Below are 72,089 nucleotides of genomic sequence, written 5' to 3'. Positions count from 1 at the left end.
AAAAGACCTAGTGCCATGTGTACACAGATCTATTAAACTTAAATGTTACTATTTAATTGAGAATTTTCAGACAGAAGAGCTTGGAAACTCCTACTCTAATGAAACAACAGATATCATCAAAGACCCAGCAAAACTTTCAATCACCAAGTATGGACACAACATTATATACCAAAATAAAATCTTACAGAATTTGTCAGGAAAACTTCAATCCCATGAGGATAACTACATCCGCAAAAACAGAGGAAATAAATAAGTCACATCAAAAAAAAAAAAGCTTAAAAAAGGGAAATATACACATGCAAACACAGTCTTTCAACAACCACCACCACTATGAAAGAAAGGAAGGAAGGAAGGGAGAAAAAAGGAAGGAAGGAAGGAAGGGAGGAAGGAAGGAAGAAAGAAAGAAAGAAGGAAAGAAAGAAAGAAAGAAGGAAAGAAAGAAAGAAAGAAGGAAGGAAAGAAAGAAAGAAAGCGAGTAATTAACAAGCATTGGTCCTTGATATATCTCAAAAAAAATGGCATCAATTCCCCCATAATAGACTCAGACTATCAGAATTAATGTGAAACAGGACCCATCCTTCTGATGTATACATGAAACACAGCTCCACACTAAAGACAGACAATAGCTCAGAATAAAGGACTGGAAAATATTTTCCAAAGAAAGGGAATTAAGAATTAAGCTGTTATAGCCTGTCTATATCTAACAAAATAGACACTAAACCAAAGTTAAGCAAAAGAAATTGGAAAAGACATTTCAGATTTGTTAAAGAAAATATACCAATTTGACATATCAATTCTGAACATCTACGTCTAACTGGATGACATTCATATTTTTAAAGATTAAACCGCACATTGTCCTTTAAACTTTGACAGTGCTGACTCCAGTAATGCACTCTTACTAAACAATAGATCATTTGAATAAAAATTAAACAGAAACACTGTTATAGATGTAACAGATATCTAGAGAATATTTCACACAAAACCAAAGAATATAGGATATATGTTCTTCTCAACAACTCACAGAACTTTCTCTAAAAATGGCCACACCTTCAGTCACACAGCAAGTCTCAACACATATAAAGAAGTTGAAATAAACTCCAGTATTATATGATTCTTACACATATTAGAGATGGATTACAACAAAAGAGACAGGACGAACACTATAAACTCATGGAAACAGCATAACTTTTCTGAATGAAAACTGGGTGAAGACTAGAAAAAGAAAGAAATTAAAATTAATTCTAGAACTCAATTAAATTGATTGAACAGCATATCATATACAATGAAAACAGTACTAGGGACCGGCGGATCCCGGACCGCAGCAGCTCTCTGCTCCCAAACCCTGTGGGAGAGACACCTCACCGCCTGATCAAGTGGGCACTCCTGAGGCTGCAGAGCGGAGGAGACCACCAACACTGCCCACCCCTGCCCACATCCCTGGCCCAAGAGGCAACTGTATAAGGCCTCTGGGTTCCCATAGGGGAGGGCCCGGGAGCGGCAGGACCCCTGCGCCTGAGACACTGCCGGAACCTGAAGGAAACAGACCGGATAAACAGTTCTCTGCAACCAAATCCCGTGGGAGGGAGAGCTGAACCTTCAGAGAGGCAGACACGCCTGGGAAACCAGAAGAGACTGCACTCTGTGCACATCCAGGCGCCAGAGGAAAACACCAAACGTCATCTGAAACCCTGGTGCACGGAGGCTCCCGGAAGGAGCGGCACAGATTTTCCCGGTTGCTGCCACAGCGGAGAGGACTTAGGCTGTACCCCACGAGCAAACTTGAGCCTTGGAACCACAGGTAGGACCAACTTTTCCCCTGCAAGAAACCTGCCTGGTGAACTCAAGACACAGGCCCACAGGAACAGCTGAAGACCTGTAGAGAGGAAAAACTACACGCCCGAAAGCAGAACACTCTGTCCCCATAACTGGCTGAAAGAAAACAGGAAAACAGGTCTACAGCACTCCTGACACACAGGTTATAGGACAGTCTAGCCACAGTCAGAAATAGCAGAACAAAGTAACACTAGAGATAATCTGATGGCGAGAGGCAAGCACAGGAACCCAAGCAACAGAAACCAAGACTACATGGCATCATCGGAGCCCAATTCTCCCACCAAAGCAAACACGGAATATCCAAACACACCAGAAAAGCAAGACCTAGTTTCAAAATCATATTTGATCATGATGCTGGAGGACTTCAAGAAAGACATAAAGAACTCCCTTAGAGAACAAGTAGAAGCCTACAGAGAGGAATCGCAAAAATCCCTGAAAGAATTCCAGGAAAACACAATCAAACAGTTGAAGGAATTAAAAATGGAAATAGAAGCAATCTAGAAAAAACACATGGAAACAACCCTGGACATAGAAAATCAAAAGAAAAGACAAGGAGCTGTAGATACAAACTTCACCAACAGAATTCAAGAGATGGAAGAGAGAATCTCGGGAGCAGAAGATTCCATAGAAATCATTGACTCAACTGTCAAAGATAATGTAAAGCGGAAAAAGCTACTGGTCCAAAACATACAGGAAATCCAGGACTCAATGAGAAGATCAAACCTAAGGATAATAGGTATAGAAGAGAGTGAAGACTCCCAGCTCAAAGGACCAGTAAATATCTTCAACAAAATCATAGAAGAAAACTTCCCTAACCTAAAAAAAGAGATACCCATAGGCATACAAGAAGCCTACAGAACTCCAAATAGATTGGACCAGAAAAGAAACACCTCCCGTCACATAATTGTCAAAACACCAAACGCACAAAATAAAGAAAGAATATTAAAAGCAGTAAGGGAAAAAGGTCAAGTAACATATAAAGGGAGACCTATCAGAATCACACCAGACTTTTCGCCAGAAACTATGAAGGCCAGAAGATCCTGGACAGATGTCATACAGACCCTAAGAGAACACAAATGCCAGCCCAGGTTACTGTATCCTGCAAAACTCTCAATTAACATAGATGGAGAAACCAAGATATTCCATGACAAAACCAAATTTACACAATATCTTTCTACAAGTCCAGCACTACAAAGGATAATAAAGGGTAAAGCCCAACATAAGGAGGCAAGCTATACCCTAGAAGCAAGAAACTAATCATCTTGGCAACAAAACAAAGAGAATGAAAGCACACAATCATAACCTCACTTCCAAATATGAATATAACGGGAAGCAATAATCACTATTCCTTAATATCTCTCAATATCAATGGCCTCAACTCCCCAATAAAAAGACATAGATTAACAAACTGGATACGCAACGAGGACCCTGCATTCTGCTGCCTACAGGAAACACACCTCAGAGACAAAGACAGACATTACCTCAGAGTGAAAGGCAGGAAAACAATTTTCCAAGCAAATGGTCAGAAGAAGAAAGCTGGAGTAGCCATTCTAATATCAAATAAAATCAATTTTCAACTAAAAGTCATCAAAAAAGATAAGGAAGGACACTTCATATTCATCAAAGGAAAAATCCACCAAGATGAACTCTCAATCCTAAATATCTATGCCCCAAATACAAGGGCACCTACATATGTAAAAGAAACCTTACTAAAGCTCAAAACACACATTGCACCTCACACAATAATAGTGGGAGATTTCAACACCCCACTCTCATCAATGGACAGATCATGGAAACAGAAATTAAACAGAGATGTAGACAGACTAAGAGAAGTCATGAGCCAAATGGACTTAACGGATATTTATAGAACATTCTATCCTAAAGCAAAAGGATATACCTTCTTCTCAGCTCCTCATGGTACTTTCTCCAAAATTGACCATATAATTGGTCAAAAAACGGGCCTCAACAGGTACAGAAAGATAGAAATAATCCCATGCGTGCTATCGGACCACCACGGCCTAAAACTGGTCTTCAATAACAATAAGGGAAGAATGCCCACATATACGTGGAAATTGAACAATGCTCTACTCAATGATAACCTGGTCAAGGAAGAAATAAAGAAAGAAATTAAAAACTTTTTAGAATTTAATGAAAATGAAGGTACAACATACCCAAACTTATGGGACACAATGAAAGCTGTGCTAAGAGGAAAACTCATAGCGCTGAGTGCCTGCAGAAAGAAACAGGAAAGAGCATATGTCAGCAGCTTGACAGCACACCTAAAAGCTCTAGAACAAAAAGAAGCAAATACACCCAGGAGGAGTAGAAGGCAGGAAATAATCAAACTCAGAGCTGAAATCAACCAAGTAGAAACAAAAAGGACCATAGAAAGAATCAACAGAACCAAAAGATGGTTCTTTGAGAAAATCAACAAGATAGCTAAACCCTTAGGCAGACTAACGAGAGGACACAGAGAGTGCATCCAAATTAACAAAATCAGAAATGAAAAGGGAGACATAACTACAGATTCAGAGGAAATTCAAAAAATCATCAGATCTTACTATAAAAACCTATATTCAACAAAACTTGAAAATATTCAGGAAATGGACAATTTCCTAGACAGATACCAGGTATCGAAGTTAAATCAGGAACAGATAAACCAGTTAAACAACCCCATAACTCCTAAGGAAATAGAAGCAGTCATTAAAGGTCTCCCAACCAAAAAGAGCCCAGGTCCAGACGGGTTTAATGCAGAATTCTATCAAACCTTCATAGAAGACCTTATACCAATATTATCCAAACTATTCCACAAAATTGAAACAGATGGAGCCCTACCGAATTCCTTCTATGAAGCCACAATTACTCTTATACCTAAACCACACAAAGACCCAACAAAGAAAGAGAACTTCAGACCAATTTCCCTTATGAATATCGACGCAAAAATACTCAATAAAATTCTGGCAAACCGAATTCAAGAGCACATCAAAACAATCATCCACCATGATCAAGTAGGCTTCATCCCAGGCATGCAGGGATGGTTTAATATAAGGAAAACCATCAACGTGATCCATCATATAAACAAACTGAAAGAACAGAACCACATGATCATTTCATTAGATGCTGAGAAAGCATTTGACAAAATTCAACACCCCTTCATGATAAAAGTCCTGGAAAGAATAGGTATTCAAGGCCCATACCTAAACATAGTAAAAGCCATATACAGCAAACCAGTTGCTAACATTAAACTAAATGGAGAGAAACTTGAAGCAATCCCACTAAAATCAGGGACTAGACAACGCTGCCCACTCTCTCCCTACTTATTCAATATAGTTCTTGAAGTTCTAGCCAGAGCAATCAGACAACAAAAGGAGATCAAGGGGATACAGATCGGAAAAGAAGAGGTCAAAATATCACTATTTGCAGACGACATGATAGTATATTTAAGTGATCCCAAAAGTTCCACCAGAGAACTACTAAAGCTGATAAACAACTTCAGCAAAGTGGCTGGGTATAAAATTAACTCAAATAAATCAGTTGCCTTCCTCTATACAAAAAAGAAACAGGCCGAGAAAGAAATTAGGGAAACGACACCCTTCATAATAGACCCAAATAATATAAAGTACCTCGGTGTGACTTTAACCAAGCAAGTAAAAGATCTGTACAATAAGAACTTCAAGACACTGAGGAAAGAAGTTGAAGAAGACCTCAGAAGATGGAAAGATCTCCCATGCTCATGGATTGGCAGGATTAATATAGTAAAAATGGCCATTTTACCAAAAGCAATCTACAGATTCAATGCAATCCCCATCAAAATACCAATCCAATTCTTCAAAGAGTTAGACAGAACAATTTGCAAATTCATCTGGAATAACAAAAAACCCAGGATAGCTAAAACTATCCTCAACAATAAGAGGACTTCAGGGGGAATCACTATCCCTGAACTCAAGCAGTATTACAGAGCAATAGTGATAAAAACTGCATGGTATTGGTACAGAGACAGACAGATAGACCAATGGAATAGAATTGAAGACCCAGAAATGAACCCACACACCTATGGTCACTTGATTTTTGACAAAGGAGCCAAAACCATCCAATGGAAAAAAGATAGCATTTTCAGCAAATGGTGCTGGTTCAACTGGAGGGCAACATGTAGAAGAATGCAGATCGATCCATGCTTATCACCCTGTACAAAGCTTAAGTTCAAGTGGATCAAGGACCTCCACATCAAACCAGACACACTCAAACTAATAGAAGAAAAACTAGGGAAGCATCTGGAACACATGGGCACTGGAAAAAATTTCCTGAACAAAACACCAATGGCTTATGCTCTAAGATCAAGAATCGACAAATGGGATCTCATAAAACTGCAAAGCTTCTGTAAGGCAAAGGACACTGTGGTTAGGACAAAACGGCAACCAACAGATTGGGAAAAGATCTTTACCAATCCTATAACAGATAGAGGCCTTATATCCAAAATATACAAAGAACTCAAGAAGTTAGACCGCAGGGAAACAAATAACCCTATTAAAAAATGGGGTTCAGAGCTAAACAAAGAATTCACAGCTGAGGAATGCCGAATGGCTGAGAAACACCTAAAGAAATGTTCAACATCTTTAGTCATAAGGGAAATGCAAATCAAAACAACCCTGAGATTTCACCTCACACCAGTGAGAATGGCCTAGATCAAAAACTCAGGTGACAGCAGATGCTGGCGAGGATGTGGAGAAAGAGGAACACTCCTCCATTGTTGGTGGGATTGCAGACTGGTACAACCATTCTGGAAATCAGTCTGGAGGTTCCTCAGAAAATTGGACATTGAACTGCCTGAGGATCCAGCCATACCTCTCTTGGGCATATACCCAAAAGATGCCTCAACATATAAAAGAGACAAGTGCTCCACTATGTTCATCGCAGCCTTATTTATAATAGCCAGAAACTGGAAAGAACCCAGATGCCCTTCAACAGAGGAATGGATACAGAAAATGTGGTACATCTACACAATGGAATATTACTCAGCTATCAGAAACAACGAGTTTATGAAATTCGTAGGCAAATGGTTGGAACTGGAAAATATCATCCTGAGTGAGCTAACCCACTCACAGAAAGACATACATGGTATGCACTCATTGATAAGTGGCTATTAGCCCAAATGCTTGAATTACCCTAGATCCCTAGAACAAACGAAACTCAAGACGGATGATCAAAATGTGAATGCTTCACTCCTTCTTTAAATGAGGAAAAAGAATACCCTTGGCAGGGAAGGGAGAGGCAAAGATTAAAACAGAGACTGAAGGAACACCCATTCAGAGCCTGCCCCACAGGTGGCCCATACATATACAGCCACCCAATTAGACAAGATGGATGAAGCAAAGAAGTGCAGACCGACAGGAGCCGGATGTAGATCGCTCCTGAGAGACACAGCCAGAATACAGCAAATACAGAGGCGAATGCCAGCAGCAAACCACTGAACTGAGAATAGGTCCCCCGTTGAAGGAATCAGAGAAAGAACTGGAAGAGCTTGAAGGTGCTCGAGACCCCAAAAGTACAACAATGTCAAGCAACCAGAGCTTCCAGGGACTAAGCCACTACCTAAAGACTATACATGGACTGACCCTGGACTCTGTCCCCATAGGTAGCAATGAATATCCTAGTAAGAGCACCAGTGGAAGGGGAAGCCCTGGGTCCTGCTAAGACTGAACCCCCAGTGAACTAGACTATGCGGGGAGGGTGGCAATGGGGGGAGGTTTGGGAGGGGAACACCCATAAGGAAGGGGAGGGGGGAGGGTGATGTTTGTCCGGAAACCGGGAAAGGGAATAACACTTGAAATGTATATAAGAAATACTCAAGTTAATAAAAAAAAAAAAGAAATATTCAAAGCAGTCATTCATTACAGAAATGTAAATCAAAGTGACACTGAGGTTCCATCCTTTACCTAATAGTGGATAAGAACAAAATCACAAGTGATATCACAGGATGTGGAGCAAGAGAGCACTCATCCACTGCTGGTAGGAATCCAAACTTCTAAAACCGCCTGAGTTTAGTCTAGATGGCTAACTGACACGTTTGTAATTGGTAATCACATAAATCAAGCTAGGCTCTGGAACATTGACAGGTGAAGCAAATTAGGATGCTAAGAAAATAAAGTCTAGGATATTTAACAAGTCAAAATGAATATGTTAGCAATATCCATCATTTTAGTAATAAAACCTAAAGCAATCATACCAACAATTGGAAAACAGAAATGAGCAATGAAATGTAGAGGAGAAAAATAAAACTATGTCTTTACAAAAAACTATGTTCCCTACAAAAAAAAAAAAAAAACAAATATCAAGGAAGAATTCAGATATCCTGACTGATATCTAGAATAAAAAATGCATGAAAGATGACCAACTTCAAAGTATAATAAATAATATAGAATTATAATTGAAGAAAGTAAGACAATGTAGGAATCACCACTGATCAACTACAAAACGACACACCTACAGATATAACATGATCATTCAATGTGAACTACAAAATTATAATGAAAAAAATCAAAGAAATCCTGGGCTAACACTAAATGTGTGTGTCTGGTTTGCCAAGGAGAAAGGGTATGCCTGCAAAGTTCTTTGTCCAAAATCTGGAAACTTGTTTCAAGTGCTCTCATATTCCAACACTGGACATAGTAGATTTAACCACCGAAATTATTTCATATACTTATTATGAAGGAGTTCATATAGTTTATGGTTACATGGAATTACTTTTTTATTTCCTATGAATGATGAATGGGTCTAAGTCTGTTACACAGTGCCTCTTTCACAGCCAAAATACAGGATAACAAATTTTTAAAGAAAAGTTGAGTGGTTTCTATTATACAGATAAACACAAAACATGTTTGCCTCTAATTGCTTACAAGCCCTAAAAAAATTTGAAACTGGAAGCAGAGTTGGAAGCTCAAAACCAACCATTGAATTGAGAAAAAAGTCCCCATTAGAGGAGTTGGAGAAAGGAATGAAGGAGCTGAAGGTGCTTGCAACCCCATAAGAATAATAACACCAACAATCCAGAGCTCCCAGGGACTAATCCACCATCCAGAGTACACATGAACAGGCTCATGGCTCCAGCTGTGCAAGTAGCAGAGAATGACCTTGTTTGGCACCAATGGGAAGAGAAACCCTTAATCCTGCCAAGTCTCAATGCTCCAATGTAGGGAAATGTCAGGAAGGGGAGGAAGGTGTGTGGCTGTGTGGGGCAACACCCCCATAGAAGCAGGGGGAGGAGGGATGGGATGGGGGTTTATGGTTGGGAAGCAAGGAAAGGGGATAACATTTGAAACATAAATCAAAAAGTATCCAAAAAAAAGAAAAAGAACTTTTGGAAAAAATATCCAATTTTTATAAGTGTTTCTGTGTGAGAAAGAGTATTTTCAAGTATACACAGGGGACAACCCAACAAATAAAATGACAGATGCTCTAGATTGGAGTTGAAGGTAGTTATGAACCTCCTGACACAGCAGTTGGGAGCTTAATATGGGTCAATGTAAAAACAGAACAGGCTGATCCACATGTGAAGTACCTTTAATCCAATAAACTTTTTTCACATTTTAACACAAAATAAAAAGTAAATAAATGGTGAGATGTGCAAGAATACTTGTGAACATGATGAGTCTATATTATAATATTATAATCAGGCATGTTCAACTTGTAGCACACATTCAACACAACCAAAGGAAATTCTCAAAAGTTCTAAGAGAACAGTTGATTTCAAATCAACAAGAAAAAAATCATAATGTTCAATATTATTATGAAGAATTAAAATACACATTGATACAATCTATTTCTAAACTTACCACAAACTTACAACAACAGAGTGATATATTTGTGCAAAAATCAATCAAAAAAAAGGAAAATCCTAAAACAAAAGTAAAAAACTAGAATGCTTTGAAACAAAAGACCAAATGAAACTCCACCAGTAAAATTATGATTCTTGAGAAAGGTTATTCAACTTCCTCTGATTTTATATAGAGAGAGATCGAGTAAACAAAAATTTCACAACTCCAACAAAAGTGGCTTAAGTTTAATACTCTTATGTAACTGAGCCTGTAACTGATGTCTTTTTCTCAAGATCAAGAGACAAAAATCACTAGAGTTTTCTCTGGACATGTAAGAAGTGATCAGAAAAGCCTGCTAAGCCTTCATTGTCCTATTACAAAACAAAGCCACACTAATGCTTCTAAGAAATATAAAACAGCAATTGCTCCCCTGAAATTGCATGAAACTTCTAGATTACACAAGGAATTCAAATCTCATGATCACCCTCACCAAGCAAAACCTTTTTTATTTCCAGTCCCAAATCTGTATTCTTGAAGTTGGATGACACGCAACAGTACCACTTATCTCCTTACAGCAGTGCTTCTCTTTCCTTTCCTCCCTCAATTCCTATGCAACTGTTTTTTTCAGATTCACTCAGTATAAAAGATTCTGAGCTCTGACCCCAGATATGTGTAGTCACCACCTACTTTTGGATAAATGTAGTTTCTATTTCTTATTCATGTGAATGTCTTAGTTAGGGTTTCTATTTTTATGTAGAGATACCAAAGTAAGGAAAAAAGGTATAATAAAGGAAAGCATTTGAGAGGGGCAGGGTTACAGATCAAACATTTGCTCCACTATCATGATGGAGAAAAACATCGGGATGGAGGAATGCTGGCAGACATAATGCTGGGGAAGGAGCTGAGTTTTGGACATCTGGATCTACAGTTAACAGAAAGAAACGGTGAGCCGTTAGGTCTGTCTTGAGAACCTGAAACCCCAAACAAACCCCCATTAAGACTCTTCTTCGAACAAGACCACCATGATTTTGAGGAAGGTTATCCAACTGTCTATAATTTTATGTGTATAGAGATCAAGTAAACAAAAATTTCACAACTCCAACAAAACTGGCTTAAGTCAAATACTCTTATGTAAATGAGCCTGCATCTGATGTTCTTTTTCCAAGATTGAGAGAGCCCAATCATGATAATGCCTATGTCTATGATATATCAGCAGCATTTCCAATATGACCACCAGAGTGAGTTTTGTTTTCATGACTGTATCCTCTTGACCAAGGTAAGTTTCCCTTGTTTCCTTATTTGTAACAATTCATGTGTTAGATTGGGAAGTTAACACACTGGAAGATTCACCATAAATGACTACTTTCTCTTGTATTACTTGAGTGCCCCTCAAACTCTACAGATTAGCAAAAGTCATAGTATAGAATACTAGTTATCACAGTGACATCTGGTACAAAAAATTACAAAACGACTCCAAGCACAGACCAAAGGGAAGAAATATAGTGGCAAACAGAAAAGTATTCCCTTATTAGTTGGGCTATCCTGGGGAGAGGGACATATGTGTGACATGAAATTTACATGAAAGAAAATCCATAAAAATTCATTATATACAAACTATACCAAAATGTGAAAATAATGTAAATAGGCAGCAAGGAAAAGGCAGTTTCCCCATTTGACAGAGCATGAGCATAGACATCAAAGCCTATGTCCACAGACATAAAGTTACACTTAATCCAAAGACACACCTCTTAGTAGTGCCACACTCCACTGGCCAAGCACTCTGAAAGTATCTATGTAGCCCATATTCAAACCACCAAAGGACACAACTGTCTCTGTTGAATAATCAGATACTCTGTTTAATATCAGGTAATTCTTTGTTCTGCTTCTTGGCAATTTTTGACACTCTTGTCTAGGCCATAAGCATCATCTTTCCTTAAATTCATGCTAAATTAATTAAAGAGTCTTTTTTTTTAAAGAAAAGAGAGTAAGAGTGCACATTTAACCTATGAGATGTGTGGACCATGAAGGAAATCTTCAATGGTTGAGGATATGATCACTTTCCTAAGAAGGCGAGCAAACCTTGACCAGAAAGTAACCATGGGATTATGTACCAAATTGGGTAGTCATTTCATCACACTGGAATTAGCCATGTGGTCTAGGAATTTTCTTTCTTAATACTTTCATTAAAAAGGGAAACCTTATGTGACTTTTTGTTGCTGTAGAATAAAATAAAATAGAGGTATTCGTGACTTTTCTGCTATCACTGAGTCCTCAGAATACACATATTTGAACAAAGGAGGTAATGACAGATTTGTATGAAGTTAGTTTTCTTTTAATTTTAAGACATTATTCTACATAATGTACTTACTGACGTTCAGAGAGCATTGAAGAATTTTCTTATCATTGGGCCTCCAACAATTGTTATCTCTCAAAAATATCTGAAACTTTAAAGATTCATGTAAATTCACCTTAAAAGATTCATGTAGAGGGCCCAGGAGCGGCAGGACCACTGCCTGAGACACCGCCGGAACCTGATGGAAACAGACCGGATAAACAGTTCTCTGCACACAAATCCCGTGGGAGGGAGAGCTAAACCTTCAGAGAGGAAGACAAGCCTGGGAAACCAGAAGAGACTGCTCTCTGCACACACATCTCGGACGCCAGAGGAAAAAGCCAAAGACCATCTGGAACACTGGTGCACTGAAGCTCCCGGAAGGGGCGGCACAGGTCTTCCTGGTTGCTGCCTCTGCAGAGAGCCCATGGGGCGCACCCCACGAGCGAACTTGAGCCTCGGGACCACAGGTAAGACCAACTTTTCTGCTGCAAGAAAGCTGCCTGGTGAGCTTGGGACACACGGAAGCAGAATTCCTCTAGGACCGGGCACGTTCTGTGTTTACCGGAAGTCCCACACCCGCGGATCCCGGCCCGCAGGAGCTCTCTGCTCCCAGACCCCGTGAGAGAGAGACCCAACCGCCTGGTCAAGTGGGCACTCCTGAGGCTGCAGAGCGGAAAAGACCACCAACACTGCTCACCCCTGCCCACATCCCTGGCCCAAGAGGAAACTGTATAAGGCCTCTGGGCTCCCGTGGGGGAGGGCCCAGGAGCGGCAGGACCCCTGCCTGAGACACCGCCATAACCTGAAGGAAACAGACCAGATAAACAGTTCTCTGCACCCAAATCCCGTGGGAGGGAGAGCTAAACCTTCAGGGAGAGGCAGACAAGCCTGGGAAACCAGAAGAGACTGCTCTCTGCACACACATCGCGGACGCCAGAGGAAAAAGCCAAAGACCATCTGGAACCCTGGTGCACTGAAGCTCCCGGAAACGGCGGCACAGGTCTTCCTGGATGCTGCCGCTGCAGAGAGCCCGTGGGCAGCACCCCACGAGCGAACTTTAGCCTCGGGACCACAGGTAAGACCAAATTTTCTGCTGAAAGAAAGCTGCCTGGTGAACTCAAGACACAGGCCCACAGGAACAGCTGAAGACCTGTAGAGAGGAAAAACTACACGCCCGAAAGCAGAACACTCTGTCCCCATAACTGACTGAAAGAGAGGAAAACAGGTCTACAGCACTACTGACACACAGGCTTATAGGACAGTCTAGCCACTGTCAGAAATAGCAGAACAAAGTAACACTAGAGATAATCTGATGGCGAGAGGCAAGCACAGGAACCCAGGCAACAGAAACCAAGACTACATGGCACCATCGGAGCCCAATTCTCCCATCAAAACAAACATGGAATATCCAAACACACCAGAAAAGCAAGATCTAGTTTCAAAATCATTTTTGATCATGATGCTGGAGGACTTCAAGAAAGACGTGAAGAACTCCCTTAGAGAACAAGTAGAAGCCTACTGAGAGGAATAGCAAAAATCCCTGAAAGAATTCCAGGAAAACACAATCAAACAGTTGAAGGAATTAAAAATGGAAATAGAAGCAATCAAGAAAGAACACATGGAAACAACTCTGGATATAGAAAACCAAAAGAAGAGACAAGGAGCTGTAGATACAAGCTTCACCAACAGAATACAAGAGATGGAGGAGAGAATCTCAGAAGCAGAAGATTCCATAGAAATCATTGACTCAACTGTCAAAGATAATGTAAAGCAGAAAAAGCTACTGGTCCAAAACATACAGGAAATCCAGGACTCAATGAGAAGATCAAACCTAAGGATAATAGGTATAGAAGAGAGTGAAGACTCCCAGCTCAAAGGACCAGTAAATATCTTCAACAAAATCATAGAAGAAAACTTCCCTAACCTAAAAAAAGAGATACCCATAGACATACAAGAAGCCTACAGAACTCCAAATATTTGGACCAGAAAAGAAACACCTCCCGTCACATAATTGTCAAAACACCAAACGCACAAAATAAAGAAAGAATATTAAAAGCAGTAAGGGAAAAAGGTCAAGTAACATATAAAGGCAGACCTATCAGAATCACACCAGACTTCTCGCCAGAAACTATGAAGGCCAGAAGATCCTGGACTGATGTTATACAGACCCTAAGAGAACACAAATGCCAGCCCAGGCTACTGTATCCAGCAAAACTCTCAATTAACATTGATGGAGAAACAAAGATATTCCATGACAAAACCAAATTTACACAATATCTTTCTACAAATCCAGCACTACAAAGGATAATAAATGGTAAAGCCCAACATGAGGAGGCAAGCTATACCCTAGAAGAAGCAAGAAACTAATCGTCTTGGCAACAAAACAAAGAGAATGAAAGCACACAAACATAACCTCACATCCAAATATGAATATAACGGGAAGCAATAATCATTATTCCTTAATATCTCTCAATATCAATGGCCTCAACTCCCCAATAAAAAGACATAGATTAAAAAACTGGATACGCAACGAGGACCCTGCATTCTGCTGCCTACAGGAAACACACCTCAGAGACAAAGACAGACACTACCTCAGAGTGAAAGGCTGGAAAACAACTTTCCAAGCAAATGGTCAGAAGAAGCAAGCTGGAGTAGCCATTCTAATATCAAATAAAATCAATTTACAACTAAAAGTCATCAAAAAAGATAAGGAAGGACACTTCATATTCATCAAAGGAAAAATCCACCAAGATGAACTCTCAATCCTAAATATCTATGCCCCAAATACAAGGGCACCTACATACGTAAAAGAAACCTTACTAAAGCTCAAAACACACATTGCACCTCACACAATAATAGTGGGAGATTTCAACACCCCACTCTCATCAATGGACAGATCATGGAAACAGAAATTAAACAGTGATGTCGACAGACTAAGAGAAGTCATGAGCCAAATGGACTTAACGGATATTTATAGAACATTCTATCCTAAAGCAAAAGGATATACCTTCTTCTCAGCTCCTCATGGTACGTTCTCCAAAATTGACCATATAATTGGTCAAAAAACGGGCCTCAACAGGTACAGAAAGATAGAAATAATCCCATGCGTGCTATCGGACCACCACGGCCTAAAACTGGTCTTCAATAACAATAAGGGAAGAATGCCCACATATACGTGGAAATTGAACAATGCTCTACTCAATGATAACCTGGTCAAGGAAGAAATAAAGAAAGAAATTAAAACTTTTTAGAATTTAATGAAAATGAAGGTACAACATACCCAAACTTATGGGACACAATGAAAGCTGTGCTAAGAGGAAAACTCATACCGCAGAGTGCCTGCAGAAAGAAACAGGAAAGAGCATATGTCAGAAGCTTGACAGCACACCTAAATGCTCTACAACAAAAAGAAGCAAATACACCCAGGAGGAGTAGAAGGCAGGAAATAATCAAACTCAGAGCTGAAATCAACCAAGTAGAAACAAAAAGGACCATAGAAAGAATCAACAGAACCAAAAGTTGGTTCTTTGAGAAAATCAACAAGATAGATAAACCCTTAGCCAGACTAACGAGAGGACACAGAGAGTGCGTCCAAATTAACAAAATCAGAAATGAAAAGTGAGACATAACTACAGATTCGGAGGAAATTCAAAAAATCATCAGATCTTACTATAAAAACCTATATTCAACAAAATTTGAAAATCTTCAGGAAATGGACAATTTCCTAGACAGATACCAGGTATCGAAGTTAAATCAGGAACAGATAAACCAGTTAAACAACCTGATATCTCCTAAGGAAATAGAAGCAGTCATTAAAGGTCTCCCAACCAAAAAGAGCCCAGGTCCAGACGGGTTTAGTGCAGAATTCTATCAAACCTTCATAGAAGACCTCATACCAATATTATCCAAACTATTCCACAAAATTGAAACAGATGGAGCCCTACCGAATTCCTTCTATGAAGCCACAATTACTCTTATACCTAAACCTCACAAAGACACAACAAAGAAAGAGAACTTCAGACCAATTTCCCTTATGAATATCGACGCAAAAATACTCAACAAAATTCTGGCAAACCGAATTCAAGAGCACATCAAAACAATCATCCACCATGACCAAGTAGGCTTCATCCCAGGCATGCAGGGATGGTTTAATATGCGGAAAACCATCACCGTGATCCATCATATAAACAAACTGAAAGAACAGAACCACATGATCATTTCATTAGATGCTGAGAAAGCATTTGACAAAATTCAACACCCCTTCATGATAAAAGTCCTGGAAAGAATAGGAATTCAAGGCCCATACCTAAACATAGTAAAAGCCATATACAGCAAACCAGTTGCTAACATTAAACTAAATGGAGAGAAACTTGAAGCAATCCCACTAAAATCAGGGACTAGACAAGGCTGTCCACTCTCTCCCTACTTATTCAATATAGTTCTTGAAGTTCTAGCCAGAGCAATCAGACAACAAAAGGAGATCAAGGGGGTACAGATCGGAAAAGAAGAGGTCAAAATATCACTATTTGCAGATGACATGATAGTATATTTAAGTGATCCCAAAAGTTCCACCAGAGAACTGCTAAAGCTGATAAACAACTTCAGCAAAGTGGCTGGGTATAAAATTAACTCAAATAAATCAGTTGCCTTCCTCTATACAAAAGAGAAACAAGCCGAGAAAGAAATTAGGGAAACGACACCCTTCATAATAGACCCAAATAATATAAAGTACCTCGGTGTGACTTTAACCAAGCAAGTAAAAGATCTGTACAATAAGAACTTCAAGACACTGAGGGAAGAAATTGAAGAAGACCTCAGAAGATGGAAAGATCTCCCATGCTCATGCATTGGCAGGATTAATATAGTAAAAATGGCCATTTTACCAAAAGCAATCTACAGATTCAATGCAATCCCCATCAAAATACCAATCCAATTCTTCAAAGAGTTAGACAGAACAATTTGCAAATTCATCTGGAATAACAAAAAACCCAGGATAGCTAAAGCTATCCTCAACAATAAGAGGACTTCAGGGGGAATCACTATCCCTGAACTCAAGCAGTATTACAGAGCAATAGTGATAAAAACTGCATGGTATTGGTACAGAGACAGACAGATAGACCAATGGAATAGAATTGAAGACCCAGAAATGAACCCACACACCTATGGTCACTTGATTTTTGACAAAGGAGCCAAAACCATCCAATGGAAAAAAGATAGCATTTTCAGCAAATGGTGCTGGTTCAACTGGAGGGCAACATGTAGAAGAATGCAGATCGATCCATGCTTATCACCCTGTACAAAGCTTAAGTCCAAGTGGATCAAGGACCTCCACATCAAACCAGACACACTCAAAGTAATAGAAGAAAAACTAGGGAAGCATCTGGAACACATGGGCACTGGAAAAAATTTCCTGAACAAAACACCAATGGCTTATGCTCTAAGATCAATAATCGACAAATGGGATCTCAAAAAACTGCAAAGCTTCTGTAAGGCAAAGGACACTGTGGTTAGGACAAAACGGCAACCAACAGATTGGGAAAAGATCTTTACCAATCCTACAACAGATAGAGGCCTTATATCCAAAATATACAAAGGAATTATTTCTATCTTTCTGTACCTGTTGAGGCCCGTTTTTTGACCAATTATATGGTCAATTTTGGAGAAAGTACCATGAGGAGCTGAGAAGAAGGTATATCCTTTTGCTTTAGGATAGAATGTTCTATAAATATCTGTTAAGTCCATTTGGCTCATGACTTCTCTTACTCTGTCTACGTCTCTGTGTAATTTCTGTTTCCATGATCTGTCCATTGATGAGAGTGGGGTGTTGAAATCTCCCACTATTATTGTGTGAGGTGCAATGTGTGTTTTGAGCTTTAGTAAGGTTTCTTTTACGTATGTAGGTGCCCTTGTATTTGGGGCATAGATATTTAAAATTGAGAGTTCATCTTGGTGGATTTTTCCTTTGATGAATATGAAGTGTCCTTCCTTATCTTTTTTGATGACTTTTAATTGAAAATTGATTTTATTTGATATTACAATGGCGACTCCAGCTTGCTTCTTCTGACCATTTGCTTGGAAAGTTGTTTTCCAGCCTTTCACTCTGAGGTAGTGTCTGTCTTTGTCTCTGAGGTGTGTTTCCTGTAGGCAGCAGAATCAGGGTCCTCGTTGCATATCCAGTTTGTTAATCTATGTCTTTTTATTGGGGAGTTGAGGCCATTGATATTGAGAGATATTAAGGAATAGTGATTATTGCTTCCTGTTATATTCATATTTGGATGTGAGGTTATGTTTGTGTGCTTTTCTTCTCTTTGTTTTGTGGCCAAGACGATTAGTTTCTTGCTTCTTCTAGGGTTTAGCTTGCCTCCTTATGTTGGGCTTTACCCTTTATTATCCTTTGTAGTGCTGGATTTGTAGAAAGATATTGTGTAAATTTGGTTTTGTCATGGAATATCTTGGTTTCTCCATCTATGTTAATTGAGAGTTTTGCAGGATACAGTAACCTGGGCTGGCACTTGTGTTCTCTTAGGGTCTGTATGACATCTGTCCAGGATCTTCTGGCCTTCATAGTTTCTGGCGAGATGTCTGGTGTGATTCTGATAGGTCTGCCTTTATATGTTACTTGACCTTTTTCCCTTACTGCTTTTAATATTCTTTCTTTATTTTGTGCGTTTGGTGTTTTGACTATTATGTGACGGGAGGTGTTTCTTTTCTGGTCCAATCTATTTGGAGTTCTGTAGGCTTCTTGTATGCCTATGGGTATCTCTTTTTTTAGGTTAGGGAAGTTTTCTTCTATGATTTTGTTGAAGATATTTACTGGTCCTTTGAGCTGAGAGTCTTCACTCTCTTCTATACCTATTATCCTTAGGTTTGATCTTCTCATTGAGTCCTGGATTTCCTGTATGTTTTGGACCAGTAGCTTTTTCCCCTTTACATTATCTTTGACAGTTGAGTCAATGATTTCTAGGGAATCTTCTGCTCCTGAGATTCTCTCTTCCATCTCTTGTATTCTGTTGGTGAAGCTTGTATCTACAGCTCCTTGTCTCTTCTTTTGGTTTTCTATATCCAGGGTTGTTTCCATGTGTTCTTTCTTGATTGCTTCTATTTCCATTTTTAATTCCTTCAACTGTTTGATTGTGTTTTCCTGGAATTCTTTCAGGCATTTTTGCGATTCCTCTCTGTAGGCTTCTACTTGTTCTCTAAGGGAGTTCTTCACGTCTTTCTTGAAGTCCTCCAGCATCATGATCAAAAATGATTTTGAAACTAGATCTTGCTTTTCTGGTGTGTTTGGATATTCCATGTTTATTTTGGTGGGAGAATTGGGCTCCGATGATGCCAAGTAGTCTTGGTTTCTGTTGCTTGGGTTCCTGCGCTTGCCTCCCGTCATCAGATTATCTCTAGTGTTACTTTGTTCTGCTATTTCTGACAGTGGCTAGACTGTCCTATAAGCCTGTGTGTCAGGAGTGCTGTAGACCTGTTTTCCTGTTTTCTTTCAGCCAGTTATGGGGACAGAGTGTTCTGCTTTCGGGCGTGTAGTTTTTCCTCTCTACAGGTCTTCAGTTGTTCCTGTGGGCCTGTGTCTTGAGTTCACCAGGCAGGTCACTTGCAGGGGAAAAGTTGGTCCTACCTGACGTTCCAAGGCTCAAGTGTGCTCGTGGGGTACTGCCTAAGTCCTCTCCGCAGCGGCAGCAACCGAGGAGATCTGCGCCGCTCTTTCTGGGAGCCTCCGTGCACCAGGGTTCCAGATGGCGTTTGGTGTTTTCCTCTGGCGTCTGGATGTGCGCAGAGTGCAGTCTCTTCTGGTTTCCCAGGCATGTCTGCCTCTCTGTAGGTTTAGCTCTCCCTCCCACGGGATTTGGGTGCAGAGAACTGTTTATCTGGTCTGTTTCCTTCAGGTTCCGGCGGTGTCTCAGGCGCAGGGGTCCTGCCGCTCCTGTGCCCTCCCCTACGGGAACCCAGAGGTCTTATACAGTTTCCTCTTGGGCCAGGGATGTGGGCAGGGGTGGGCAGTGTTGGTGGTCTCCTCCGCTCTGCAGCCTCAGGAGTGCCCACCTGACCAGGCAGTGAGGTCTCTCTCCCACGGGGTTTGGGAGCAGAGAGCTGCTGCGGGCCGGGATCAGCAGGTGTGGGACTTCCGGTAAACACAGGAAGTGCCCGGTCCTAGAGGAATTTTGCCTCTGTGTGTCCAGAGTTCACCAGGCAGGTCACTTGCAGGGGAAAAGTTGGTCCTGCCTGAGGTTCCGAGGCTCAAGTGTGCTCGTGAGGTACTGCCTAAGTCCTCTCCGCGGCGGCAACAACCGAGAAGATCTGCGCCGCTCTTTCCGGGAGCCTCCGTGCACCAGGGTTCCAGATGGCGTTTGGTGTTTTCCTCTGGCGTCTGGATGTGCGCAGAGTGCAGTCTCTTCTGGTTTCTCAGGCGTATCTGCCTCTCTGTAGTTTTAGCTCTCCCTCCCACGGGATTTGGGTGCAGAGAACTGTTTATCTGGGCTGTTTCCTTCAGGTTCCGGCGGTGTCTCAGGCGCAGGGGTCCTGCCGCTCCTGGGCCCTCCCCTACGGGAACCCAGAGGCCTTATACAGTTTCCTCTTGGGCCAGGGATGTGGGCAGGGGTGGGCAGTGTTGGTGGTCTCCTCCGCTCTGCAGCCTCAGGAGTGCCCACCTGACCAGGCGGTGAGGTCTCTCTCCCACGGGGTTTGGAAGCAGAGAGCTGCTGCAGGCCGGGATCCGCAGGGACACCGAGGTATTTTATATTTTTTGGGACTATTATAAAGGGTGTCGTTTCCCTAATTTCTTTCTCAGCTTGTTTCTCTTTTGTGTAGAGGAAGGCTACTGATTTATTTGAGTTAATTTTATACCCGCCACTTTGCTGAAGTTGTTTATCAGCTTTAGTAGTTCTCTGGTGGGACTTTTGGGATCACTTAAATATACTATCATATCATCTGCAAATGGTGATATTTTGACTTCTTTTTTCCAATCTGTATCCCTTCGATCTCCTTTTGTTGTCTGATTGCTCTGTCTAGAACATCAAGAACTATATTAAATAAGTAGGGAGAGAGTGGGCAGCCTTGTCTAGTCCCTGATTTTAGTGGGATTGCTTCAAGTTTCTCTCCATTTAGTTTAATGTTAGCTATGAGTTTGCTGTATATGGCTTTTACTATGTTTAGATATGGGCCTTGAATTTCTATTCTTTCCAGGACTTTTATCATGAAGGTGTGTTGAATTTTGTCAAATGCTTTCTCAGCATCTAATGAAATGATCATGTGGTTTTGTTCTTTCAGTTTGTTTATACAATGGATCCCGTTGATGGTTTTCTGTATATTAAACCATCCCTGCATACCTGGGATGAAGCCTACTTGATCATGGTGGATGATTGTTTTGATGTGCTCTTGGATTCAGTTTGCCAGAATTTTATTGAGTATTTTTGCGTCGATATTCATAAGGGAAATTGGTCTGAAGTTCTCTTTCTTTGTTGGGTCTTTGTGTGGTTTAGGTATAAGAGTAATTGTGGCTTCATAGAAGGAATTCGGTAGTGCTCCATCTGTTTCAATTTTGTAGAATAGTTTGGATAATATTGGTATGAGGTCTTCTATGAAGGTCTGATAGAATTCTGCACTAAACCCGTCTGGGCCTGGGCTCTTTTTGGTTGGGAGACCTTTAATGACTGCTTCTATTTCCTTAGGAGTTATGGGGTTGTTTAACTGGTTTATCTGTTCCTGATTTAACTTCGGTACCTGGTATCTGTCTAGGATATTGTCCATTTCCTGAAGATTTTCAAGTTTTGTTGAATATAGGTTTTTATAGTAAGATCTGATGATTTTTTGAATTTCCTCTGCTCTATAGTTATGTCTCCCTTTTCATTTCTGATTTTGTTAATTTGGACACACTCTCTGTGTCCTCTCGTTAGTCTGGCTAAGGGTTTATCTATCTTGTTGATTTTCTAAAAGAACCAACTTTAATTCTCTTGATTCTTTGTGTGGCCTTTTTTCTTTCTACTTGGTTGATTTCAGTTCTGAGTTTGATTATTTCCTGCCTTCTACTTCTCCTGTATTTGCATCTTTATGTTCTAGAGCTTTTATGCGTGCTGTCAAGTTGCTGATATATGCTCTCTCCTGTTTCTTTCTGCAGGCACTCAGAGCTATGAGGTTTCCTCTTAGCACTGCTTTCATTGTCTCCCATTAGTTTGGGTATGTTGTGTTTCATTTTCATTACATTCTAAAAATTCCTTAATTCCTTTATTTCTTCCTTGACCAAGTTATCATTGAGTAGAGTTGTTCAACTTCTATGTGTAGGTGGGCTCTCTCTGGTTTTTGTTGTTATTGAAGACCACCAGCTTTAGTCCTTGGTGATCTGAAAAGAGGCATGGGATTATTTTAATCTTCCTATATCTGTTGAGGCCTGTTTTGTGGCCGATTATATGGTCAGCGTTGGAGATAGTACCATGAGGCACTGAGAATAAGGTATATTCTTTTGTTTTAGATGAAATGTTCTAAAAATATGTCAAATCCATTTGACCCATAACTTCTGTTACTTTCTCTATGTTTCTGTTTAGTTTCTGTTACCATGATCTGTCCATTGCTGAGAGTGAGTTATTGAAATCACCTACTATTATTGTGTGAGGTGCAATGTGTGCTTTGAGCTTTAATAAGGATTTTTTTTTTATGAATGTAGGTGCCCTTGCATTTGGAGCACAGATATTCAGAGTTGAGATTTCACATTGGTGGATTTTTCTTTTAATGCATATAAAGTATCCTCCTTTATCTTTTTGGATAACTTATGGTTGAAAGTCAATTTTACTGGATATTAGAAAGGATGCCCCAGGTTCTCTCTTTGGGACCATTTGCTTGGAAAATTGTTTTCTAACCTTTTACACTGAGTGTAAAAGCTCATCTGACATATGTTTCCTGCCTTCAGCAAAATGCTGGGTCCTGTTTCAGTATCCAATTTGTTAGTCTCTGTCTTTTTATTGAGGAATTAAGTCCATTGATGTTAAGAGATATTAAGGAATAGTGATTATTGTTTCTTGTAATCTTTGTTGTTAGAGGTGGAATTACGTTTGTGTGGCTCTCTTCATTTGGGTTTCTAGCAAGTTTACTTTCTTGCTTTTTCTACAGTGTAATTTCCCTCCTTGTGTTGGAATTTTCCATCTGTTATCCTTTGTAGGGCTGGATTTATGGTAAGATATTGTGTAAATTTCTTTTTGTTATGGAATATCTTGGTTTATCCATCTATGTTAAGTGAGTTTGGCTAGATATAGAGGCCTGGAGTTTTTGTAATTATGCATTTATTATGGCAAAGATAAACCTAAATAAGAATATACAATTTAAATTTAGTCTCTGATAGAAAGGAAAACAACCAAAAGGTAGTTATAATAAACTGTTGAAATGCAAAATAAAATGTGCAATCAGGAGTGGTGTCTCATGACTTTCACTAAAGTCTCTTGTGTCTTATAAATCTTGTAGCAACGCTGAAACAGGTGACAGTTTTAGAGTGTGGGCAATGTTATAGCAGCTTGGATCTGTGTAAAGTGACTCTTATACCCAATGTGACAGTCATTGTGAAGTACCATACGATAGAGAAAAACAATGTATTATAAGGCTGAAACAGATGAACTTCAGGCTTCAAAGGAATACAAATGGATAGTTTATCAAAACTTTTTTGTATAATTCAATAACCCTGATGCAATTTTATTAACAGCTGGTGTATTCTCAGATTTTGAGTATATTGAACAAACTGCTTTGACATCTGAGCTATAACTAGAAAGTATCATTATATCTATTCTTTGTGTTCCCTTACTATAGGTTACCATAACCTAGGGGACAGAATCAATCTGAGATCCAGAGATAACACTTACTAGAGCCATGACCCTGCAGATCTGAATCTTGAGAGAGGACTATGGGCATAAATCACAGAATCTCATGGTTCTGTGTGTCTCCAACTATACCACATTGATCACTCTCACCTTTGTTCATAAAAATCCTGAAACTCCTACATTTATTTCTGAGGGACAGTCTTCTGCCATCATACCTGGGTTAGTAGGCTGTTTTTAAACTTCATTCAGTAAGAAACTAGAATGATTAGATGAAAAATATGCGCAACTGTACTTCATTACATTGAAAATGCAACCACTTCCATGAGCCAGGGATTCATAATCGGCAAAATAAGGTTAGAACTCTGCCCTAGACATTGATGAGTTAAAAGAGAAACAATAATGAAGAAAAAGTATATTGCTCATCTTTCCAGGATAATAGAATTTAAGACAGAAGTGCTGCCTAAGATGGATCCTTCTTGTCACTGGAATTATGACAAGGGACTTTGTCCTGGCTTCCCTAAACAGTCAGGCTCAGACACTCATCCATTTTTAAGAAAATTCAAATAAGCAAACTATATAGCTATGATAAGCCCACCTATAATGCAGTTATTTGCAGGCAAGCTGGGCAGTTCACTTTGATGTTCTAGAACAGCCTAGTCTATATATTGAGATCCAGGTCAATAATGGATACATAGTGAGACTCTTATACAAGAAATAAAAGAATACAAAACAAAATCAAATTATTCAGTGTGTCTAAATTGGTACAGTGATCAAGATATAAGTTGACTAATCTTACTTTGTGGTCCTATCATGTTTACACAGAAGGCAAGAGATATGCACACTCAAGTAATCTAACCAAGTTATAAGACAAATTTTTCCCTCAAATGTATTAAGCACCTCTATCATGTGCAAGGCATTCAGATAAGGTTTAATGTTTCTTAAGCAGGGACAATCACCTCTGTAGGACATAGTTTCTTCCAAAAGATATTTCTGGGTAAATGAAAAATTCCACGTGATTAACTGCAATTGTAAAAAAAAAAAAAAAAGACATAAGTGACTCTTTAGTTCATCCTTATTTCTGCCATTGAGGTAGCTTACTGGAATGACAGTGTCAGACTTGCTAGATTTAAACTCAAAAGACGAATAGCCAAGTAGGACCCTGTAAGGTATTATGACAAATACAATATAATTGCCAAGAAAATGAGAGAGTAAGTGACCTGAATGTATCTGGTAAAAAATGATGAGTGAACATAGAGAAAGGACAGTATGAGCCAGCTGGGCTTCAGGTACATTTTTCACATTGCCAGCTGACCTATGGATGCTCTGACTTTATAGCCAAAACTCCCTCCCAAAGTTTCCCTCAATTCCAATGGTGGTGTTTTAAATACCAGATTGCTCAAGCCTTATAGTAGCTTCTGGTTAAGTCTTTGGACCCATGACAACCTTGATATCTTGTGGAATTACCAACACATTCAGCTCTTCCCTGACTGATTTGCAGGAAGAAAGCAGAATACCCCCACTTTCAGACAACCCAGTTGCAAATTCATTTTCCAGATGGCATGACTGAACTATATTTGTTCTTTTGGGTTCTCTATCCTGCCTATTTACCATGTTTGAGATTAACTTAGTCCTGTGGCTATGGTCTACCAATCAGCCATTGTTAAACATGTGTATTGTCTCCCCTGAACATTCTTTGTACTCTTTCATATTTTGGAGGTTTAGGCTCAGAACCTTCATTAAGCACCAAGTCTAAGCTAGATTCTGATGGTATCAATATTCTATTTCTTTTGGAACATCATGGCTGATCTAAATATCCAGAGTCTTGCTTTGATACCCAGCATCCTACAAGACAGCCCACAACAATATATCCCTTAGTCTGGACTCTGCTTGTACCTAGAAAGCTTTTGACAAACACAATGCCAAACTGTATACAACTAAATTAAAAAAATTTAATAAAAATAACCTGTATACATGAGAAAAAAATTTCCCAATATGGAGTCACTATGTCCTTACATTGATGTATACCTGGTGCCTAAGCAAGCCAGAGGCATGCATAACATTTCTTGGAATCATGAAAGATCTGATTCATTTGATGTCGATGCTGGGAAGCAAATTTGGATATCCATCAAAAGCAGTATCACTGAGAAAAGATCCCAGGTCCAAAAACATCATTATACGAAATGATGATGCTCCATTACTCCTCTGGTCTTTTAAAAGTGATAAAAGTCTTGTCTATTATCATGCAGTCAACAGAGGGTTATATGGATTTTTTTTCTTCAATTAATTTTTATTGGATATTTTTTATTTACATTTCAAATGTTATTCCCTTTCCTGGTTTCCATCCAAAAATCCCCTAATGCATAGCCCTACCCCTTCTTCTATAAGGGTTACTGCCCCTACCAAACCACCTCCACTTCCTGCCTCCCTGCCCTGACATTAACCTACACTGGCTTCTCCTTCCTTTGGGGCCCAACAAAGCCATCCTCTGCTACATATAGAGCTGGAGCCATGGGTCCATTCATGTGTAGTCTTTGGATAGTGGTTTAATCCCTGGAGCTCTGATTGGCTGATATTGTTGTTCTTATTGGGTTGTAAACCCCTTCAGCTCCTTCAATCTGTTCTCTACATCCTCCAGTGGGGACACTATTCTGAGTTCAGTGGTTTGCTGCTAGCATTTGCCTCTGTGTTTGTCATGCTCTGGCTGAGCCTCTTAGGAGACAGCTATATCAGATGCCTGTCAGCATGCACATTTTGGCTTCATCAATATTGTCTAGGTTTGGTAACTGTTTATATATGTCAGGATCCCCAGGTGGGGCACTCTCTGAATCCTTCAGTCTCTGCTCCAAACATTGTCTCCATATCTCCTCTTATGAAATTCTTGTTCCTCCTTTTAAGAAGGAGTGAAGCATCCACATTTTGGTCATCCTTCTTGAGCATCTTGTGGTCTGTGGATTGTGTCTTGGGTTATTCGCGTTTTTGGGCTAATATTCCCTTACCAGTAAGTGCATACCATGTGTGGTTTTTTGTAACTGCGTTAGCACATTCAGGATGATATTTTCCAGTTTCATCCATTTGCCTATGAATTTCAGGACGTCATTGTTTTTGATACCTGATTAGTACTCCATTGTGTACATGTACACTTTCTCTCTGGTTATTATAAATCAGGCTGTTATGAACATGGTGGAACATGTATCTTTGTTGTATGTTGGAGGATCATGTGCATTTATGCACAGGAGTGATAATGCTGAGTCCTCACGTAGTGCAATGTCCAATTTTCTGAAGAACCTCCAGAATGATTTCCAGAGTGGTTGTACCAGCTTGCAATCCCACCAAAAACAGAGGATTATTCCTCTTTCTCCACATTCTCACCAGCATCTGTTGTCACCTGAGTTTTTAACTGGTGTAAGGTAAGATCTCAGGGTTCTTTTGATTTGCATTTCCCTGATGACTAATGATGTTGAACATTTCTTTAGGTACTTCTCAGCCATTCAATATTCCTCAGCTGAGAATTCTTAGTTTAGCTCTGAACCCCATTTTAATAGGATTATTTGGCTCTTAGGAGTCTAACTTCTTGAGTTCCTTGTATGTATTGGATATTAGCCCTCTATTGGATGTAGGATTGGTAAAAATGTTTTCCCAATCTGTTGGTTGCCATTTTGTCCTAATGGCAGTGTCCTTTGGCTTGTAGAAGCTTTGTAGTTTTATGAGGTCTCATTTGTCTATTCTTGATCTTAGAGCATAAGCCATTGGTGTATTTTTCAAAGGATTATATGGATTTATATCCTGTAAATGAATTCTCTATATAGCTTCATATTTTCATTGTTCACAAAATCCTCTTGATGATGTGAATTTCATATTTGGTTTTCATTTTTTGTGTGTTTTTTTATCTGTTTGTTTGTTTGCTTGTTTTTTTGAGCCAGGTTATCTCTACATAATCAATGATATTCTAAAGTACACTGTGTGGACCATTTGGCTTCAAACTCAGAAAGATATTGTTCCAATTTCTCCTAACTATCTTCAATAACTGGTCTTTCATGTTTTCGAAGGTGATTCTTATATTCAAAGGCCACATGGTTTACATGCATAGAGTTTCTTTTCAGTATGTGTTCTTTCATGTATTTGGAGATAATCTTGACTTGGAAAACCTTTACCACGTTAATTACATTCATAGAGTTTCTCTCCAATATGTGTATTTTTATGTACTTGGAGATGACACTGTTGTGTAAAGGCTTTACCACATTCATCACATTTATAAGGTTTCTCTCCACTATGTATTCTTTTATGTACTTGGAGATAACTCTGTCGGGCAAAGGCTTTACCACATTCATTACATTCATAGGGTTTTTCTCCAGTATGTATTCTCTTATGTACTTGGAGATGACCCTGTTGTGCAAAGGTTTTACCACATTCATTACATTCATAGGGTTTCTCTCCAGTATGTGTTCTTTTATGTATTTGGAGACATTGCTGAGTTGCAAAAGCTTTACCACATTCATTACATTCACAGGATTTCTCTCCAGTATGTGTTCTTTTATGGATTTGGAGATATTGCTGACTTGCAAAGGCTTTACCACATTCATCACATCCATAGGGTTTTTCTCCAGTATGTGTTCTTTTATGTACTTGGAGCTGATTCAGTAGTAAAAAAGCTTTACCACATTCATCACATTCGTGGAGGTTCTCACCAGTATGTGCTCTTTTATGGATTTGGAGATAATACTGACTTGCAAAGGCTTTACCACATTCATTACATTCATAGGGTTTTTCTCCAGTATGTGTCTTTTTATGTGCTTGGAGATGATAAAGTAGTAAAAATGCTTTACCACATTCATCACACTCATAGAGTTTCTCTCCTGTATGTTTTCTTTTATGCACTTGGAGATAATCCTGACTTGCAAAGGCTTTACCACATTCATTACATTTATAGTGCTTCTCTCCAGCATGTGATCTTTTATGCATTTGGAGATATTGCTGAGTAGCAAAGGCTTTACCACAGCCTTTACATTCATAGGATTTCTCTCCAGTATGTGTTCTTTTATGTATTTGGAGATACTGCTGACTTGCAAAGGCTTCACCACATCCATTACATTCATAGGGTTTCTCCCCAGTATGGGTTCTTTTATGTACTGGAAGATAGCACTGTTGTACAAAGGCTTTACCACATTCATTACATTCATAGTGTTTCTCTCCAGTATGTGTTCTACTAGACATTTGGAGATGACACTGATATGTAAAGGCTTTACCACACTGCTCACATTCAAAGAGCTTCTCTCTGGTATGTGTTCTTTTATGTATTTGGAGATAATTCGGATATGCAGCAGCTTTAACAAATTGATTATATTCATTTTGCGTCTCCTCAGTACCAATTCTTTCATGCCTTTGAAGATGACTGTGATGTGCGAAGGCTTTATTATACTGAGTATATTCATAAGGTTTATCTTGAAGATGACCACTTTCACGCCTGCAAAGATAATTGACTTGTGTAAACACTGTACCACACTGATTACACTGAGAACCTTTTTATCTATATTGGTTAATTTTACCATTTAGCATAATTCTAAATGGGAAACAGGTTAAGGTTCAATCACATTGTTTACAGTCACAGGGCATTATGTATTCTTTTGTGGCTTTGATTATATCAGTGATGGTTAGAGCCTTTAGTACATCATTCATATTTATAGAAACCTTTTCCCATGTGACTTTTTTTAAACATCTTTTAAGAGTAGTGGAAGAATCACATATTTACCCCAGTCATTACATTCATAACATATTCCTATCATGTGTATCACACTACATTTCCAAAGTGAACCAGGACAAACAGAAGAATTTTTATACTCCTCAAAGAGTTTTCATGAAGTGTGAGTTTTAAAAAATATTCTCAATGACATTGGAAACACAATTACTTGTAAACTTGAGTCTACTCAAAGTGGGGACAACTAAATATCTTCTAATTTTTCTGGGAAAGAAAGTGGCACATATACTGCCTCTTTCCATATTTCTTATGCTAATGTGGTTGGTATCTATGTGACATAATAAATATGTATTAAAGCAAGAATAGAAAACTAAAAGGTTTCCAGATTGCATTCATACAGGTTAAATTTTTTGCACATTTTAGACATGTAATATAACTATTAAATTTCCTACACAACAATCCCCTTCTGGACTGTGACAGTCAACTTCACCTCTTTGGAAAACAGTACAAGTATATAAGTAACAAGAGTTTCCCAATAAACTATGTGCTTATTAGATAGTTTGGGCACCTAGTTTTTGTGAACACCTTCTGTGATTCCTGTGGTATCAAACTAAATGGATTGGTAGTCCTACCAAGTAACACTTATGGGCCTATGATTCAAATGGTGATAGCTTCTAAGCCATTGGTTCCTTGTCTTCTTTTTAGAGAAATGCCTTTCAAACATAGATCAGCTGCCTCACATTGAGGTATATTGCACTGTGAGAATTTATTACTCATCAATATACTTAAACCTGTGCTTATATAGGTTATCTTTTTCTTTTTTTTTTTTTGATTTATTCATTTATTAATGTCTTCAGATACACCAGAAGAGGGCATCAGATCTCTTTACAGATGGTTGTGAGCCACCATGTGGTTGCTGGGAATTGAACTCAGGACCTCTGGAAGAGCAGTCGGGGCTCTTAACCGCTGAGCCATCTCTCCAGCCCTATCTTTTTCTTAAATTTCCAAAGCACATGAAAATTTTCCTCAGAGGCACATTTGTATCTGATTGCACATGAAACTTACCTTTCATTTATTTCAGAATTTTCACAATGTTCTTCCATATTGCAGTCTCCCAATTTGTATTCTAAAATATATTATGGGAAAATATGATATATTCTTTAAAATTATATATAATTTAATTTACTATCCTCACTGAACCTTAGGACACGCCCAAAATATTTACCATTCTCAAAAGTGAAGCTATAGAAAAACATCACTAAAAAAGAAAAAAACTATTCCTCATATTTTAAAAACTGAAAGAAAATTCAGTCTTACCTATAGCCGTGAGGTTCCTGTAAGTCTCCAGCATCACATCTTTGTAGAGTCTCTTCTGAGAAGGATCCAGCAAGACCCACTCTTCCTGAGTGAAGTTTATGTGAACATCATTATATGTCACTGCTTCCTAAAATATTTCATAAATGTGTATTTAAGAAAGCACAATACTGACAGCATTATAATTTTATAGAATTTTACCAATATATTGGTATAATGCTGGTGCTTGCCACACATCCCATGACAGGGACATTGTAGTGTTATCACCACGTCATTTTAGAAGGAAACTGAAGAGAAGATTCACCTCTGTCATTTCCGAGCCCCTGTATATATAGTATTGCAAGGGAAATGTCTATTAACAGACATATATACACAGGTAAACAAAATGTTCAACAATACTGAGTCTGTTTCAGAGACATTATGGTATGAACAAATTTACTACCAAAAAATATGGACAAATGGGTCAATTGGTTCATGCATTTAACCATGCATTAGCTCAAAGGAAGAGGCAGATTGATCACAGTGAGCTGGAGACAAGACTGGCCTATAGAATGAAATCCAGAACAGCCTGCAATACATTTTTAAGACCCTGTTCCCATCTCTGCAAAACAAACAAAATAAAGAAAAGCAAAACAAACAAAGAAATAAAAAAACAGGGAAGCAAATGGCTTAGCAATGAAACCTCAATGCTTTTACTGTATCTTGATATTTAGCACTAAGTATATAATGATATTTAAGCCAAGGGACTACATGATGGAAGCTGACTGGTCACTTTCATCCACAGAAAAGGAGACACAATGGACTAAAAATGAGGCTCTAGACACTCTAATCTTATCCCCAGTGATGCACTTTCTCCGGAAAGGCTCTGCCTACTAAAGATTCCACATGCATTAAAGAAATACAACAATGAGAGGTGAGTGTTTAAACACATAATTCATTCTGGGAGGGGTTACTTTCACTCTACTGCTTTTGAGACAGATCACTGTAGGCTTTTTTCTTTTTTTTTTAAAGATTTATTTATTTATTATATATAAGTACACTGTCACTGTCTTCAGACACACCAGAAGAGGACATTGGATCCCATTAGATGGTTGTAAGCCACCATATGGTTGCGGGGATTTGAATTCAGGACCTCTGGAAGAGCAGTTGGTGCTCTTAACCACTGAGCCACCTCTTCAGCCCCCCCCCCTTTTTTTAAGATTTATTTATTATATATCTACACTGTAGCTGTCCTCAGACACACCAGAGAGGGCATCAGATCTCATTACAGATGGTTGTGAGCCACCATGTGTTTACTGGGATTTGAACTCAGGACCTCTGGAAGAGCAGTGAGTGCTCTTAACCACTAAGCCATCTCTCCAGCCCAGGCTTTTTTCATCAAATGATAAACAGTTGTTTAACTTCAAGTGTCCTCATACCCTATAAGAGCTCCAACACTGAGTAAATATTTACAGTCCCTTCTGACACTCAAAACAGAAAAACAAAATCTCTCTTGACTCCTTAGGCAACAAGGAATGCAACTGGGCCCCTGAAAAAATACAAAGAGGGGATTCTACTAATTATTTAGGGTATAAAATAAGTCTGCAAAGGGTTAGGCCACAAAAGACACAAATCAGAAGAAAATAATTAAGGACCCTTAATGACTATCAGAAGTTACTGGAAGATATTAACTGGCTGTAGTCCATGATTAGCTTGGCCACTCAATAGCTAAGCAATTTATATCAAACCTTACAAGGTGATAAGGATTTAAAGAGCCCAAGGAAACAGTGAGCTGAGGCTGAGAAGGAGTTAGCTTTGGTATAAAGGAAATTGCAGGATATACATCTAGATCATATTGATCCAAAGATGGCCTGCATCTTAGTCATCTTTCCTTCTACTCATTCCCCTACAGGACTTCTCATGCAGAGGGAAGATTATATCTTAGAATGGATATTTTTAGCACATACACAAGTAAGAAACTAAAAGTCTACATTGTAAAGATCTCTAAATTGATACTAAAAGGAAAAATGAGACTTTGACCATGAGTCAGAATGGATCCAGCTCCAATTGTGGTACCTTTTATTAATGAAGAAATTGGCTCATTATGGGCACTGGCAAAGAGCATGCAGGGGAGAGATATCAAGAGTTACCCTAGAAGCAAGTGGCTTGAGGTCATATAAAGAAATAATTGGATTCTCCCTCATAAAATATAGAGAACTCCAATACCGAGCCTCTACATTTTACACTGATGCTAGTAAATAAAGAAAGGCAGGAAATAAATCAAAAGATGTAAGTAAGGTGGCTGAGAGTCCTTATAAGTCAGTTCAAAAATCTGAATTACATGTAATACTCATAGTGTTGCCAGATTTTCAAGAGTCTCTCTTTTTTTTTTAATCTTAGAAGATTGATCGCTTACAGAGTTACATGACTAAAATTTATGTTATTCATTTTTATTGGATATTTTCTATATCCACATTTCAAATGTTATCCTCTTTGCAGTTTAACCTCCAGAAAACCCCTATCCTATCCCCTCTCCCCCTGCTTTTGTGTAACACCAAAAAAGGAGGCACAGAGAGATAACTAAAAATAGAACACCAACCCTAAAATGAAAACTACAATGTTATAGTCAAAACCAAGATGAAAGAAATCACTTTTAACATTTATACTGTGCACTCCAGGTGTCTCTATTGCCAATAATAGAAAATGGATTTGACAAGGAGAGTTGCTCCATCAAAATTGGAGAAATTTGTTAGATCATGCTAATAACTCCACATTGAAGAACATAGTTTTGACAGCTAAAATATCTCTTCTTCTTATGATAAAGGAAAGTATCAGATTTTTAAAGAATTAGTGTATGGTTGATATCATAAACCTAAGTCAATTTATTTGCTTCTAGTTGCTTATAAGACGTAAGCACTATGAAAATAAGTTAATATTTTAATGTATATATTTGTGTGTGCAATGGAATGGGTTCCATCGTATACAACTGACAAAAGAGAGAGAAAAGAGAGTCAGAACCATTGGATCCAGAGTAGTTAATAGCTTCCCAATTTCGGTGTTGAGATCTGAACTCTGGTCACCATTAAGAGGAATAACTGCTGAGCAAATTACCCAACCCCTATAGTAATTTTCTGTCTAATAATTTAAGGTCTTCCATAAATCAATAATATAACAAACCTAAATAAATAAAGAAGTAAATAAATGATCCTTAGAAACATTTTATTAATATCACCATTATTCAGATGTGAGGTATTTCAGTTTACCGCATAAATTTACTACAATACAGACAAAAATACCCGAAAATTTATAGCCGGAAAACTGATTTCAAAGACACATCCAAAGTAGAAATCATACCGCTCAATAGGATTATAAAGAAAGAGTTTACACATAGACACAATGTGACTACTATGCATATGACAGAGTTACAAGCATCAAGAATGTGTATATTTGTGAAAGAATATAGGGAGAGAAAAAAGTCATAAAGAAAAACAGAAAAATATAGTCCAGATTTAATATAAAAACAAAAGAAAAAATAAACAATGATAACATTAAGGAAACTTGGGTTATAAAAATATAACCTTGAACAATATTAACATACTTCTGATGTTTCTATGTCTATAACAAACAAATAGAGGTTATCAATACCCCTGAAAACCTCCCCAACATGCTTAGGTACCTCAAGGAGACATCTGTTTCTAACCACAAGATATACCTGCCAGAATACCAGATTGCCTGACCATCCTAGCCCCAGTATACCCTTCCTTCTGCCTCACCACATCACAGCCCCCAAGTTGGGTAGACATTCCAAGAAGAACCAGAGGCCATACCATCCCCAAAAATTCCAGAATCTAACTCAGGTGGAAACACCTTCCTATTTTAGAGGTCACACAGGCCTCCAAATTCATCTTTCTGACCTGGCTTTAGAACTCCTGCTCAAATATAAACCACATAGGTCAGAAGACAAGAGAGGAAATAGAGGCCAAGGAATAAAACACCTATCTGACAAAAGACAATCCCATAAATGAGCATCTAAGTCAATAATCACCCAAACCCTAGATGGCTAAACAACAGTTTAAGAATACAATAAACAATGTCACAAGCAATATATCAACAGCATGCCCCGAATAAATCAAGATGAAGTACAGATAAATAATAGTAAAAATATCAAGGCATTAGCATAAATACAGACATACCTATCAATGGAATCAAATCAAAGACCCAGATATAAATCACATGTGGACATTTGGTTTTTGATAAAAGCTAGAATGACCCAATAACAAAGGGGAAGCATCTTCATAAAATGATACTGCTCTAACTGGATATCTGCAAGTAAAATACAAATAAATCAATATTCATCATCCTGCACTAAAGTTAAATCCGTGTGGACCAAAGATCTCAATATAAACCCAGACACATTGAACCTTATAGAGAATAAAGAGACAAGAGCCTTGAACACACTAACACAAGACCCAATTCCAAAGTAGAATACTGATCATGAATGCACAAATTTGAACAGTAAATAAACTGAAACTCGGGATACTGAATTGCTTTTGTAGGTCAAAGGAGAACATTATTAGGACAAAATGGCTGGTAGAAAAAAGTGAATAGATTTTCATCAAATATACATCCAATAGAGGACTACTATCCACAATATATAAAGACCACAACAAATTAGACACCAACAAACCAAACAATCCAATTAAAACATAGGATAAAAACCCAGAGAATTCTCAGTAGAGGAATATCAAATCATCCAAGAACATTTAAAGACATGTATACCATCCTTATCCTTCAATGAAGCAAAAATCAAAATTAGTTTCAGATTCCATCATACACCTGTCAGAATGGCTAAGATTAACAAAATAAGTGACAAAACAAAGATGTGAAACAATAAGAACACCCTTCCACTACTGCCGGGAGCACAAATTCTGCAAACACTTTGGAAATAATTATGATGCTTCCTCAGAAATTTGGGAATCAAAACCTCAAAATACAGCTGTATCACTCTTGAGCATAAACCCAAATAATGCTACATTCAATTTCAAGGTCACTTGCTCAGTTATATTCTTAATATCTTTATTCATTAAAAACCACTAACTGTAAACAACCTAGATATACCTAAAAATGGATGGATATTGAAAATTTGACATACATTTAAACAATGGAGTATTACTCAGCTGTTAGAAAAAATAGAATCATGAAATTTACATGGAATCACAAAAAAAGTCATCCTGAGTGTAGGAACTGAGAAGAATAAAGAAAAAGTATGCTTTGCACTCATTTGCCAGAACATATTATCTTTAAAGTGAAGGATAATCATAAAACAATGCATGACCACAAAGAGGCTAAGAAAGAGGTGAAATAGCAAGGATCTTCCTGGGAAGTAGAAGAGAGTTTTTGGCTGTACAGAAGGGTGAGTGATTGAGTCATCGAATGACTGAGTGTGTGTGTGTGTGTGTGTGTGTGTGTGTGTGGTGGGGATGGGAACAGGATAGGTGTGATAGGGAAGAGAGGAGAATATGAGTAGAGAATATTGGAATAGTTGGGGCCTTAGCAGTCTTTGCAGAATAATAGTTTAGTTCAACCTTACTGAAACCTGTGATAATGACCCTAGCAGAGTCTTGTAGAAATACAGGATCTGGAGATAAAACAGATCATCTAGAGTAATCAGGTGAGGCTCTTAATTGTCAAACTGGGACACCACCCAGGACACAAAACATTTGACACTGTCTGGCCTTCAAGATGTGCTGGAGCAGTGGTGGTCCAGAGCTTGTGAGTGTGACATAACCTAAGCAGGAAACAAAAGATGGAGGATGCCTCAGAAACCTAGGTCTGAACAGTATAAGACTGACCAAAGAAAAAGTCAAAGAAATTATTCCTAATGATACTCTGCTAAACTCCTTGATGATATCTAGCCTAATACACATCAGAGAGGTTTCCTCCAACAGCTAATGGGAACAGATACAAATAACCATGCCCAACAATTAGTGCGAGCTTGAGTAAACCTGAGAAATTGGAAGAAGAAGCATTGTTGATGCCTGCATGTGTCTGCATACAGGTTATGGATGTTAGGTTTGGAGGTTTTGTGGAAATTCTAACAGTGTGGGAAGAGGTGTCTTTGGCTCTTTTTCCTGCTCTGGGACCCTTTCCTCCCTAAATGGCTTAGCTTGTCCAGACTTGATATAAGAGTTTATACCTAGTTTTGTTACATCTTTTTGTACACTGTTCAGTTGATAGGATTAGGAGGCCTGCCTTTTTCAGAAGTGGAATGTAGCAGCAGTTGACATGGGAGAGAAGGAGGAGTGGGGAGTAAAAAAAGAGGAGGAAAGGAAGGCTAAAAAGAGAAATGTATTGTATAAAAATAAAGGAAAAAATTACTTATAGACAGGTTTCACAACTCTCACAAAATTAACTCAAAATGACTGCTAAACTGCAGTGTTTTTGACCAACCAGCTACTGATATTTCTTCTGTCCCAAAGTCTAGAGTTCTCTTGCAAATTGATGTGGCCAGGAAGGTCTGCTATGGCTCTGTAGATCCTTGGCGTATCAGGTAAACCCAGACCCACTAAATTCCACCCACCAAATGACAAGGAAGATTAATTTAATGTCTGTTTCCTACCACATGATCTACAATACAAGATTTGTAATCGGCCTTATCCACCAACTCAAATCCATGCACCTCTGCAGTTCAGAAACTTCCTATTTCCCTGGAATTAAATATCCCTGAATCATAGAAAATTAAGAGGATTTTTATTCTATTTTTTATTCCTTTATTTTGTTTTCAAAATAAAGTGTCTAAATGTAACCTGGACTGGGATGGAAATCACTCTCTAGATCAGAAAGTTCTGAACTCAAGAGATACAACTTCCACTGCCTCCTGAGTTATGGGTTTAAAGACATTTGTCACGACCAAACATTTAAACAGTGCTTTTATTTATGTGATTATGTCTTTGTGTTTGTTTTGTGTATGTGCGCTTGTGTGTATGGGTGTGTGTTTGTGTGTGCATGTGTGTGTTTGTGTGTGTGTGTGTGTGTGTGTGTGTGTGCGCACGCGTGTGCGCACGCGTACACATAAACACATGCCAGTGCGCACAGGCATGTGTACCAAGTAAGGTAAGGATAGGTTATCAGATGCCCTGGTAATGGAGTTGCAAGCAGTTGTGAGCTACAGATATGCACCCTGGGAACTGAACTGTAGTCCTCTGGAAGAGCATCAAGTTCTCTTAATGACTACTCCTTCTCTCTAGCCCGGAGATTCTAATGAAGTATTTCTGAAAGATGATCCAAATGATGACTTTCCTATTGGGTCTAAATCTTTTGTAAAATTTATAAGAAAAACCAGGAAGTGAAATGTAACATTCAGAACTTCTAGAACAAGACCTTCAGTTTTCCATTCTATCTTCTCTTCACACACAAAATAACAATGTCTATGTGTGCACACAGGATAGTGATAATACAAGCACCACATCATCCCATAACTTTTCTGTAGAGCTTTCTTCTTCCCAGGGCATTAACTGTCAAGGAAGCTCAGAGGCCAAGGGCCACTGTCCAGGTGGGCACATGGACCACAAGAACCACAGTCTGCTTAACAATCCGTTCCTAATTCAGAAGCTCTGCTTGCTCAGATAGCCTACCCCCCACGATTTGGAAACAGTAATGCCCATACTCAATATGGTATAGATGGATTTGCTTGAACAATTCTCGACAGCAGCATCAGAGGAGAACAATGGAAGAAACCCATAAGCTACCTTCAATAGGGTTTCTGATTGGTAGGACTTGTCAGAATCTTTCATTAACTAAAAGCAACCAGCCAGGCAGAAGGACAGTAGCATCTATCTGACTGGGTGAGTAGATATCAAAACAACACAGACCTTCCTAGTTCTATTCTGTCACAAAAGTTGTACTTAATACACCTTACTTTAGTCTCACAAAGCATTTCCCATTACTCTTCCAAGACACTGGAACTCTTGTTGTGCCTACATCTATTTTAAATTTAGTCCCTGAACAAAGTTCTTAACACATGTCCCTCTTCATTGGTTATTCCCCAATAAAAGCCCGAAGGTCAGAGGACACTCACTCACTGGTCTCTTTTACCTTCTCACTTAACAATTAAGGTTCAGCCTGGCGGGAGTCAAAGGACTAACTTTTCAGCATTAGTCAGAAGATAAAGGATTAGGTCTTCTAAACAGTTTGTTTTGCATAATGTAACACAATCCTGTGTTATGAGAGACATTGATATATGCAGAAATAAATAAAAGTGAAATAAGATGTTAATGAACAAGAACGTTAGAGAGTGGAAACAGGTGGAAATTAGAGCAGTGATGCATTTAAAGAAATGAAAGTTTAAAATAAAATGAATAGAAAGTTAAAATATGTAAAAGTTTAAACCGATAGCAACAAGCTATCTTTTTAAAAGGTAAAAACAATTAAAAAACGGTTATATTAACTTGGAAAAAAAGGTGCTTCCTTAGGAGACAGAATTCGATTAATAAGATACCAATTAACCTTGCTCTTATGCACAATGTTAGTTGCTAAGGTCTGTAACCTGACACACACAGGTACAGTCAGTGAGTAGCCTTTGTCTTAAACTTCTGAGCTGACTTAACTCTGTCAACAAGGGTTGCATATGTCTGCATAGGAGATCTCCCTAATTGAAAATTCAATATTCCTTGGTTCAAGCTAACCTCTGCAAATCATATACCCAAAAATCTTGGCTGTCTGAATAAATGGCAAAAATTAGGACATGTTAGAAAATTACAAAATCACTCGTACCAAGCCAATCTTCATACTGGTGACCACTGCACCTCACTGTCATAAAATTCAGTCTCTTAGCTAGCTTACCCATGTCCCTCTGTAGTGCAAACAATGAACTATTCCTCATATTCTGTTCTGAAACAAGAGGCCATGTGCAACACACAAATCTATTTCCTGCTACTGAATTGGCAGTTAACTAGGTGACTCAAATTGGTAATTTTAAAACTCTGTGATAATATAGCCCTTTAAGAACCTAGCAATTGAGACACAACTGGGAAACCAGAAGAGTCTACACTCGGCCCACATCTCTGACTCCAGAGGAAAACACCAAACGCCATCTGGAACCCTGGCGCACGGAAGCTCCCTGAAAGGGCAGGGCAGAGCTTCCTGGTTGCTGCCCCTGCGGAGAGCTCATAGGCAACACCCCACGAGCAAACTTGAGCCTCGGGACCACAGGTAAGACAAACCTTCCAGCTCCAAGCGACCTCCGTGGTGAACTCAAGACACAGGCCCACAGGAACAGCTGAAGACCTGTAGATAGGAAAAACTACACGCCCGAAAGCAGAACACTCTGTCACCATAACTGGCTGAAAGGAAACAGGAAAACAGGTCTACAGCACTCCTGACACACAGGCTTATAGGGACAGTCTAGCAACTGTCAGAAATTGCAGAACAAAGTAACACTAGAGATAATCTGATGGCGAGAGGCAAGCGCAGGTACCCAAGCAACAGAAACCAAGACTACATCGCATCATCGGAGCCCAATTCTCCCACCTAAGCAAACACAGAATATCCAAACACACCAGAAAAGCAAGATCTAGTTTCAAAATCATATTTAATCATAATGCTGGAGGACTTCAAGAAAGACATGAAGAACTCCCTTAGAGAAACACAGGAAAAAATAAATAAACAAGTAGAAGCCTTCAGAAAGGAATCACAAAAATCCCTGAAAGAATTCCAGGAAAACATAAATAAACAAGTAGAAGCATATAGAGAGGAATCACAAAAGTCCCTGAAAGAATTCCATGAAGGCACAATCGAACAATTGAAGGAATTAAAAAATGGAAATAGAAGCAATCGAGAAAAAACACATGGAAACAACCCTGGATATAGAAAACCAAAGGAAGAGACAAGGAGCCGTAGATACAAGCATCATCAACAGAATACAAGAGATAGAAGAGAGAATCTCAGGAAAAGAAGATTCCATAGAAATAATCGACTCAACTGTCAAAGATAATGTAAAGCAGAAAAAGCTACTGGTCCAAAACATAGAGGAAATCCAGGACTCAATGAGAAGATCAAACCTAAGAAAAATAGGTATAGAAGAGAGTGAAGACTCTCAGCTCAAAGGACCAGTAAATATCTTCAACAAAATCATAGAAGAAAACTTCCCTAACCTAAAAAAAAAGAGATACCCATAGGCATACAAGAAGCCTACAGAACTCCAAATACATTGGACCAGAAAAGAAACACCTCCCGTCACATAATAGTCAAAACACCAAATGCACAAAATAAAGAAAGAATATTAAAAGCAGTAAGGGAAATAGGTCAAGTAACATATAAAGGCAGACCTATCAGAATCACTCCAAACCTTTCGCCAGAGACCACGAAAGCCAGAAGATGCTGGACACATGTCATACAGAGCCTAAGAGAACACAAATGCCAGCCCAGGTTACTGTTTCCTGCAAAACTCTCAATTAACATAGATGGAGAAACCAAGATATTCTATGACAAAACCAAATTTACACAATATCTTTCTACAAATCCAGCACTACAAAGGATAATAAATGGTAAAGCCCAACATAAGGAGGCAAGCTACACCCTAGAAGAAGCAAGAAACTAATCGTCTTGGCAACAAAACAAAGAAGAAAAGCACACAAACATAACCTCACATCCAAATATGAATATAACAGGAAGCAATAATCACTATTCCTTAATATCTCTCAACATCGATGGCCTCAACTTCCCAATAAAAAGACATAGATTAACAAACTGGATAAGCAACAAGGACCCTGCATTCTGCTGCCTACAGGAAACACGCCTCAGAGACAAAGACAGACACTACCTCAGAGTGAAAGTCTGGAAAACAACTTTCCAAGCAAATGGTTGGAAGAAGCAAACTGGAGTAGCCATTCTAATATCAAATAAAATCAATTTTCAACTAAAAGTCATCAAAAACGAAAAGGAAGGACACTTCATATTCATCAAAGGAAAAATTCACCAAGATGAACTCTCAATCCTAAATATCTATGCCCCAAATACAAGGGCACCTACAAACGTAAAAGAAACCTTACGAAAGCTCAAAACACACGTCTCACCTCACACAATAATAGTAGGAGATTTCAACACCCCACTCTCATCAATGGACAGATCATGGAAACAGAAATTAAACAGAGACGTAGAAAGACTAAGAGAAGTCATGAACCGAATGGACTTAACAGATATTTATAGAACATTCTATCCTAAAGCAAAAGGATATACATTCTTCTCAGCTCCTCATGGTACTTTCTCCAAAACTGACCATATAATTGGTCAAAAAACGGGCCTCAACAGGTACAGGAAGATAGGAATAATCCCATGCTTGCTATCAGACCACCAAGGCCTAAAACTGGTCTTCAATAACAATAACGGAAGAACGCCCAAATATACGTGGAAGTTGAATAATGCTCTACTCAATTTAACCTGGTCAAGGAAGAAATAAAGAAAGAAATTAAAGACTTCTTAGAATTTAATGAAACTGAAGGTACAACATACCCAAACTTATGGGACACAATGAAAGCTGTGCTAAGACGAAAACTCATAGCTCTGAGTGCCTGCAAAAAGAAACAGGAGAGAGCATATGTCAGCAGCTTGACAGCACACCCAAAAGCTCTAGAACAAAAAGAAGGAAATACACCCAGGAGGAGTAGAAGACAGGAAATAATCAAACTCAGAGCTGAAATCAGCCAGGAAGAAATAAAAAGGACCATGGAAAGAATCAACAGAACCAAAAGTTGGTTCTTTGAGAAAATCAACAAGATAGATAAACGCTTAGCTAGACTAACGAGAGGACATAGATAGTGTTTCCAAATTAACAAAATCAGAAAAGAAAAGGGAGACATAACTACAGATTCAGAGGAAATTCAACAAATCATCAGATCCTACTACAAAAGACTATATTCAACAAACCTTGAAAATCTGCAGGAAATGGACAACTTCCTAGACAGATACCAAGTGCCGAAGTTAAATCAGGAACAGATAAACCAATTAAACAACCCCATAACTACTAAGGAAATAGAAGCAGTCATTAAAGGTCTCCCAACCATTGCAGACTGTAAACCATTCTGGAAATCAGTCTGGAGGTTCCTCAGAAAATTGGAAATTGAACTGCCTGAGGATCCACCTATACCTCTCTTGGGCATATACCCAAAAGATGCCCCAACATATAAAAAAGACACATGCTCCACTATGTTCATAGCAGCCTTATTTATAATAGCCAGAAGCATGAAAGAACCCAGATGCCCTTCAACAGAGGAATGGATACAGAAAATGTGGTACATCTACACAATGGAATAATACTCAGCTATCAAAAACAATGACTTTATGAAATTCGTAGGCAAATGGTTGGAACTGGAAAATATCATCCTGAGTGAGGTAACCCAATCACAGAGAAACAAACATGGTATGCACTCATTGATAAGTGGCTATTAGCCCAAATGCTTGAATTACCCTAGATGCATAGAACACATGAAACTCAAGACAGATGATCAAAATGTGAATGCTTCACTCCTTCTTTAAAAGGGGAACAAGAATACACTTGGCAGGGAATAAAGAGGCAAAGATTAAAACAGAGACAGAAGGAACACCCATTCAGAGCCTGCCCACATGTGGCCCATACATATACGGCCACCCAATTAGACAAGATGGATGAAGCAAAGAAGTGCAGGCAGACAGGAGCCGGATGTAGATCTCTCCTGAGAGATACAGCAAGAATACAACAAATACAGAGTCGAATGCCTGCAGCAAACCACTGAACTGAGAATAGGACCCCCGTTGAAGGAATCAGAGAAAGAACTGGAAGAGCTTGAAGGGGCTCGAGGCCTCTTATGAACAACAATTCCAAGCAACCAGAGCTTCCAGGGAGTAAGCCACTACCTAAAGACTATACATGGACTGACCCTGGACTCTGACCTCATAGGTAGCATTGAATATTCTAGTAAGATCATCAGTGTAAGGGGAAGCCCTGGGTCCTGCTTAGACTGAACGTGATTGTTGGGGGGAGGGCGGCAATGGGTGGAGGATGGGGAGGGGAACACCCATAAAGAAGGGGAGGTGGAGGGGTTACGGGGATGTTGTCCCGAAAACCGGGAAAGGGAATAACACTCGAAATATAAATAAGATATACTCAAGTTAAAAAAAAAATAAAATAAAGGTCTCCCAACCAAAAAGAGCCCATGTCCAGACGGGTTTAGTGCAGAATTCTATCAGACCTTCATAGAAGACTTCATACCAATACTATCCAAACTATTCCACAAAATTGAAACAGATGGAGCACTACCGAACTCCTTCTATGAAGCCACAATTACTCTCATACCTAAACCACACAAAGACCCAACAAAGAAAGAGAACTTCAGACCAATTTCCTTTATGAATATAGACGCAAAAATATTCAATAAAATTCTGGCAAACCGAATCCAAGAGCACATCAAAACAATCATCCACCATGATCAAGTAGGCTTCATCCCAGGCATGCAGGGATGGTTTAATATACGGAAAATCGTCAACGTGATCCATTATATAAACAAACTGTAAGAACAAAACCACAAGATCATTTCAATAGATGCTGAGAAAGCATTTGACAAAATTCAACACCCCTTCATGATAAAAGTCCTGGAAAAAATAGGAATTCAAGGCCCATACCTAAACATAGTAAAAGCCATATACAGCAAACCAGTTGCTAACATTAAACTAAATGGAGAGAAACTTGAAGCAATCCCACTAAAATCAGGGACTACACAAGGCTGCCCACTCTCTCCCTATTTATTCAATATAGTTCTTGAAGTTCTAGCCAGAGCAATCAGACAACAAAAGGAGGTCAAGGGGATACAGATGGGAAAAGAAGTCAAAATATCACTATTTGCAGACGAAATGATAGTATATTTAAGTGATCCCAAAAGTTCCACCAGAGAACTACTAAAGCTGATAAACAACTTCAGCAAAGTGGCTGGGTATAAAATTAACTCAAATAAATCAGTAGCCTTCCTCTACACAAAAGAGAAACTAGCTGAGAAAGAAATTAGGGAAACGACACCATCCATAATAGACCCAAATAATATAAAGTCCCTCGGTGTGACTTTAACAAAGCAAGTAAAAGATCTGTACAATAAGAACTTCAAGACACTGAAGAAAGAAATTGAAGAAGACCTCAGAAGATGGAAAGATCTCCCATGCTCATGCATTGGCAGGATTAATATAGTAAAAATGGCCATTTTACCAAAAGCGTTCTACAGATTCAATGCAATCCCCATCAAAATACCAATCCAATTCTTCAAAGAGTTACACAGAACAATTTTCAAATTCATCTGTAATAACAAAAAGCCCAGGATAGCTAAAACTATCCTCAACAATAAAAGGATTTCAGGGGGAATCACTATCCCTGAACAAAACCAGTATTACAGAGCAATAGTGATAAAAACTGCATGGTATTGGTACAGAGACAGACAGATAGACCAATGGAATAGAATTAAAGACCCACAAATGAACCCACACACCTATGGTCATTTGATTTTTGACAAAGGAGCCAAAACCATCCAATGGAAAAAAGATAGCATTTTCAGCAAATGGGGCTGGTTCAACTGGAGGTCAGCATGTAGAAGAATGCAGATCGATCCATGCTTATCACCCTGTACAAAGCTTAAGTCCAAGTGGATCAAGGACCTCCACATCAAACCAGACACACTCAAACTAATAGAAGAAAAACTAGGGCAGCATATGGAACACATGGGCACTAGAAAAAAATTTCCTGAACAAAACACCAATGGCTTATGCTCTAAGATCAAGAATCGACAAATGGGATCTCATAAAACTGCAAAGCTTCTGTAAGGCAAAGGACACTGTGGTTAGGACAAAACGGCAACCAACAGATTGGGAAAAGATCTTTACCAATCCTACAACAGATAGAGGCCTTATATCCAAAATATACAAAGAACTCAAGAAGTTAGACCGCAGGGAGACAAATAACCCTATTAAAAAAGGGGTTCAGAGCTAAACAAACAATTCACAGCTGAGGAATGCCGAATGGCTGAGAATCACCTAAAGAAATGTTCAACATCTTTAGTCATAAGGGAAATGCAAATCAAAACAACCCTGAGATTTCACCTCATGCCAGTGAGAATGGCTAAGATCAAAAACTCAGGTGACAGCAAATGCTGGCGAGGATGCGGAGAAAGAGGAACACTCCTCCATTGTTGGTGGGGTTGCAGACTGGTACAACCATTCTGGAAATCAGTCTGGAGGTTCCTCAGAAAATTGGACATTGAACTGCCTGAGGATCCAGCTATACCTCTCTTGGGCATATACCCAAAAGATGCCCGAATATATAAAAAAGACACGTGCTCCACTATGTTCATCACAGCCTTATTTATAATAGCCAGAAACTGGAAAGAACCAAGATGCCCTTCAACAGAGGAATGGATACAGAAAATGTGGTACATCTACACAATGGAATATTACTCAGCTACCAAAAACAACGAGTTTAGGAAATTCGTAGGCAAATGGTTGGAACTGGAAAATATCATCCTGAGCGAGCTAACCCAATCACAGAAAGACATACATGGTATGCACTCATTGATAAGTGGCTATTAGCCCAAATGCTTGAATTACCCTAGATCCCTAGAACAAAGGAAACTCAAGACGGATGATCAAAATGTGAATGCTTCACTCCTTCTTTAAATGAGGAAAAAGAATACCCTTGGCAGGGAAGGGAGAGGCAAAGATTAAAACAGAGACTGAAGGAACACCCATTCAGAGCCTGCCCCACATGTGGCCCATACATATACAGCCACCCAATTAGACAAGATGGATGAAGCGAAGAAGTGCAGACTGACAGGAGCCGGATGTAGATCGCTCCTGAGAGACACAGCCAGAATACAGCAAATACAGAGGCGAATGCCAGCAGCAAACCACTGAACTGAGAATAGGTCCCCCGTTGAAGGAATCAGAGAAAGAACTGGAAGAGCTTGAAGGGGCTCGAGACCCCATATGTACAACAATGCCAAGCAACCAGAGCTTCCAGGGACTAAGCCACTACCTAAAGACTATACATGGACTGACCCTGGACTCTGACCCCATAGGTAGCAATGAATATGCTAGTAAGAGCACCAGTGGAAGGGGAAGCCCTGGGTCCTGCTAAGACTGAACCCCCAGTGAACTAGACTATGGGGGGGAGGGCGGCAATGGGGGGAGGGTTGGGAGGGGAACACCCATAAGGAAGGGGAGGGGGGAGGGGGATGTTTGCCCGGAAACCGGGAAAGGGAATAACACTCGAAATGTATATAAGAAATACTCAAGTTAATAAAAAAAAATGGGGTTCAGAGCTAAACAAAGAATTCACAGCTGAGGAATGCCAAATGGCTGAGAAACACCTAAAGAAATGTTCAATATCTTTAGTCATAAGGGAAATGCAAATCAAAACAACCCTGAGATTTCACCTCACACCAGTGAGAATGGCTAAGATCAAAAACTCAGGTGACAACAAATGCTGGGGAGGATGCGGAGAAAGAGGAACACTCCTCCATTGTTGGTGGGATTGCAGACTGGTAAAACCATTCTGGAAATCAGTCTGGAGATTCCTCAGAAAATTGGACATTGAACTACCTGAGGATCCAGCTATACCTCTCTTGGCCATATACCCACAAGGTGCCCCAGCATATAAAAAAGACACGTGCTCCACTATGTTCATCGCAGCCTTATTTATAATAGCCAGAAGCTGGAAAGAACCCAGATGCCCTTCAACAGAGGAATGGATACAGAAAATGTGGTACATCTACACAGTGGAATATTACTCAGCTATCAAAAACAATGACTTTATGAAATTCGTAGGCAAATGGTTGGAACTGGAAAATATCATCCTGAGTGAGGTAACCCAATCACAGAGAAACACACATGGTATGCACTCATTGATAAGTGGCTATTAGCCCAAATGCTTGAATTACCCTAGATGCATAGAACACATGAAACTCAAGACAGATGATCAAAATGTGACTGCTTCACTCCTTCTTTAAAAGGAGAACAAGAATACCCTTGGCAGGGAATAGAGAGGCAAAGATTAAAACAGAGGCAGAAGGAACACCCATTCAGAGCCTGCCCTACATTTGGCCCATACATATACATCCACCCAATTAGACAAGATGGATGAAGCAAAGAAGTGCAGACCGACAGGAGCCGGATGTAGATCTCTCCTGAGAGACACAGCCACAATACAGCAAATACAGAGGCAATGCCAGCAGCAAACCACTTAACTGAGAATAGGACCCCCTTTGAAGGAATCAGAGAAAGAACTGGAAGAGCTTGAAGGGGCTCGAGACCCCTTATGAACAACAATGCCAAGCAACTAGAGCTTCCAGGGACTAAGCCACTACCTAAAGACTATACATGGACTGACCCTGGACTCTGACCTCATAGGTAGCAATGAATATCCTAGTAAGATCACCAGTGTAAGGGGAAGCCCTTCGTCCTGCTAAGACTGAACCCCCAGTGAACGTGATTGTTGGGGGGTGGGCGGCAATGGGGGGAGAGTGGAGAGGGGAACACCCATAAAGAAGGGGAGGGGGAGGGATTAGGGGGATGTTTGCCTGGAAAACGGGAAAGGGAATAACATTCGAAATGTAAATAAGAAATACTCAAGTTAATAAAAAAAAGTGGGGTCAAAAAAAAGAACTTAGCAATTTTAATTTTTCTGGAGAAAAGAGCTCTGGCTAATGCAAAAAAGGGAATCAGCATATGAGAGATTTTGCACTCCATGAAAGCTGGGTGAAGACCCAGGTTATACACTGAACATTAGGGAAAGAGACTGCAAATCTATCTGCTTAGGCAGATGGAAGATGGATACAGCAAATGTATTCCCAGAGGACATACTGCCTCTGGAGGACTGTACCACTTCCCTAGTACAATCGATTATTTTTTTGGTATGAGGGTCCAGTGGCAGGGGATTGCAAAAGTACAAGGAAAGAAAGATTAAAGCTGGGGTGGTAAAGTCTTAGACTACCTATGTCTATGTCAAGCATGATTCTTAAGAAAACTACCATCTGTATAATATTTGCTGGTGGAAAATAGCAGGAATATAGAAGGAATCATCATATAATAATACAAACACAGGAGATGGATACTCTCTCAAGTATATCCTTGATTTTGGAGAAGGAGCTTCATTTATTCTCTATACAACACTATCATAGAAAAAGTTCCTAAGGACTAGACTCCAGGCTGTTACTGGATGTTCCAAGCATATTCCTGGGTTGAGAAGGAGCTAAGATATGTTCCTTCAACATATGAGTACTTCAAGGCAAGCCCTTCCTTGATCAGACAAGCCCTCATCTCAAAAAAATATTTAATTTTTAGTACCTGTCAGCTGAATGAAGTCTTATTACTCATCTGGCAGAACTATGATTTTCTCAAGACAAAAACTGGACCTTTATGGCACACTAGGCCTTAATTTTGGTTGTGACACAGTAATTTTCCTTTGAGCAGCTTCTCAGACTCTTGCGCTTTAATATGGGATTTGGTAGATTTGACTCTGTTCTTATGGTATGGAGCCCAATGTCTAGCCAATTTTGGTGAAGAAATATATTTATCCTAGCATCTAATATCTAACAAGTCTGGTTAACATACTATGAATTTTGCAGATGTTATCGAGTAGCCCCGTATTACCTAAACTCTACTTTGTGTGACTGACTATCTCCTACGCATTGGCAAGTCCTTTACATCTCCAATTTCACTCTTCTACATCACAGCTTAATAAAGGAGTGCAACCCAACACTAGTTCCAGCAAATGGACTCCAGATGGATCTTATGCCTGAATGTTCAATAGAATGAGCAGGAATTCTAGAGATGGTGGAGAAACTAGGATTTTCTGAGTTTGCCTCTGGCTGTCCTCTGATGCAGAAAAAGCATGGTAAAGCTGGTCATAGGGGTTGGGGATTTAGCTCAGTGGTAGAGCGCTTGCCTGGCAAACGCAAGGCCCTGGGTTCAATCCCCAGCTCCGAAAAAAAAAAAAAGCTGGTCATAATGATGCTTTTTCTAGACATAGCCCCTGTTCCAAATGCTCTGTACAGGTACAACCCACAGAGTTGTTATTCAGAGATCACCACATGGTGCGTAGGAGTTACAAATATCACACAAGGCCGCACAAGAAGATACTTCTGGCCACTAGTTCCAACTCGACCCTAGTTGCTCCCTAACCTCCACAACCCATTCCTACGGAGACCGCTGCCCCTTGCTCACCATTTCACCATATCCAGGATTCCTAGATTGTTCGTGAATGTACCACAGCTCTCAGAAGTAGCACAGAAAGCGACCAGGTACTAAACTTCTGAAGAAGCATGAATCATGGCTTCTGAATGAGTCCGCCCACACACTCTGTGATTGGTGGTCCACTTGGAGGTCCTGATTGGCTGGTGGCACTGAATGACAAGTGCTCCTTCCTTTAGGGTTGGGACACAGTACACTGTTTCCCAGGGCTGTTTTTTCGCCCCCGACATAGACCTTTCTCTGAGAACTGCACGCTACTACACCGTTTGCAGTGAATGGATTCACCTGCCGCAGAGGTTGAAGAGAGCCCACAACAAAGGAGAGAATTCAAGAACCAAAATATTTGTTCTATATCTTCTCACTGCAGCTACATTTAACCTGGTCGGCAAGCGTCCTTTAAACAATTCCTGACAGAATGCAGGAACTGGATCACAGACACAATCTTAAGTCTTTCTCCCACCAGAAGAATAGATAGTGACTCCATTCCTATAGGAGTTTTGTGCCAGAAATTCAGTTCAATCTCCAGACAAATGAAGCATAATGGATAGAATACTCTCCTTGGTAACTTGAATACTCAGAGAATGTCTTTTATTGGCATTATTATTAGGCAGTATGCTTTCTTAGCATTAATGTGAAAAAACACATGGTATCAGTCAAGGTTCTCTAGATGAACAGAACTGATAAAATGAATCTCTTTGCATGTAGAAAGCAGATTTATTGGAGTAGCTTACAGACTATTTCAGCGAGTCTAACAGGAGTTGTCTACCAAATAGAAGTATAAGAATCCAGTAGTTCAGTTTAGAAGCTGGATGTCTCAGCTAGTCTTCAGTGTACAGCACCATGCCAAAGAAGTAGGCTTGCTAGCCCAAGACAGGGTACAAAGGCAAAAAGAGAATTTTTGCTTCCTCAATCGTGTGTGTGTGTGTGTGTGTGTGTGTGTGTGTGTGTGTGTGTGTATCAACCAGAACATATAGCGTAGATAAAAGCTGGATCTTGTCAGTTCAAAAGATCCTCAAATTATAGGAAGATCTTCCCCTTAAAAACCTTTAATTAAGAAAAAGCCCTCACTGGTGTACACAACTGTGTGGATGTTAATTAATTCCAGATAAGGTCAGTTTGAATACAAAGCTTAACCATCACAACAGTCAAGACAGAAAAGCTGAGACACATATCATTCTTGGAAAAGGTAAGGAGAGCATAGAATCGTTTCTGTAAAGGAAAGGAGAGTATAGAATCATTTCCGAAGCAATGCTCCCCTCCCCACAAAAAAAGATGAAGAGAATGCATGGACCTTTTAGAGTTCTCCCTATTCTCAACAATTCTCAGTTAACAAATGTGGCTTTGAAAATTGTTAAAATAGAAAATCAAAGACATTTGGGGGCATCATTAGCTCAAAGTCATGCTAGAACCTATATAACACTTAAAGGATAGATATAAATGTCTTGGGCATGTTTGTCTTGAACTAGAAGATCTCAATGTACAGGAAAGTGTTAATCCCAGCAGGCAAAATGAGTCTTTTATGACAATTTTGTGCCAAATTTGAAGAAAGTTTGATATTACTGGAGTACAGTCAAAAAGTGGCCACTGACTACATCACATGTCCTGTTTAAGAGAACAGCCCCAAATTCATTTTTGGGCCCACTTTAAGGAGTAAAATTGCAAACAGTTACAAAGCAGGTTTACAAAAGTGAGAAAAGTGGGGCAAAAAAAAAAGAAAAACCAAAAAAAAAAAAAAAAAAACAGAACAATCTGAAAACAAAAAAACAAAAACATGCAATTAAACAAACTCCACAGTGCAATATACATGAGATTGGGGAGGGCATTAGGGAGGTACAAAATTGCCTCCAAAATTAGTAAAGATCAAGAACTGCAGCAAGTCTAGATCTAGGGAACAGACATTAAAAACAGTAACTCAGCTGATAAAGTAAATAAAAACTTATTTTAAAAATACAGAATAATGATTCGACTTCAAAAAGAAGTCAGGCAGATTCCTAAGACATAAATGACACTGTGAAAGTACATTTTCTGGAGACAATTTCTTATTAATTAATTATTATACATGATCTAAAAGATAGATGGATCAATGCTACAATTCTCACAAGTACAAACAAAGAGCACAAATACCGAAAACACCTAGGAAATGTAACATATTACCATTGTAGACATTGTTCCTTGATGCATGGCTATGCTAAGCTACCTCAGAATAAGAATTCCATTGCTTTTGTGCAGGCTGACTCAGGGGAATGCCTCATCTGCTTCCATGCAGGACCAGAATGAATAAATTTAAACTAATAATGGTTGCTGTTTCTCTCAGGACTGTGATATCGCTGTAATGAATTCCATTCTTTTTCATATTTTACACTGTATTTTTATTTAATTTATATGGGTGTTTGCCTGCTTATCTCTGTGTGCAGTACCCACAGAGGCCAGAGGAGGGCAGAAAATCCCAGCAACTGAATTCCAGTACATTGTTGGTAAAACTTATGTGTTCGGTAAAGTTAACAGATCATCCACTGATTTACCTTCTGAGGCACCTCTCTATACTATCTTTTTTTAATTTTTATTTAGTTTTATATTTTTGTCTAAAATATATTACATTGCTTTCCCTTTCATTGTCCTTCGTCCTTGCCTCCCGAAATTCATCACTTCATGTTTCTTCTATGTTAAGTATAAATAAATATGCTCTACTATATGACTAAAACCTGCTCTATCTGGTTTTGTTGGTTGTATGTCTATGGATTCAGGCATTATCAGTTTGAATTGAAGAGCTAGTTGAAGCATTTATATTTGCCTGAGCTTAATTCTACCAATTGGAGAAAAATTCCAGTCTTTAATGAGCAATGGGAGTCTCACTCCTGGTGAATAAAGCTGCTTGGACTTAAAACCTTTTCAAAACTAGAAAACCTGGATGGAATATATCTCCTCAACTAAGAACACTGAAAGGGGGAGAGAGCTGAACACCCAGAAGTGTGGACAATACTGAGACTGCAGGACACACTGCCATTTCTGCCCACCTTTACTCACATCCTGGGCCCAAGAGGAAACTGCATAGTGGTTCAGGACACAGGAATATAGGATCAGTCATCAGCAGGAACCCGCAGTCCAGGTCTGCTCCTGGAACTGAACCAAACCAGTCAAACAGCTTCCTGAACCCACATCCCATGGTGGGGAGAGCTGGACCCTCAGAAATGCGGATAATCCTAAGAAATCAGAGGAGACTACTCTCTGCCCACATTCCCTACCCAAGAGGGAGACACCTAGTGCCATCTGTGCCCACTGTTCACAGAAACCTAGGAACAGTCAGAGGCAGAACGCTTCTGGTTCCTGCCCACTCCAAGAGCTGAAAGCCAGCCGCCAGAAGTGCCTACACACTTGAGAGCAGAGGTAAGAACAACTTTTCTGCTCCAAATGACCTGCCTGGTGGACTCAGGACACAGGAAGGCACAAGTCCCCTGGGACAGGGCACTTCCAGTTTCTGGCTGTGCCAGGAATTGAACTGATCTGATCACACAGCTCCATGCTCACAAATACTGTTGGGGAGAAAGCTAAACACCAAGAAGTATGAATAATACTGAGACCATGGGACACACTACCACTTCTGCCCACCTTTGCCCATATCCTTGGCTGAAGAGGAAACTGCATGGTGCCTCTGGACACAGGAATATAGGAACAATGAGAAACCAATAACTGCAATTCAGATCTGTGCCCAGAACTGCACTGAACTTAACTGGTCAAAAAGTTCCCAGAAACTAAATCCCATAGGGGAGAGAGCCGGACCCTCAGAAGTATGGAACTCCTGAGAAATCACAGGAGACTACTCTGTGCATATTCCCAACCCAAGAGGATATCATTTAGTGCCATCTGAGGCCTCTGCACACAGGGACCTAGGAACAGTCAGGGGCAGGAAACTTTCAGTTCCTGCCTGCTCCAAGACCTGAAAGCTAGCCACAAGGAGTGACTACACACCTAAGAGCAGAACACTCTGTTCCCAAAACCAGCTGAAAGCAAACAGGAAAACAGATCTGTTGGGAGCAACTAAAGATGGCACTGACATCTAGTGGTCGTTTGTGGTTTACAACCATTAAGCCGTGTCTTTAGCTTTCTTCTGGCATTTACAAGGCCAAAGATGATAAGCATGTTAATAAGATATCTCTCACTCCACCAATCCCCAGAGGACAAGTTTACAGCCACTGTCTGTTTTGTACTTAAGGCGAGTGCCTTTGTTCCCCAGGTTCCCCGAACCAACAATGAGGTGTTCCTGCAATAAAGGCTGTTAAGAAGAATCCAACTGAAAGGGCAGCACAGATCTTCCTTGTTGCTGCCACAGAGGAGAGCTCATAAGCAACACCCCACAAGCAAACTTGAGCCTCAGGACCGCACATAAGACCAACTTTTCTGCTGCAAGCGACCTGACTGGTGGCCTTGGGACACACAGAGGCAAAATTCCTCTAGGACCGGACACTTCTGGTTTTTAGCGGGAGTCCCAATCTCACGCTCCCTGCCTCCAGCTCACTGCTCCCAAACCCCGTGGGAGAGAGAGCTCACCGCCGAGACAGGTGGGCACTCCTCAGACTGCAGAGCGGAAGAGACCACCAACACTGCCCACCCCTGCCCACATCCCTGGCCCAAGAGGAAACTGTATACGACCTCTGGGTTCCCTTGGATAAGGGCACAGGATCAGGAAATCCACTGCTTCTGAGACACTGCCGGAACCTGAAGGGACCGACCAGATAAACAGTCCTCTGCACCCAAATCCTGTGGGAGGGAGAGATAAACCTTCAGAGAGGCAGACACGCCTGGGAAACCAGAAGAGACTACACTCTGCCCAAATCTCTGACTCCAGGGGAAAACACCAAACGCCATCTGGAACCCTGGTGCACGGAAGCCCCTGGAAAGGGCAGGGCAGAGCTTCCTGGTTGCTGCCGCCGCGGAGAGCTCATAAGCAACACCCCACAAGCAAACTTGAGCCTCGGGACCACAGGTAAGACAAACCTTCCAGCTCCAAGCGACCTCCCTGGTGAACTCAAGACACAGGCCCACGGGAACACCGGAAGACCTGTAGATAGGAAAAACTACACGGCCAAAAGCAGAACACTCTGGCCCCATAACTGGCTGAAAGAAAACAGGAAAACAGGTCTACAGCACTCCTGACACACAGGCTTATAGGACAGTCTAGCCACTGTCAGAAATAGCAGAACAAAGTAACACTAGAGATAATCTGATGGCGAGAGGCAAGCGCAGGAACCCAAGCAACAGAAAGCAAGACTGCATGGCATCATCGGAGCCCAATTCTCCCACCAAAGCAAACACGGAATATCCAAACACACCAGAAAAGCAAGATCTAGTTTCAAAATCATATTTGATCATGATGCCGGAGAACTTCAAGAAAGACATGAAGAACTCCCTTAGAGAAACACAGGAAAACATAAATAAACAAGTAGAAGCCTTCAGAGAGGAATCACAAAAATCCCTGAAAGAATTCCAGGAAAACACAATCAAACAGTTGAAAGAATTAAAAATAGAAATAGAAGCAATCAAGCAAGAAAGAACACATGGAAACAACCCTGGATATAGAAAACCAAAGGAAGAGACAAGGAGCCGTAGATACAAGCATCACCAACAGAATACAAGAGATAGAAGAGAGAACCTCAGGAGCAGAAGATTCCATAGAAATCATCGACACAACTGTCAAACATTATGTAAAACGCAAAAAGCTACTGGTCCAAAACATACAGGAAATCCAGGACTCAATGAGAAGGTCAAACCTAAGAATAATAGGTATAGAAGAGAGTGAAGACCCCCAGCTCAAAGGACCAGTAAATATCTTCAACAAAATCATAGAAGAAAACTTCCCTAACCTAAAGAAAGAGATACCCATAAGCATACAAGAAGCCTACAGAACTCCAAATAGATTGGACCAGAAAAGAAACTCCTCCCGTCACATAATAGTCAGAACACCAAATGCACAAAATAAAGAATATTAAAAGCAGTAAGGGGAAAAGGTCAAGTTTTCTGTGGCCAGGGTTGTCTCCCTTTGTCCTTTCTTTATTGCTTCTATTTCCATTTTTAATTCCTTCACCTGTTTGATTGTATTTTCCTATATTTCTTTCAGGGATTTTTCAATTTCCTCTCTATTGCTTCTGCTTGTTTATTTGTGTTTTCCTCCATTTCTCTAAGGGAGTTCCTTGTTTTTCTTGAAGTCCTCCATCATCATGATCAAATGTGATTTAAAATCTAGATCTTGCTTTTCTGATGTGTGGATATTCAGTGTTTGCTTTTGTGGGAGAATTGGGCTCTGATGATGCCATGCAGTCTTGGTTTCTGTTGCTTGGGCTCTTGCGCTTGCCTCTTCCCATCAAGTTGTCTCTGGTGTTACCTTGTTCTGCTATTTCTGACATTGGTAGACTGTCCAATAGGCCTGTGTGTCGGGGTCTGTAGACCTGCTTTCCTGTTCCCTTTCAACCAGTTATGGAAACAGAGTATTCTGCTTCAGGTGTGTAGTTTTTCCTGTCCAGTGGATTTCAGGTGTTCCTGTGGGTGTGTGTCCTGAGTCCACCAGGCAGGTCACTTGGAGCTGAACAGTTGGTCTTACCTCTGGTCTTGTGCCTGGAGTCACTTCTCAGGGCTGGGTTTCAGCTCTCTGTGAGGGCAACAACCAGAAGGGCCAGCCCTGCCTTCGCTCAGGACCCGGTGCACAGGGGACCCAGATGGCACTAGGCATTTTCTAGCCAGAAATGTGGGCAGAGAGTAGTCTCCTCTGGCTTCCCAGGCTTGTCTGCCCCCCTGAGGTCTAGTGCTCCCTCCCACGGGATTTGGGTGCAGGGAGATGTTTGACTGGGTCCCTTCAGATCCGGGCAGTGTAGCTCTCTATTCCCAGATGCCCTGTACAGTTTCGTCTTGGGCCAGGGATGTGGGCAAGGGTGGGCAATACTGGCGGTCTCTCATGCCCTGCAGTCTCAGGAGTGCCCACCTGTCAGGGTGATGAGCTCTCTCTCCCATGGGATTGAGGAGCAGGGAGCTTACTTCCTTTTTTCCAATTGTTTAATCTCCGTAATGGGTGTGACTTTGACTTTTATGGTTAAATTATTACTCTGGGAAAGAGTGGAAGACACAAGCTTTTCTGATTACAGATTAAGCAACACAATATTTTCTTTTTTTTTCCAAAGTTTTGTTTTAATTTTATTGTGTTTTAAGCAACCATTGTTTTTGTGCCAAACTGCTTAATCTTTTTGAAATAATTTATTAATAATAACCCACTCAGGGAACATTTCCTGGCTTTGTCATGAAGGAAAATGGCAACACAATATTTTCAAGAAATATTTTGTCTTTGTGTTTTTAAAAAGTGTAATTAGGGGAAGTCCCACACCGGCGGATTCCGGACCGCAGCAGCTCTCTGCTCCCAAACCCCGTGGGAGAGAGACCTCACCGCCTGATCAAGTGGGCACTCCTGAGGCTGCAGAGCGGAGGAGACCACCAACACTGCCCACCCCTGCCCACATCCCTGGCCCAAGAGGCAACTGTATAAGGCCTCTGGGTTCCCATAGGGGAGGGCCCGGGAGCGGCAGGACCCCTGCGTCTGAGACACTGCCGGAACCTGAAGGAAACAGACCGGATAAACAGTTCTCTGCACCCAAATCCCGTGGGAGGGAGAGCTGAACCTTCAGACAGGCGGACACGCCTGGGAAACCAGAAGAGACTGCACTCTGTGCACATCCAGGCGCCAGAGGAAAACACCAAACGTCATCTAAAACCCTGGTGCACGGAGGCTCCTGGAAGGAGCGGCACAGATTTTCCCGGTTGCTGCCACAGCGGAGAGGACTTAGGCAGTACCCCACGAGCAAACTTGAGCCTTGGAACCACAGGTAGCACCAACTTTTCCCCTGCAAGAAACCTGCCTGGTGAACTCAAGACACAGGCCCACAGGAACAGCTGAAGACCTGTAGAGAGGAAAAACTACACGCCCGAAAGCAGAACACTCTGTCCCCATAACTGGCTAAAAGAAAACAGGAAAACAGGTCTACAGCACTCCTGACACACAGGTTATAGGACAGTCTAGCCACTGTCAGAAATAGCAGAACAAAGTAACACTAGAGATAATCTGATGGCGAGAGGCAAGCGCAGGAACCCAAGCAACAGAAACCAAGACTACATGGCATCATCGGAGCCCAATTCTCCCACCAAAGCAAACACGGAATATCCAAACACACCAGAAAAGCAAGACCTAGTTTCAAAATCATATTTGATCATGATGCTGGAGGACTTCAAGAAAGACATAAAGAACTCCCTTAGAGAACAAGTAGAAGCCTACAGAGAGGAATCGCAAAAATCCCTGAAGGAATTCCAGGAAAACACAATCAAACAGTTGAAGGAATTAAAAATGGAAATAGAAGCAATCAAGAAAGAACACATGGAAACAACCCTGGACATAGAAAATCAAAAGAAAAGACAAGGAGCTGTAGATACAAGCTTCACCAACAGAATTCAAGAGATGGAAGAGAGAATCTCAGGAGCAGAAGATTCCATAGAAATCATTGACTCAACTGTCAAAGATAATGTAAAGCAGAAAAAGCTATTGGTCCAAAACATACAGGAAATCCAGGACTCAATGAGAAGATCAAACCTAAGGATAATAGGTATAGAAGAGAGTGAAGACTCCCAGCTCAAAGGACCAGTAAATATCTTCAACAAAATCATAGAAGAAAACTTCCCTAACCTAAAAAAAGAGATACCCATAGGCATACAAGAAGCCTACAGAACTCCAAATAGATTGGACCAGAAAAGAAACACCTCCCGTCACATAATTGTCAAAACACCAAACGCACAAAATAAAGAAAGAATATTAAAAGCAGTAAGGGAAAAAGGTCAAGTAACATATAAAGGCAGACCTATCAGAATCACACCAGACTTTTCGCCAGAAACTATGAAGGCCAGAAGATCCTGGACAGATGTCATACAGACCCTAAGAGAACACAAATGCCAGCCCAGGTTACTGTATCCTGCAAAACTCTCAATTAACATAGATGGAGAAACCAAGATATTCCATGACAAAACCAAATTTACACAATATCTTTCTACAAGTCCAGCACTACAAAGGATAATAAAGGGTAAAGCCGAACATAAGGAGGCAAGCTATACCCTAGAAGCAAGAAACTGATCATCTTGGCAACAAAACAAAGAGAATGAAAGCACACAAACATAACCTCACTTCCAAATATGAATATAACGGGAAGCAATAATCACTATTCCTTAATATCTCTCAATATCAATGGCCTCAACTCCCCAATAAAAAGACATAGATTAACAAACTGGATATGCAACGAGGACCCTGCATTCTGCTGCCTACAGGAAACACACCTCAGAGACAAAGACAGACATTACCTCAGAGTGAAAGGCTGGAAAACAATTTTCCAAGCAAATGGTCAGAAGAAGCAAGCTGGAGTAGCCATTCTAATATCAAATAAAATCAATTTTCAACTAAAAGTCATCAAAAAAGATAAGGAAGGACACTTCATATTCATCAAAGGAAAAATCCACCAAGATGAACTCTCAATCCTAAATATCTATGCCCCAAATAAAAGGGCACCTACATATGTAAAAGAAACCTTACTAAAGCTCAAAACACACATTGCACCTCACACAATAATAGTCGGAGATTTCAACACCCCACTCTCATCAATGGACAGATCATGGAAACAGAAATTAAACAGAGATGTAGACAGACTAAGAGAAGTCATGAGCCAAATGGACTTAACGGATATTTATAGAACATTCTATCCTAAAGCAAAAGGATATACCTTCTTCTCAGCTCCTCATGGTACGTTCTCCAAAATTGACCATATAATTGGTCAAAAAACGGGCCTCAACAGGTACAGAAAGATAGAAATAATCCCATGCGTGCTATCAGACCAACACGGCCTAAAACTGGTCTTCAATAACAATAAGGGAAGAATGCCCACATATACGTGGAAATTGAACAATGCTCTACTCAATGATAACCTGGTCAAGGAAGAAATAAAGAAACAAATTAAAAACTTTTTAGAATTTAATGAAAATGAAGGTACAACATACCCAAACTTATGGGACACAATGAAAGCTGTGCTAAGAGGAAAACTCATAGCGCTGAGTGCCTGCAGAAAGAAACAGGAAAGAGCATATGTCAGCAGCTTGACAGCACACCTAAAAGCTCTAGAACAAAAAGAAGCAAATACACCCAGGAGGAGTAGAAGGCAGGAAATAATCAAACTCAGAGCTGAAATCAACCAAGTAGAAACAAAAAGGACCATAGAAAGAATCAACAGAACCAAAAGTTGGTTCTTTGAGAAAATCAACAAGATAGATAAACCCTTAGCCAGACTAACGAGAGGACACAAAGAGTGCGTCCAAATTAACAAAATCAGAAATGAAAAGGGAGACATAACTACAGATTCAGAGGAAATTCAAAAAATCATCAGCTCTTACTATAAAAACCTATATTCAACAAATCTTGAAAATCTTCAGGAAATGGACAATTTCCTAGACAGATACCAGGTATCGAAGTTAAATCAGGAACAGATAAACCAGTTAAACAACCCCATAACTCCTAAGGAAATAGAAGCAGTCATTAAAGGTCTCCCAACCAAAAAGAGCCCAGGTCCAGACGGGTTTGGTGCAGAATTCTATCAAACCTTCATAGAAGACCTTATACCAATATTATCCAAACTATTCCACAAAATTGAAACAGATGGAGCCCTACCGAATTCCTTCTATGAAGCCACAATTACTCTTATACCTAAACCACACAAAGACCCAACAAAGAAAGAGAACTTCAGACCAATTTCCCTTATGAATATCGACGCAAAAATACTCAATAAAATTCTGGCAAACCGAATTCAAGAGCACATCAAAACAATCATCCACCATGATCAAGTAGGCTTCATCCCAGGCATGCAGGGATGGTTTAATATAAGGAAAACCATCAACGTGATCCATCATATAAACAAATTGAAAGAACAGAACCACATGATCATTTCATTAGATGCTGAGAAGGCATTTGACAAAATTCAACACCCCTTCATGATAAAAGTCCTGGAAAGAATAGGTATTCAAGGCCCATACCTAAACATAGTAAAAGCCATATACAGCAAACCAGTTGCTAACATTAAACTAAATGGAGAGAAACTTGAAGCAGTCCCACTGAAATCAGGGACTAGACAAGGCTGCCCACTCTCTCCCTACTTATTCAATATAGTTCTTGAAGTTCTAGCCAGAGCAATCAGACAACAGGGGGAGATCAAGGGGATACATATCAGAGAAGAAGAGGTCAAAATATCACTATTTGCAGACGACATGATAGTATATTTGAGTGATCCCAAAAGTTCCACCAGAGAACTACTGAAGCTGATAAACAACTTCAGCAAAGTGGCTGGGTATAAAATTAACTCAAATAAATCAGTTGCCTTCCTCTATGCAAAGGAGAAACAGGCCGAGAAAGAAATTAGGGAAACGACACCCTTCATAATAGACCCAAATAATATAAAGTACCTCGGTGTGATTTTAACCAAGCAAGTAAAAGATCTGTACAATAAGAACTTCAAGACACTGAGGAAAGAAATTGAAGAAGACCTCAGAAGATGGAAAGATCTCCCATGCTCATGGATTGGCAGGATTAATATAGTAAAAATGGCCATTTTACCAAAAGCAATCTACAGATTCAATGCAATCCCCATCAAAATACCAATCCAATTCTTCAAAGAGTTAGACAGAACAATTTGCAAATTCATCTGGAATAACAAAAAACCCAGGATAGCTAAAGCTATCCTCAACAATAAGAGGACTTCAGGGGGAATCACTATCCCTGAACTCAAGCAGTATTACAGAGCAATAGTGATAAAAACTGCATGGTATTGGTACAGAGACAGACAGATAGACCAATGGAATAGAATTGAAGACCCAGAAATGAACCCACACACCTATGGTCACTTGATTTTTGACAAAGGAGCCAAAACCATCCAATGGAAAAAAGATAGCATTTTCAGCAAATGGTGCTGGTTCAACTGGAGGGCAACATGTAGAAGAATGCAGATCGATCCATGCTTATCACCCTGTACAAAGCTTAAGTCCAAGTGGATCAAGGACCTCCACATCAAACCAGACACACTCAAACTAATAGAAGAAAAACTAGGGAAGCATCTGGAACACATGGGCACTGGAAAAAATTTCCTGAACAAAACACCAATGGCTTATGCGCTAAGATCAAGAATCGACAAATGGGATCTCATAAAACTGCAAAGCTTCTGTAAGGCAAAGGACACTGTGGTTAGGACAAAACGCCAACCAGCAGATTGGGAAAAGATCTTTACCAATCCTATAACAGATAGAGGCCTTATATCCAAAATATACAAAGAACTCAAGAAGTTAGACCGCAGGGAAACAAATAACCCTATTAAAAAATGGGGTTCAGAGCTAAACAAAGAATTAACAGCTGAGGAATGCCGAATGGCTGAGAAACACCTAAAGAAATGTTCAACATCTTTAGTCATAAGGGAAATGCAAATCAAAACAACCCTGAGATTTCACCTCACACCAGTGAGAATCGCTAAGATCAAAAACTCAGGTGACAGCAGATGCTGGCGAGGATGTGGAGAAAGAGGAACACTCCTCCATTGTTGGTGGGATTGCAGACTGGTAAAACCATTCTGGAAATCAGTCTGGAGGTTCCTCAGATAATTGGACATTGAACTACCTGAGGATCCAGCCATACCTCTCTTGGGCATATACCCAAAAGATGCCTCAACATATAAAAGAGACACGTGCTCCACTATGTTCATCGCAGCCTTGTTTGTGATGGCCAGAGACTGGGGGGAGGCCAGATGCCCTTCGGCAGAGGAGTGGATGCAGAGGGTGTGGTGCATCTACACAATGGAATGTTGCTCAGCTATCAAAAACAACGAGTTTATGAAATTCGTGGGCGGATGGTTGGAACTGGAAAATATCATCCTGAGTGAGCTAACCCACTCACAGAAAGACATACATGGTATGCACTCATTGATAAGTGGCTATTAGCCCAAATGCTTGAATTACCCTAGATCCCTAGAACAAAGGAAACTCAAGACGGATGATCGGGGTGTGAGTGCTTCACTCCTTCTTTAAATGAGGAAAAAGAATACCCTTGGCAGGGAAGGGAGAGGCAAAGATTAAAACAGAGACTGAAGGAACACCCATTCAGAGCCTGCCCCACAGGTGGCCCATACATATACAGCCACCCAATTAGACAGGATGGATGAAGCAGAGAGGTGCAGAACGACAGGAGCCGGATGTGGATCGCTCCTGAGAGACACAGCCAGAATACAGCAAATGCGGAGGCGAATGCCAGCGGCAGACCACTGAACTGAGAGTGGGTCCCCCGTTGAAGGAATCAGAGAAAGAACTGGAAGAGCTTGAAGGTGCTCGAGACCCCAAAAGTACAACAATGTCAAGCAACCAGAGCTTCCAGGGACTAAGCCACTACTAAAGACTATACATGGACTGACCCTGGACTCTGTCCCCATAGGTAGCAATGAATATCCTAGTAAGAGCACCAGTGGAAGGGGAAGCCCTGGGTCCTGCTAAGACTGAACCCCCAGTGAACTAGACTATGCGGGGAGGGTGGCAATGGGGGGAGGTTTGGGAGGGGAACACCCACAAAGAAGGGGAGGGGGGAGGGTGATGTCTGTCCGGAAACCGGGAGGGGGAATAACACTTGAAATGTATATAAGAAATACTCAAGATAATAAAAAAAAAAGTGTAATTAGGCTCTGGAAACCTCACAGAGTCATACTGATCAGATTTGAGAAAGGAAGACCACCTGAAAAACTAGATTCAAGAGAATCAGACAAAAAGATATCTCTATTTTACACTTCTGTCTTGACAGATGTGTTTTGCAGAGTGTGCCTACTTGGATTCCTGATCTCAAGGACTTTCAGCTGGGTCAAGTCAGGACACATCCAGCTACAGCATTTTCTTCATTCTTCCTACTCCCTACCCCCAAGAATAACTCAATGTCCATGTAGAGATTGAAGAAGTTATGGAGGAGTCATCACCCCAATTCCCTGGACTTTTGGGGGGATGAAAGTGGTTATTGTAAAGTTGTTTTATGAGGAATTTAGAAATGGTTGTAATTTAACAGGGAGGAATTGGACAGATTGAGTTATACAGTCATAATCTCATTTAGTAGCCAGGCTGGGTATATAATTTATTTGTCAAAGGGTTTTAAAAGTACAAGATTTAGAGCCGATCCTTCTATTGATGCCATTACAAATTTCTGAGTTGATTACTCATGTGAGTTAAGGACAAAATAGAAAATTCTTGACTCCGAGTTTATGAGAGGACTTTTGAAATAACATTTAAGATATAAAAACAACAGTCTAATTTATGTTATATAGATAGATGTTTTTCAAAATCGTCAGAAATCTACAAAATATGAGATTTAAAGTTATTTATCTTTTGTTGAAACATATCTGCTTCTAACAGTTCTCCTTTGGTGGATTTAAGGAAGAAGTTGAACTTCTCTACCTCCAAGTGAGGCAATACTTTGTGGCTAAGCAGCAACTGGACAAAACTGCCTGTTTCATCTGCAGACTATACTGTTCAGAAAAGGACAAATTATGCAGAATAGTTGACTGATAAGCTCTACCAAGACAGGGTGATCACCCCTTCAATAATCTGCATTTCAAGAGTCTGTCAGTTGATTTGGGGCCAAAAGGATGAAGTCTTGCACTCACATGTTGCTAACCGAGGATTGTACTCTTAGAGATTTGTCTCTAAAACCTCTCAGTTCTGAAAGACATGTTAGGCTTACTGTTTATAGATACTTTGTCATTCTCAGATTTCTGAAATGGTTGAAGACTAGTCTCATAGACAATGCAAGCTGTTTAACATTGAGAAAGATAATACGTTTGAAAGGGTAGTTTTTCAAGTAGCATATGATCTCTAACCAGGATATAAGTCACATACAGAACTATAGTCTTTTAGGATAGATGACAAGGTGTTTTAGTTAATGGACAAAATTGATGGACTAGGTGTTGAGTATATTGTAAGTTTTATAAACTGTAGAAAGGTAATGATTATATTCAGTTTATATATAAGGGAAAAGTCCTTTTGACTGGACAAAAAGGGGGAAATGTTGTGGTTTGCCCTGGTGTTAACTGTATTTTGATGCTACTTCCACTGCCCCAAGGATGGCTACCTAGTCCCATACTCAGTACTCAGGTGACTTCCCCAGAACCTTCTCCCAATTTAATTTGTAAAATACAGGTGAGGGCCAATACAGGATAGAATGAGAACTGTCAGTGGATGAGAAGGAAAGCTGGGCAGGAGAAAGTCTGAGGGAAGAGGAGGAGAGAGCAGAGTAGCCATGGGACAGCGTGGAGGCTGACATTAAGATTCTACACTGTAACTGTGCAGGTTGTAATGAATGTTCTTAAGGGATGGATGTGAACCGGGCTTTGTATGTTTATGTGGGCAATTATACCTTATCAATTGGATCAAAAACAGAAAAATAAATAATAAATAAACAAATAAAATGATACATTTGAGATTAAAAAAGAGTTGTGTATGAAGTGAAAGTTGAAGAATCTAATAGTTCAGTTTAGAAGCTGGCTGTCTCAGCTATTCACCAATGTACAGCACAATGCCAAAGAAATAGGCTCAAAAGCAAGTCAACTATTTTGCCAGCCCAAGAAATGATAAGCAGGCATAAAGAGAAAGCGTTCTTTGTCAATGTCTTTTATATATCTAGGCTGGGATCAGAATATGTAGTCCAGATCAAAGCAGGATCTTGTCATTTCAAAAGGTCCAAATTATAGGAAGGTCTTCCCACTTAAAAAGCTTCAATTATGAAAAAGTCCTCACAGGTGTACCCAACTGTGTGGGTGTTACTTAAGTCCAAATTAGTCAGTTTGACTACAAAGCTTAGTCATCACAACAGTCAAGACAGAAAGCAGCAAGAAGGGCATAGAAACAATTCCAAAGTAATATATTAAAAGAAAGGAAGGAAGAAAGAAAAGAAGGAAGGAAGGAAGAAATGAAGGAAGGAAGGAAGAAAGGAAGGAAGAAAGAAAGAAAAAAAGGAAAGAAGAAAGAAAGAAAGAAAATGGTTGCTTATGGAGCTCTCATTATTCCCACCCTTTCTCAGTTAAGAAATCCACTTTGAAAATCATCAAAATGTAAAAGCAAGGACAATTGAGGGCATATTAGCTCAAAGTCATTCAAAACCTAATATAAAGCATGAAGCATAGAAATAAATATCTCTGGCATGTGAATCTCGTACCAGAAGATCTTAATTGAAAAAGAGGTTTTAGTCCCCCCAAGCAAAAATTATTTGAATCAAGGTTGATTTTACTGGAATAGAGTCAAAAAGTGGCCAGTGACTACCTCACAAGTAGTGTTTAAGAAAATCCCAGCAACTGGAATGAGAGCATATTGTTAAAAAGGTAACCCAGCAACACCTGATTTAAAATTTGAGTCATTTCTCTGTCATTTCTCTTAAATTTGTTTAGTTTTATACTTTTTTGATTAAAATATATTACCTTTCACTTTCCTTGCACTCCCTCCATGCCTTCCCAAATTTTTCACTTCATACTTCTTGTAAGTTAGGAATGAATATGTATGCTGTAATACAAAATGGAAACCTGCTTAATCTTGTTTTAGTTGGTTGTGTTCCTTTGGATTCAGGGTTTATCAGTTTGAATTAGAGAGCCAGTAAGACTTATCTTTGCTGAAGGGTAATTCTATCAACTGGAGAAGAGTGCTACTCTTTTATGAGCAGTGGGTATCTCACTCCCTAGTGACTAAGGCTTTCTTGGACTTGAAACATTTTCAAAACTAGAAAACTTGGGTGGAATACATCTCTTCAATGAAGAATACTGAAGATTTTTTTGAGAGAACCTAGTTCTCTCAAAAAAACAGCTCAAAATTATCTGTTACTCCAGTTCCTGGGGTTCTGACACCACACCTGAACTCCTAAGCAGGTATAAATTCACAGGGTGTGGTTGATGAAAAAAATTCATAAATAGTCAAAACATTCTTACACATAATATAATGACACAAATTCTTTTTCTAAAAAAAAAGAGAGTGAGTAAAATAAAGAAAGGAAGAGAAAAGAAGCACAACTGGCACCATAAAACTCATTTTCAATGCTGGGTATGGTAGTTCATTCTTCTAAAGCCAGCACTTGAGACACATATTCAGGAAGACCACAACACACACACACACACACACACACACACACACACACACACACACACGCACACACACACACACACACACACACACACACACACACACACGCACACACACACACACCTAAATAACACAGAGGAAAAGGAACATTCAAGGTCATTTTAGGTGTCTGCCTTTGGTACCGATAAATTCATCTTTAACAGTAAATATTGCCAAGCATGGTCACAAATGCCATTGATTCCAGGACTTGAGAGTCAAAGGCACTTTGTTATTCAAGAATTAAAGGTCACTATGCTGTACCTAGTCTTATTCATAATTATACTGATCTCAACTTTCTCCCATGCAGAAGGTGAAAATAATTTGGAAAGATATTGTTAGTAATCAAAAGGCTCTTTATAGTGGCCCCAGAAACAAATGTCTTTGGTTTTCCTTTTGTCATTAATTTATTTTTTTTTTTTTGGTTTATATACCAATTGTGGCATGCCCTCCTCCAGTTGCCCTCATTCACACAATCCCCCTGATCCTCTGTCCATTCTCTTCACAGAAGGTGTAGCCTCCACACCCAACATCATCCCACACAAACACATCATGTTATTGTAGGACCAGGCACATTCTTTCCCACTGAGAATTGACAAGGTGGCTCAGTTTGGGGAATAGGCACCAAAGACAGACAACAGATTTAGGGATATTCCTGATTCAGTACTTAAGGGACCGGCAAAAAGGCCTGTCTTCTCTTGTAGAAATCGATTCTAATTGACATAATTTTGTAACTTGGACAACATTAAGTACTTGTTCATCTTGTATAGTATACAGAATGATTTGTAGCAAAAGAGTAAGGTGTATTCCCTTTGTATTCTAGGGTTAAAACTGTAGTGCATGAAAATTTACACAAGATAAAAAGACATGTTTTCTATGGAATTCTAAAAGGGAAATATCAAAGAACCAAGACCACAAATGTCTGAGGAATAGGAAACTATCTTTCATGCATCTTACACAATCTCTGCAGTCTAACATTTGCCCATTTGGGCAAACCATGTACAATGTGACACTGTATTCCCCTATGTCTCCTACACTCAGTGCTGCCCAGAAATTTGGAGTTACTTTCCCTGGTTACTTTCTATCACCAAAAATTGAGTGTCCCATATGATCTTGGTTCAGAATTTACAAGGTGAGAAGATGGAAGTTCAACCTTGTTCGTGTTCTTTAGATTTTATGTAGCAGTTCTTTAGATTTTTACATTGTAAGTTTTCAAAATCACTTCTCATGACAGGCCAATCTTTCTTATAGGTGATGTTAATGGGAGGATATGGACTTACTGCATCTCCAATCATTCTTCCACTGTGAGTAGAAATAACACATACATTTTTAACAACCTTAAAAATTCATCTGCTTATAATATGCACTAGTCTTTCAATTTTCCCCCATACTCTAACAGCAGTAGCACACAAAACTCTCGGAATGCAAGACCTCCTTGATTTCCATATTTATTACTAGATCAGATAGGCCTTGACTCTACACTGTAAACACACAAACTAGTAAACAACAGAAACTATTAAGGATGGTCACTACTTTCAAAAACTATGGGCGTCTTAAAGTGAAGGAAAACTTATGAAATACTCTCTAGAAAACCAAAGATGGCTTCAGCAAGCACACAATTGTGGAACCGTCCTCTATTTTATTTGCATATGGGATCTTTTCGTTCCAATTAACAAGAACATCTTTTTAGTGAAAGATCTATTTTTATCATTATAGGTGCTAGATGTCCATTGTATGCTCCAGGGAATTCCTGCAGTGTAGAGACAGTTCAAGTAAATCCAAATGATTTCCTTTCTTTGTCACTGTCTCCAAGAATTAACTCTTTTGGTTCACACTCATCCAAATCTTATACAAACTTTCTAAATTATTTACAGATTGAGGCTTAAAATCATATCAACAGTCATCCATTTATAGGATGTAGGGTTTTACTTTTTCTAACCTTATTCTTATCCTGCTGTGAAAGAAAGTTTAAGTTCAACCACAGCAGCTTTCTGAATCTGGATATTGACTTTCTGATGTCAAAGAATTTTTCAGATCACTCCACCACTATTTAGGATATTACCAGTAAATAAAGTTTGTTTCTTAAATTTGTTAGTTAATAGATTAGACAACAACATTTCAATAATTCCCTTGATTCTGACAAGTGTGAATGAATTTAAATATATTTGTCTTCCATTTAGGAATGATTTAGGCACTTCACAGTATATCACTGCAAGACACATTACGAATGTAAGGAGTCCTCCTGTTGGCAACTCAGCTGTAAAAATAGGAAAGTCCATTATAAATTCGTGGTAGAACTAAGTACAATAAGCACAGAACTAATACTTAGTGATGTCATGAGGATATGAATTTGCACAAGAACACAATTTACTGGATCTAAGTCACATAAAATAATCTGAATACTCCCTTCTGGTTTTCATATGTGTTTATCACACACACACACACACACACACACACACACACACACACACAAACACACACACACACACACACGCACACTCATTTAAAAAGATGAGTCATGAAGGATAAAGAAAAGACTCAGTAGGTTATCAGAAAATGTCATGTTTTATTTAACAGATAGTGAAACTTTAATTCATTTGCTTAACTACCAAACTATGGAAGTGAAATATTTCATTCCACCACTCCGTGAAAATAAGAAAACAATGCACAAATGAACTCACATTAATCTGCGTGATCAAAATTAGAATCAAGTTTCCAAAATCAGGGACATGCTTTTAAATGGATTTATCTTTGTATCATCAAATGAATGTATTAATAGAGATACAGGCAGAAACTGTTATTGTTTTGGTGAACAATGATTGTTCTTGGAATATTCTAATGCAATTAAAGTTAACTTGTAAACTTCATCTTATTTTTTAATTGAAAATTTTGGATATTTTCTGGGTTTTCTAAATATCTGCTATTTGAAAACAATTATGTCCATATTTGTGCACCATAGCTTGCTTGTGGAAGGAAGAGACAATATTACAAGTATACCTTTTCCCTCTTATTCCAGAAGATTCTAAAGACCATATACAAGTACTCAAACTTAGCAGCAAGTGTCTGTAACCAGTAGCTGAATTCAGTGGCCCTCATATGGGTTTTAAGAAACACTTCATAATGTGATGGTACATGGATGTGAATGTTTAATATTTCAAGTGTAGAAATAAAAGAAATACTATTGAGAAAAAAATGTGGTTCCCTCAGGAATTTATGTCAAATCACCAGGCTTAGCAACTACCACCTTTACCACTGAGCCATATATCTGGAACTGATTTGTTGTTCAGAATATATTTATGAAAATATTAAAATTACAAGTGTTTATAATTACTCTTTAAAATATACAATTGCAAAAAAATGACAATATCTCTATGGTATGGGCATGAAAACACATTCATTATGCAAATTGTCCTTGTTAATGAATTGTTGGATAACTGTCCTGTTTCAAGTTTTATAAGGAGATACACCATTTACTTGTGGTATATTCCTGCAGTGTTGTTTGTTCATCAGTTAGAATGCTCAGTGGAAAATCTGCATATCATGTCCAAGGCCGGTAACTTGAACTTGATATTCAGAACCCATGTAAAGAGTGCAGAGAGATCACTTGACAAAGTTACATTCCAGTCTCTACATATCTGTCATGTTCTACATGCCCATAATTACATCAAACATGTAACAATAGAGAAATTTGTTGTTTAAAAAAAGATAGTCCTTTGTAGTTAAATTTCCTGGCATCTCAGGATAATTCCCTTAAGGAGAAATACATCAACATGAAGTGATCAAAAGGAAATTAATTTGTGACATAAAGGAACAGAAAATGCCAAATACTACCCACATAGCAATAATATATCCACTAATCTTAAAAGATGTACATGTAGATTGCTAAATATCTTATTTCATTACATTTCCACAGGAAGGTGATACTTTGTTTTCAATACACGCATGAGGCATTCAATGTTCCAATATTCTCTTCTATTAATCATTTTAACACTGGTAATATTGAGATGTGTTAATCAAACAGAAAACATTAGGACGGCACAAGAGGTTCATGTGAAAGGTAGCCCTGACTAATTACTAAAATCTAAGGCAGGCTGGAATACAAACAAGTCATCTCAAAAGAATTTGTGTAAAGTCATAAACAAAACCTATGAAAATAACCCACCACCTCATCACATTTTAAAGAAATTATAGCTTGAAAAGTATCATAAAACCTTCTACACTCATTACAAAATTAATGGATTTCTTAGTTTCTGGGAATCCCATTCTATATATTTCATTGGGAAAGTGCCTAATAGTCCACTGACCTGGGTTTAAGTATGGGATTGGACAAGGTGGGGTGGGGTGATAAACACAGGGTGCTTCTCCCTCTCAGAGAAAGGAAGGGAAAACAGTAGCTAAGGAGCTATGATATGGGGGACTGGAAAATGAGTGACTCTGATATTGGATTGTAAATTAATTAGTTTATTAATTAATTATGGAAAAGATATTTTAATTAAAATTTACATTTACTTACATTACACATGCTGTCCACACTACCCGTCTTCCCCTTAAGAGTCCTTCCTTCTATTCCCCCTCCTCTTCTCCTCTGAATGGTTGGGCACTGCCCTGGGAATATTACCACCCATCAAGTCTATGCAGAGTTAGGGTCATCCTCTTCTATTGCTGACAGGCAAGGCATTCCTATGTGCTGGGAGCCCAGGTCCAAGACTTAAATGCATCGGTTTTTGGCCCAGTCTTTAAGACTTTAAGACATGCCCAAGGGAAAGGCTTATATGAAATTTTTGGTCTTTCTGTGGAAATTCTATTCCATTTGGCCCTTCAATCCCTCCCAT

General features: G+C 39.5%; 1 protein-coding gene across 1 annotated transcript; it reads right to left on the bottom strand.

The window, feature by feature from the left end:
* Positions 1-26,152: 26,152 nt before the first annotated feature.
* On the bottom strand, positions 26,153-54,780 carry D130040H23Rikl (RIKEN cDNA D130040H23 gene like). The gene is made up of 4 exons (XM_087640115.1): positions 54,673-54,780; positions 30,793-30,919; positions 30,541-30,601; positions 26,153-29,244 (listed from the first exon to the last, which is right to left on the bottom strand). The coding sequence occupies exons 2-4, from the start codon at positions 30,824-30,826 to the stop codon at positions 27,939-27,941; spliced, it is 1,401 nt and encodes a 466-aa protein (XP_087496241.1). The 5' UTR covers positions 30,827-30,919; positions 54,673-54,780; the 3' UTR covers positions 26,153-27,938.
* Between the last annotated feature and the right edge of the window lie 17,309 nt (positions 54,781-72,089).

Source organism: Rattus norvegicus, chromosome 2, assembly GCF_021556685.1.
Source record: "Rattus norvegicus strain SHRSP/BbbUtx chromosome 2, alternate assembly SHRSP_T2T, whole genome shotgun sequence".
Taxonomy (NCBI): domain Eukaryota; kingdom Metazoa; phylum Chordata; class Mammalia; order Rodentia; family Muridae; genus Rattus; species Rattus norvegicus.
Note: the sequence above shows the minus strand (reverse complement) of the source record. Positions and strands in the feature narration are given on the sequence as shown.

Excerpts from the sequence above, each read along its gene's own strand:
- D130040H23Rikl (XM_087640115.1), bottom strand. The coding sequence starts at position 30,826 with ATGCTGGAGACTTACAGGAACCTCACGGCTATAG. Across the intron at positions 30,602-30,792 it reads CAGGAACCTCACGGCTATAG|AATACAAATTGGGAGACTGC; the intron begins GTAAGACTGAAT and ends AATATATTTTAG. Across the intron at positions 29,245-30,540 it reads AATTCTGAAATAAATGAAAG|GCGTGAAAGTGGTCATCTTC; the intron begins GTAAGTTTCATG and ends TTATCTTTGCAG.